Source organism: Elephantulus edwardii, unplaced genomic scaffold (assembly GCF_000299155.1).
Source record: "Elephantulus edwardii isolate Elephantulus edwardi_28Jun2011 unplaced genomic scaffold, EleEdw1.0 scaffold00015, whole genome shotgun sequence".
In the NCBI taxonomy this organism is placed as follows: domain Eukaryota; kingdom Metazoa; phylum Chordata; class Mammalia; order Macroscelidea; family Macroscelididae; genus Elephantulus; species Elephantulus edwardii.
Genome location: NW_006399765.1, coordinates 17,569,130 through 17,629,785, shown reverse-complemented (window position 1 = coordinate 17,629,785; position 60,656 = coordinate 17,569,130). Strand labels below are relative to the sequence as shown.

Here is a 60,656-nt window from a genome sequence, read left to right as displayed (position 1 = left end):
AAAAAAAAAAAGAAGTCTGTCAAGAAGCCATCCTCCGGCCAGCAACTTGAGACTTGAACTTAACTCTTCCTTGCTCTTGTGGAAGAACCGAGTCTGAAAGCTTGTGTCTCCACCCCTCGGACTTGAACCTTGGGAAATAAGAGCTAGACGGACAAGACAGGCTTAAAACGAAAAACAACTCTCCTCCTGGATGATTTATTGGGGCTTTTCGTGGTTTTTAAGCATGAGCGGCAGTGACACCAGACCTTTTCCCAACATGCAAAGGCACAGGAAAGTGAGACAGGACCAGGGTGGGCAATGTGGATACAGAGACACCCCCCTACGTGGCGTGGTGGGGAATGGGGAGGCTCCCACAAGTGATGGGAAAGGTGGGCATAAAGGAGATGGCTTTGGCAGAGGCCAGGCCAGGGACCTGAGGTCCACCAACCTCTGGTTCCAGGTCTGTACCTGGGCCGGGGCTGGCCTTCTGTGAGAAGGCCAACATGGCTTTTAGTGGAGGGCCCTCCTCTCGTGGTAGGAAAACTCAACTCCAGGTAGGAAGGTGATAATGGGCTTTGCTGCCTTCAGGGATTGTGATTCAAGTGCCAGACCAATGACGCCCCCATGAGAAGGACGAGACGTGCTTGTGGTGTCCGACCCGACTACGGCCTCACGTCGGGTGCCCCTGCCTTGGCGTGAACCAGTGTTGTCTCAGTCCACGTCCAGGAGAAGAAAGTGGCCCCTTACCGCCTCCAGGGGCCTCCGCGGGCAGGTCTCCTGGCCTCCAGCCCCACCGGAGGGAGGTACTGGTTAGAAGAGTTGAGTCTTGACGTTGGTTTGTCCTGTGAAGAGCAAGCGCCCTGGGCAGGAGGGAAGGGGAGGTGAGGGGTCAGGCCCTTAGTCCCCAGCACCTCCCAGAATCTGGACCCTGATGGATGAAGACACCTGGGACTCACCTCAGACCCTAACCAGTCCCCACAGTTCCATCTTGAGATCTTGAGTCAAAAGAAAAGGCATTCGTGTTTTCTGTTTTTTCTCTCTCTTGCACACACACACACACACACACACACACACACGTTTCTAGTTTTTAGTAGAGCCGCACCCTCAATGCACAGCTTTGGCAACATCTACGTCTAAACTATGGAATGTTTTCACATTGACAGTGAACTACACAGAACGAGGGGTGGGTGACGGCTGTCCCCATGTTCAGGACACAGTGAGGGGACTGTGAGCTCGTCGGGAATCACACAGCACAGAGACACCAACAGTCACACGCCAAGCCCCGGGCCTGGCTCTAGATGTATTTTTTCTTGAGGTACCAGTAGGCAAAGTAGCCCATTCCACCCAGGGAACCCATGAGGAAGGACGCCCCGAAGAAAGACGGGGGTTTCCGCTTGACCAGCCGGAAGGCATTGGGGATGACGGCAGACAGCAGCGTGGTGTGGATGTCCCCGAGCACCTTCCGGAAGGCAAAGCGTCCCTGGACCCTCTCAAAGAAGGACTGCAGGTTGGGCCTGCTGCCGTCTTCCCAATATTTCTTGGACAGTCCGAGGAACTTGAGCCGGTGCAGGGTGGCGCCCAGGAGCACATCGGCAAGGGTGAAGGCACAGCCGCAGAGCCACAGCTCGCATTTCTGCCCTAGAGTGGGAAGAAGAGGAGATGCCGGAGTGGATCTGATCCTGGCCCCTGCAAATCCGATCCCGGCCCCTGCACGCATCCACCACGCTGCCCTCCTCAGCTCCAGCTGCTGCTGGCCACAGGGCTTCTGAATGGCATCAGGCCTGTACCACCTAGATGCTTTCACCATCTCCTGTTGGATCTCTATTAGTGTTTCTTTTCTTTAAATCAACTGCCTTTTGAAGTGTAAATACATGCATTTAAACCCCAGCCTCCAATATTCACCTGCTCTTTTTGATGATTCCCCTGGGCTCTCCCTCCACTATGCATTGCAAACCTTGCATGGCCAAACTCACCTCACGATTGTCACCCCTACCCCACCCTGCTGCTCTCGTCCGCATTCCTGTAATGTCACTCCCCATCCTTCCAGTCAGTGAAGGCCAAAGCCTCAGTTTACTTCTAAGTCGTCTCTTCCTTTCAGACCCCACATACCATCTCTGTAATTCCTGTAAATTCTATCTTTGGAACAGATTCAGAATCTATGACCCCTATTATTAAAGTCCTTGTAAAAACCACATGACCTTCTACCCAAATTACTGCAAACCCAACAGGAACAGAATCTGTCCGCTTGCTCCGGACTCTTGATGACCTCGGCTGTGCCCGTTCAGAACTGTGTCTGCAGGGTTCTCAGTGTTTTTAGGCGGTCACTGGGTCATTCTTACAAGACACCTTTGGGTGGACACACATTTCCAACTTTGCTTTTATCAGCCAAGAACATTCATAGTTTGCACCATTTAAGACTCAGAGAGGAGCTCTGGTGGCCTAGTGGCAGGAAGCTGCACTGCTATCCTGAAGGCACATAGTTCGAGGCCTCCAGCTGCTCCACGGGAGAAGGATGGGCAACTTCCTCCCATGCGACTAACTGCCTCTGAAAACCTGCCAGAGGGTCAGCTATGGGTCGGTTGCAATTCGACAGTACACAACAACAACATCCAAGACTCCAAATCATTTCACTTAAACACGCTACCAGGGAACCGATTCTGACCTACAGCAATCCTGTAGAACAGAGTAGAACTGGTGCAATGGTTCTCCTACATGCAGGCGGTCCTTACAGAAGCAGACCGCCACCTCTTTCTGCAGCAGAGCAGCTCCTGGATTCAAACTCCTGACCTTGGTTAGCAGCAAAGCACTGAACCACTCTGTCAAGTAACCCCTCAAAATCCTTCATTCTACTCTTGACCTGCCAGAGTACATTCTCAGCACAGCAGCCAGAAGGGTGTGGCTAAAATTCAAGTCCTGTCATGTGGCTCCTCTCTGCTCAAAACCCTCTAAGGACTCCCCACCAAGGCGAGAGTAAAAGCTGAAGCCCCTCCTCACCCTAGAAGGTGGCCTCTTCCTCTCAGGACCCGAGTTCTTCTCACCCCCTTCCTCGCTCTTCTCTAGCACACTGGCTTCCTTGTTCTTCAAATGTGCCAAGGGCCTTCCCACCTCCAGGCCTCTGCACTTGATGCTCCCTTTGTCCAAAACACCTGTCTCTCTGCACCTAAAACACTACCTGGCACGTAGCAGACCTTGCCTCTCCACGTTTGAACAGGCTGCCCCCTTCAGCTGGGAAACTCTATTAGTAATATAAAGCCCTATTTAGCTCTCCTTCCACCAAAGAAGCACTGGTTGCATGGCTGTTAAACACTTGACTGCTAACTTAAAGGTCATCAGTTTGAATCTACCCAGAGGCTATGGGAGAAAAGACTTGGCAATCAGTTCCCAGAAAATATCATAGCCTAGGAAACCTTGTGGGACAGTTCTGCTTCGTCATGGCCGGTCACTCTGAGTTGGAATTGACTTAGTGGCATCCAACGACAACAATCGATATCAAAATTCGAGCCTCCTTTCCACTCTGCATCTTCTCATTCATTCATCTACAAAGGTTTATCTGGTAGCTTGAGGTGGGTGTGAAGACGTGACAAAATGCAATGCCTGCCATTGAGAAGAGGATCATTGGTTGGTGGCAGTTAAAGGAAATGAAACGCCAGTCATTTGTTCTTAAAGATGCAACATTTGAGATGCCTGATAGACATCTGAGGGGAGATAGCGAGTCAGCAGTTAGAGCTGTGAGCCCCTAGTGATCGGCATGGGGTGGTATTTGAAGCCCCTGGTCACAAAGACAATATTCTACATCCTGTTTTGGTGAGTAGTGCCTGGGGGTTCTTAAAAGCCTGTGAACAGTCATCCAGGGTGGAACTATTGGTCTCTCTGTGCCTGGAAGAGAGAAGAGGGAAGAAAAGCAAAGGACTGAAACTAGTAACCCAAAGGACCAATGGACCATGTGGACCTCAACTTCTGTGACCCTGAGATCAGAAGAACTAGACGGTGCCCGGCTTCCACCTCTGACCACACTGAAAGGGACCACAGTTGAAGATCCTGGAGACAGAGTGGGGAGATGTGGGGGGAAACTCAAGAACATAAAAAGGTCAGGTGTAGTGGTCTGACAGGGACCGGCGGAACCCCAGAGACCACAGTCACCCTTTGAACTTGCAACAAAGCCTCACTGCCAGCCAGACAAGGTGGCCACTAATACCAGGGAGACACCCACTCCTTGGAATAATCAACCGTGTAAGGTAAAGCCCAGAAGGCAGGAAGGGGTCTAGGAGAAGGATGACTGGAAATGAGAATTACAGGAGAGAAGTAGGAGAAGCGATGACTCCATTGTGGATACTGTGACTAATGTTATGAAACAAAATGTGTAAGAATGGCTGCATAAAAAAACCAATTTGCTTTATAAACTTTCACTCAAATCTCAACAGACAAAATGGGAGGGAAAAAAATAAAGCTATGAGACTGGATGCTATCAGCCAGATTATCAGGAAAGGAGAGAGTGAGTGCAGATAAACTTGATAAGAAGACCAAGAGACCAAGGACCGAACTGTAGAACACCTCAATATTTAGATATTGGGCAACTAAGAGAAACTGCAGCCAGGAAATCAGGAGATGAATTACATTGGGAAAGTTGGCTGTGAGGGACCTCTCAAGAGTACTGAAGAGGGGAGCTCTGGTGGCCTAGTGGCAAGAAGCTGCACTGCAATCCCAGAGGAACACGGTTTGAATCCACCAGACGCTCTGCCGGAGAAGGAGGCGCAATATCCTCCTGTACCAGTCAGATCTGATTTGACGGTACACGCACACAAAATTAAAAAAAAATACTGAAGAGCAACGATGTCAGGGTGGAGACTAAGGTGTGCCTGATCCGGGCTATAGTCTTTGCAATTATGTGCTATGCATCAGAGAGTTGGACAGTGAATAGGGTTGACAGAAAGAGAATTGATGCCTTTGAGCTGTGGTGCTGGAGAGGAGTGTTGAATATACCATGGATTGCTAGGGGAACAAACAGGTTTGTCCTGGAGAGGGTGAAGCCAGAGTGTTCCCTGGAGTCAAGGATTCTGAAGCTTCGTCTGACATACTTTAGGCATGCTGCAAGGAGGGACTGGTCTTTGGAGAGGGACATCATGTTTGGCAGAGTGGAGGGGCGGCGAAGGAGAGGAAGACCTTTGGTAAGATGGCTCGATTCTGTGACTGGAGCGGTGGGAATAAGTGCATCTGGGATGGCTAGGTTGGCACAGGATAGAACAGCATTTAGAGCTCTTGTACATAGGGTCATTATGAGTCGCAAGCGACTCGATGGCACATAACAACAACAACAACAAGAGAAACTGAGAAAGGAACTGAGAAGCAGCAGCCTGTGCTGCAGGAGACCACTCAGAAGAGTGTGGTGTCCTTTCTGGAACTTCAAACCCACCAGCAGCTCTTCAGCAGAAAGACTGGCAAGCTCCTTCCATTCGATTTACAGCCTCCAGAAACTGGCTGCAGGGTCAGCTGGAAGTTGGTTCTGACCCAAGGGCAATGAGCTGAGCTTTTGCGCTTGTGATATTGCAGAAGCCAAGATGAGAAAGTGTCTCAGAGAGGAGGGAGTGTTCCAGCTGTGTTCACGTATTGCTGTCACTGCTGGGTGGTGCTGAGTCAGTCACACTCAGGCTGCTCTCTATCCTGCACCATCCTCACATTCTCTGCCATGCTCAGGTTCACGGACGCGGTCATGGTGCCAATCCATCTTGTTAAAGGCCTTCCTCTCTTTCTCTCTCCCTCTGCCTTTCCTAGCAGGTTTTTTTCCCCAGGACTAGCACCATCCTTGTCTATAAGGAGCACCCTGGTTGCAGTGCCTCCAAGACAGATTTGCCACTGAGAAGTCCCATAAGACGGAGCCTGAGACCTGATGACCGCATTTGGCTACTAATGATCTTGACACAAATAGCTAGAGTAGAATGTTGGTAATGAAAGCCTGAATGGAAGGGGTTCAAGGAGAAAGAGCAGACAAGAACTGGAGACGATGAGCAAAGACCATTGTTTCAAGGAGTTCTGCAGTAACAGAAGGAGATACCAATCTTGTGAGATAGGTCAGGAGTGAGTGCTTTTTAATTGGGATGGGGGAAGAAAACAGCATGTTGATGTTAATGATCCCACAAAGTGGAGGAAAATAATTCTACAGGAAAGAGTGGAATTGCTGATGTGATGTCCTTGAGTGGATGAGTGTGGGTGGGATCCAGGCCCCAGCAGAGGGACTGGTCTTGGCTAGTGCAAGGACAGTTCATCCAAAGTAACAATATGACAAAGTAAAACTGTCCCATAGGGGGGGAAAGAGGGAGGAAGGGGGGGAAAAAACCAAAATAAAACCTGTCCCATAGAATTTTCTAGGCTACCATCATCCTAGGCTGCTAGCAATCTCCAGGTTTTCCTTTCTGTACCTGGTACAGAAATATGTTTCATCGAGATCTCAAGTTCTAAATCCAGTAGTGTAAGACACATGGACTGTCAGAAGAACAAACAGATATGTCTTGGAGAAGGTGTAGCCGGAGTGCTCTTTGGAGGAAAGAATGATGCAGCTTTGTTTCACATACTCTGGGCATGGACGTCTTGCACTGTTGTTGTTGTTCTTAGGTGCCATCAGTCGAGTACGACTCATAGCCTCCCTACAGACAACAGATCTGAGCCCTGTCTATCCTGTGCCGTCCTCACTTCCTGATACGCCAGATCCCACTATGGCAGGCACTGTATCAATCCATCTGGTCGAGGGTCTTCCTCTCCTTCGCCAACCCTCCAGCCCTGCCAGCATTACGTCCCTCTCCAAGGAATAGCCCCTCCTAGCAACATGCCCAAGTATGTGAGGTGAAGCCTCATTATTCTTGTCTCCAGAGAGCACTCCGGCAAGACCTTTAGAATGAATAAAACATGGAATTGGTATGGGAACTAAGGGCTAGTATGAGAGGGGGAGTTGTGAAGGCCTCACAGCGATATTAGAATAAAAGGGATCAGCTGAGTGTAAGGAGGTGGAGCAGCGACTGGAGGGTTAAACAGAAGGAGGCATAAAGGGAAGCGTGAGACCAAGAGCCCTCGGCAGCTGCAAGGCCCGTCTGAGCCATCTAGTTGTCATGAGTTCAAGGTGAGACTGGCCAGCATCCTGGTGTGTTTGTCCAGCTACACTGAGTTTCACAGGAGCAAACACAGAGCAGGAGAGCTGGGTTTAACCAGGTTTGGGGTTTTGCCAAGTGAGATAAATTAAGAAAAGAGTGAGGGTAGAAGGTGTCGGGAAAGGGGGTGCTTGTCGTGATGGGTCAGGGAATGGAGGCTGGGTACGGAAGGCAGTGAGATCGTGGTGTCGGTGAGGCACTACGAAAGGACGGAGGATCAAGGTGGCAGTCCCAAGTGGCAGGAGGACGGTTGGACTTTTGTTTCCAGAGAGATTAAGCGGATGAATAGGAGGTGATGATCAGAGGATGAGATTCTGGAAAGTTCTCAGTTATCGGCAACATGTCCATCTTGGGTAGATTACAGGAGGTGCAGCTGGGACAGGGCGGAGGGAAAATCAATGAGAGAGGAGGCACAAGGGGTCGAGTATCTGAAGGTTCATCTACCTGAATAACTGCCAAGAATTCTAACAGGAGTGGTACTGGCCGGGTGACAAGGAGCTGCCCAAGGGACCATCCTAGGGAGCAGGTGGTTGGAGACATAATGAGATTCAAGGCTGAGCGGTTAGGGAAGAAGGAGCAATGAAGATTCTTAAAGACCGCCACTCCCACCCCCTCCCCACTCAGGCCCATGGGAGGAACATCAGGTTCTGTGCAGGAGCACTGCAGGGGCAGGCTGCAGGCGCAGGGCCAGCCGGCTCACTTACAGAGTCAGAAGGATCCAGGACAATTAGGGAAAGGTGGCAGGGTGGGGAAGGCGTGTAAAAGCAGGGAGTCACCAGGAAAGCCATTGACAGTGCTACGGATCACAGCAGGGACCTGCAGCCAATTACATGCTTGTGTTTGTAGGTGAAGACAGAACCACGCTCATGGCTGTGTGGGCATATGTGGCTATCCTGTGTGTCCTCAGCGGGCCTGGCCCCTCTGGCGTGTCCCCTCCCCTGCACTCCCTTCACAAGCCCTGGCCATGGACTAGCTCCACCCTGCACTGCCGCTGGGCCAGCCGGCGACAAGCTCACAATGCAGCCGAGCACTGATGCTTTGCCTCCCTGACCACAAAGCCCAGGAGGGCCCTCAGCTCGGCCTGAGGTCCTTTGCTCTCTTGAGCAGGCTCTCTGTCCCACTTCCTGGCGGAGATGGTTTCATGTCTCTCCATTCTCTACCCTCATGCTCTCACAGCCCTTCCCCTCAGCCTCTGTCCGCTGACCTTGCCTCCTGCTTCATTCAGGACACAGAAGTATTCAGTCACGGAAGCTCCCGATTCCCATCATGGACCCTACGTGCCCATGCACTCGTTTTCTGCTCCATCCCACGCCATGAAGGGCACGGTCCTCCTCTCAAGGCCAGTCCACTGTGCACTCTATACCATCCTCTGTGCATGTCCTCAGGTTACCTCTCCAAATCCGCCCTCCTCCCTCTGCCAGGCAGCTCTGTGCCCTGGGAGGCTGCCCTGATGGTGACACCAACAGAATCCCCACCCCTTCCAGCCTCCAGCAGGGCTCAGCCAGAGGGAACAGCAGCAGGAGACAGGAAGCAGGGTGAGGGTGAGATGAGAGCATTCTCCCTCCCTGGGGGTCACCAAGTGTCCTTACACTGAGAGTCACAGCTGCTGTCAGCACCTACTCCAGACATTCCGTCAAGGTTCCAAAGATGCTCCCAGCTCTCTCGGTTCAGGCCTGGCCACGGCTCTTTGCTTGAAGTGGCCCTGCAGCTCGGCTACTCATTTCTAAACAACCCTTTCATTGTTGTTGTTGTTGTTATTCTTTTTGTTAAGTGCCATCGAGTACGACTCATAGTGATCCCATGAACAAAAGATGTGAACCTACTCCTGTCCTGCGCCGTCCTCACACTTCCTGACACACAAGAGCCCATTGCAGCAGTCACCGTGTCAATCCATTCGGTGGAGGGTTTTCCTCTCCTTTGCTGACCCGCCACCCTTCCCAACATCACGTCCCTTTCCAAGGAATAGCCCCTCCTAGCAATATGTCCAAAGTATGTGAGGCGAAGCCTCATCGTTCTTGACTCCAAAGAACACACCGGCTGCACCCTCTCCAAGACATATCTATTTGTTTTCTCGGCCATCCATGGGATGTTCAGTATCTAACTATCTTAATCTCTTTATTAAACCTTCTTTAATTCAAGGAGTCTTGGTGGTGCAAGAAAGCAGCTCATATAAACTGCTAACCAAAAGATTCAAATCCACAAGCATCACAGGGGAAAGATCTGCTTCCCTAAAGATCATGGCAATGAAAGACCCAAGGGCCAGACCACTCTGTCACATGGGGTCACTGAATTGGAACCACAATGGCAATTTTCCCAGTTTCTGTGCTATTTCCGACAGGGACCCAGCCGAACATTCCCTCCTGTCTTCTCAGGGACGTTGCAAAGTGCTGCCTCATTCAAGGTCCTCTCTCCACCTGGCCATTTCTATTGGCATGAAAACACACGCCTGATTGCCCATCTTAAATAGCCCTTTCTTTCCCCTTCACCTCACATCTCACTTCTCTGTTCCTTTCTGCACCTGGACTTGTCTGAAGGCTGTCTACACTTGCCATCTTCATTCTCTACCGCTCATGCAGTCTTCAGCCAATTCCAGCCTGGCTTTTGCCCCATAGTCCAGTGAAATCACTTGGGCAAGGCACAAAACCCAGGGACGTTTCCCCCATCCTTGGTTTACTCTGTCTTCCGGCAGCATTTGCCACTGTTTTCATGCCTTAGAACGATGCTCCCTGTTCCTATGACATCAAGTTCCTCCTCCGCCCCTCTTGCTCAGTCTGCTTCCCCAGCTCCCTCTCTCAAAGAGGGTGAACCTCAGGCCAGGTGTGGTAGTTTTCAAATACACCCACCAAGTATTTGGCATTCCTCCCCCTGGTGAATTCCAATTCTCCTCCCCTTGGATGTGGGCTGTTATTTCGCTACTCACTTTTAATGAATATAAATGACAGAGAACAATTTCTATTAGTAGGTCAGAAGAGGGATTGTAGATTCAGCCTCTTCTCTCTTTTTGGGAAGCCAGTTGCCATGCTGTCAACATTCAAGCAGCCCTCCTTGCACCAAGGAGCTGAGGCCTCCTGCCCACAGCCAGTGAGGAACGGAGGGGTCTGGTTCGCAGCCTCTGAATGAAGAAGATCTTTCAATGCTAGGAGGCCGTCAGGGCTTTGAGCGGGTTCTAAAGGGTTCCGTCATGGCAGACAGGAGCAAGGGCAGTGGGTCAGATCCACGGCAGCCAGATGCCCTGTGCGTCAGATTTTGTGGGGATCATTCAGTGATGGTCCACGCCACCACTTTGAATGTGAACTGGCCACCGTCTTTGAGGGCCATCGCTGCCTGTCTCCTATTCAGGTAAAAATCCACTGCAGGAGATTCGGTTACTATACGTAACACGTACACTGTCCTTGTTTCCCTCTGTCATGCCAGAATTGTTTCAAATGAATTCAAAGCCCTGGTTAAATGACTGCAACCCCCAACGATGGCTTGACTACAACCTCAAGGGGGATTCTTACCTAGAACCACCCAGCTAAGTTGCTCCAGTATCCCTTATCTATAGAAAATGAGTAATCTGAAATATGCCTTCTGTAATCTGATATATGCTCTCTGGTCAGGGGCCATTTGTTATATGGTCATAGGTCACATCAACTTTGACTTTGACACAACAACCTGCATTCGCTTCACTCCCACGTAGAACACATGGCCTCACACTTCTCTCATCCCTGTGTGTACACTCCTTTGCAACATGGTTTTGCTTCTCCTCTCACCAAGGGGAAGAGTCTAAATCCCGCATCTTTTATCTGTGCTTAGTGTGGGGAAAGCGACACAGTGTGCTGTTACCACTGTTGTTATCAGCAGCAATATCTTCTTTGTTGCTGTTAGGGGCCATCGAGTCAAACACGACTCACAGCGACCCTGTGAACAAAAGACCTGAACCCTGTTCTCTCCTGAGCCATCCTCACCCTTCCTGACACATGAAAGCCCACAGCAGCAGTCCCCAACCCTTGATAAGCACCTACTATGTGCCAAGAGCCTCAGCAAGGTGGACTGACACAGTGACGGTAACTAAGGGGCTCGAGGCCCCCCAGAGATCATAAGGACGGTGCAGGATAGAGCGAGATTCAGATCCATTGTACACAGGGCTGCTATGAGTCGGGGTTAACTCGATGGCACCTGACAGCAACAATAACAACAACACGCCAATCTAACAATTCCAGAATGCATTCTTTGATGCAATCTCTCAGGAGCTTCCTGAGGAACAGACTTCTAACATTCTTCATTTTACAGATGGAAAATCTGAACCCCAGTGGGCTGAGTACCTGACTCAAGGCCACTCCACTTGGTTCACTTCCAAGTTCAGCTGTGGAGCCAGGTCTATCTGACCCCGTGACCCGTAACTCTAACCACCTGAAACATCTTCTGAGATCTTTAGGAGAAAAGGCTGGGATGGAACAGGGGCAAGGTGGGACGTGGGCTCCTGCACCCGCCCACCGCAGTACCAGCACCCACCCTCGTTCTCAAGCTTCCTCTTCTCCAGCTCGGCCTCAATCTGGTCCAGCACCATGGCCAGCTCCCCGAGGATCTTCTTCAGATAGCTCACGTCGTCATGCTCCAGGATCTTGGCCTGCAGGTGAGACACGGAGAAGACAGAGGGGATGGCTGGCCTCACTTGGGCCAGGGGTGACCCGGGGATGGTGACAGTTTATTCAAAGCCACTTCTGCAAATACAATCCACAAATATCCCCTCAAGTGCACAGCTGATGTGTATGTTGTTACAGTTAATACAGCTATCATCTTCTCCATGGTCCAGTTCTTGGTCAGTGAGGGCCTGCTCTGCCCAGAAGTATTCGAGACATTCTCGCCTCCCTCCCTCTCTCTTTCTCAGGGAATCTGTAGACAATGACTGACTGATACGGGTTATAATAGCCGTTCAGCAGTCTATGTGGTCAATCTTTGAAGCATATGTCCTCAGATCCCCTGTGAAATAAGCAAGGCTTGCTCCCTCCTTTTCCATACAGTCCTTTTTGGTTTTTTCAGGGCTCTCCTCAGAGCCCTCCCTTAAATGCCAACTACCTCTGTTCACACTGTTTTTAGGGTGCCAGCCCAAGACAGGAGGAAACTGAAGAAACGGGTGACATTAAGCTGCCTAATGACACTGCACCAATAAATCACAGAAGAGATAATATAATGACAGCAAGCCAGTGCCTTTCCCATTTCCTGTAGTCGACTGGTCCTTGACGTAGATTCTACTGTTCCCAGCTGTCACTTTCCATGTAAACGATGGTGGAACTGGCGGCATCAGAAGACCTGGAGGCACTTACCATGAGCTTCTTCTGTTTGGAAAGGTAGGGCTCGGAGAGCTGGGGCTCCTCTTCATGGTCTAATTTCATGAGGTCCGTGGTGGCATTCGCCAAATGTCCTGGGGAGCAAAAGCAAAGAGCCTGTCCTTGTGATAACCAGGGCTGCTCCACCCCTTCCCCACGCATCCTGGCGGCGGTTCCAGCCACACACCACTCAGGAAACAAGAGCATCAACAGCCGATGCTTTTCAAGTGAATTACAGGCTGTGGACATAGGCACGGGTGAAACTCTATCCTGCCCTAGACTCAGGCTAGTGGGAGAGACAGATACGTGAGGAAATCGCTCTGACACAGCGTGACTGGTGTTGTAACAGAAGAACAGGCAGAATGCTGTGGGAGCCAGAATGCAGGAAGAGTCAAGGACTCTTACCAAGGAGGAGAATCTGCCCTTGATGTTGAGTAGAAGCTCACCAAAAATGAACAGTGCTGAGATAGACTCACAGAGACCAAGCTAGTAAAGGACAAGCAGGTTGTGAACCTGGGTCCGTCTGGCTCTCAGTGCTGTGCTTACCCACTGAACCGCACAAAGATGATCTTGTTTAGTATAAGACAAAGCATAAGCTATCTTTGGCGTCTTGAAACATCTGCTTTTGGTGAGGCTACTTCTCTGAAGAGTTAAGGTCTAGGTGGTCCACATTTCCTGGTTAAACTGACCCTTCACCGATGCCAAAAAGGCCAGGGCCATAGAAAATGGGTTCGTGATAGAAATCAGGGGAGCTCTGGTGGCCTAGTGGCAAGGACCTGCAACTACAATCCCAGAGTCGCATGGTTCGAATCCACCAGATGCTCTGCCGGGGAAGGAGGGACAATCTCCTCCTGTACCAGTCAGATCTGTTTTGACGGTACACTCACACAAAAATAATTAAAAAAAACCCGATAGAAATCAAAGCAGCATCTCGAGAATCCAGGGAGTCTCGGTGGTCTAACTGTAACGAGTTGTGGTGCCGATCTAAAGGCCGGAGGTTCAAATCCATCAGCTCCTCTAAGGGAGAAAGATGGACAATCTCCCTTGACTCAATTTACAGCCTCAGAAAATCCAGCTCTGACTAGATGGCAGTGAGCGAGTCGGAGTGAGTGGCCTTGAGAATTCTTTTTAATGGATGGTATAGATCAAATTTTGTCTCCCTGGCAAGGATGTGGTGAAGTCCTGTCCCCAGGACCTGTGAACGTGATACTGTTTTAAAAGGTCTCTGAAAATGTCATCAGTTAAGTAAACAAGGGGTTACACTGGAGTAGGGGGTCCTAATATAATAAGTGACATCCTTATGAAAGAAGAGGAAAGGCACAGAAGGGGACAGAGGGGACTATGTGAAGCCAGAGGCAGAGATGAGAGTGACCAGCAAGGAGGTCAAGGACTGCTGGCATCTCCACAGCTCAGAGCCATGGGTCGGATTCTTCCTAAAAGCGGATACTTTTACTTCAGTCTCTTAACGGTCAAAATGAAGAGGCTATTTATTTTCTTACAAGTCACTCAGCTTGTGATACTCCATGAGAGCAGCCCTGGAAAACTACTAGAAAAGGAGAACGGAGTCGTCCTATAACTCTGAAAGTCTCCTGTAAGCTGTGGCCTTTACGAGGACGGGGAGTTATAGAGAGGAATAAGATTCTGCAGTCTTTTGTTGAGTCGGACAATGTTTCTCTGAGACTCTTGACCAGTAAGTTGAGGACTTACTGTGGTCAAATCTATGGTGAGTCCCCACTTCTGTTCTGCTCTGTCCTTGGGGTACAGGACACCCCCTCCCCACTTCCTCAAACTCTTTCTGATCCAACTGACCAACTGACCTCTTCATCTTCTCTCCTCCATCACCTATGTTCTCCCTAAGTTATAGCCCCGCATATCTCACCTTGAGCCAAGTCAGGGCCTTCAGAGTCCCCTTTCCCTAAATCAAATCAATCCTAGGTCCTCTTGATGTCTCCTCCTTAATGCTCCTCATGGGAGTCTGTAGCTAACACAAACAGTTAAGAGGTCAACTACCATTTAAAAGTTTGGCAGTTCAAACCTGTCCAGAAGTGACTCAGAAGGCAGGGATGGCAATCACTGCTGTAAGGTCAGAGCCTTGAAAACCCGATGGAACAGGTACCTGTCCACAAGGGGTCGCCTGCGCAGTATTTCTCATGCTCTTTCCCGTTCTGGCTCCCAGGCTCAGCCTTGAGTTCTGCTGTCTTTTCATCTCTGCCCTGGGTGCGTCTCATGCCCTCGCTGCCCCGTGCATGCTCCCCTCCCAGCCCCTTCACACTTCTGTCAGAGGCAGCGTCTTCAAACACGTGCTTGGCTCTACCACTTCCTGGCCCCACACTCACTGCCCTTGGGGAATATCTAAGCACCTCAGCTTGTCCTTTTTTAAAAAAAAATAAAATAAAACAAACCCACAGCTCCTCGCCCACTCACCTATTTTCTCTTTCACTGAGTTTCCCCAACGGTCCCTGTCCTCAGATGGTATATTACAGCCTCTCCAAGTGCTTGCCGTTCTCTGAAAGTGCCACATTGACCCCAAACCTCCAAGCTCTGCTTCCACTACTCCTGCTCCCTGGGACTTCCTTCTCTAATCTTGGAGACATCTCTCCAGACTCAGCTCACGATCAACTCCATGCAGCCCTTCTTGATCACTCTGTCTTTGTGTTCCACTTTACAGGGACTCTGGTGGCCCAGGGGTAAGGAGTTGCACTGCCAACCCCCAGACACCCAGTTCAAATCTACCTGCTGCTCCTCAGGAGAAAGATGCGATTTACACCTCGAAGACTTGCTAGAGGTTCAGCTACGAGTTGGTACCGACTCAGTGGCACACAACAGCATACCCTGTATAGACTTTCACTGAGGAATGCAGATGCACTAAATCTGAGCTGTCTTTGTATCACTGCAGTCATACAGCGGTCTGTCTGAATAGTGGCTCCTGGACTTGTGGAGTGCACAACCTACACCACTGTACGTGGAGATGACGATGCTAATGGACCGACCTCTGGATCTACGTCTCTGCCACTAGAATCTGAGCTCTTAGAAGCATGAGACCCTTGAAGTTCAAGACTGATACAGAACAGGGACTCAGTGAGTGTTAAGTGAATGACTGAATGAAAAGACCACCGTTGCTCAGCTCTCTAGAGTTCCCTCATCCATCATCCTATCTCCTGCCATGACACAGCTCCCAGGAAGTACACTCTCAGCTCTTTCTCCTTTAGGGTTATAATAAGCCTCATTGATATTTTATGAATGTGAAGGTCAAGTGTAGCATTTTCTTGCTCATCAGTCACAGGTGGCTGGGTGCAGACTCCAGGAGGGCAGGGTAGGCCAAGGCAAGGCTTTGGACTGATTAGGGGGTCATTTCAGGCTGACTTTTGCTCTTTCTGCTCTCCGCGAGCCTGCCCCGCCCTGCTCAGGCCCTTCTGGGCTCTCCAACCTTAAAGGTACGTGAGCAGCTCAGGTCAGGATGGAGAAGTGGGGAGCAGTACCCCTAGCATCCAGAATAACTTACGGGCCGCCTCCCCCTGGTCCAGTCCACCACCACCACTCACCTGGACCACAGCCAGGGCCTCCCAGCTGCCCCATTTGTTCTTCTCTGGTTTCGAAAAGAGATCCTTAGAAAATGCAAATCTAATTATGCTACTTCCCATCACGGCTTCTCCCTTCGTCTTTGGATAAAATCAATTCCTCAGACTCGTCTCCCCACTACCTGAGTCACACTGAGCTGCCTTTAGTTCCCCAAACCCCATTCCCCTCTCCCACCCCCGAAACAACTTTCCCATCCTTCCCCTTTCAGCTTCCATTCATCAATGGCTAGGGAGCTCGGTGGCATAGTGGTTAGGAGCTGTACTGCCAACCTAAAGGCATGGAGTTCAAATCCACAAGATCTCCGTGGGAGAAAGATGGGCAATCTTCTCCAGTGTAATTAACTGCCTCTGAAAAACTTACTGGAGGGCCAACTATGAGTAAGTTCCAACTCTATAGTACATAACAACCACCACGTCCACGGATGTGGCTGCATTTAGGGAGCCTCTTGCAATCCCGAGACAACAGGATGGGCCTCTTCGGTCACACTGATGGGTAGGAGATGGACATTTTCACTTACTCTCATTTCAACCAAGCGCACTTATAAAGAAAAGTTCAAACAATATTAAAGAATGCGGAGTGAAAAGTAAGCCCCTCTCCTCTTAGCCTGCTGCACTGTAACTCTGTTCCCCAAAGACAAACCCTCTTGTCAGCTCCTGCTACATCCTTCCAGAAATATCCCCTGGCATTTATAAGCCTCTATGTAGCCACTTAGTTCCCTTTTAAGTGTATTAATGATGGCACAGTAGATGGATTTTCCCCCTTTCATATTTTTCTACTCATTTGTGCTGCCAACCCAAAGACATGTGGTTTAATCCCCAGTTGCTCCATGGGAGAAAGATGGCCAATCTCCTCCTGTGCAATTAACTGCCTCTGAAAACCCAGTGGAGGATCAGTTCTGACTCAGCAGTACACAACAACAATGTATCTTCGAAGGAACGCTGCTTAACTGCTTAGTGGTTAGGAACTGCACAACCAGCCGAAAAATAGGCAGTTTGAATCCATCAGCTGCTCTGCAGGAGAAAGGTAATCTCCTCGCATGCAATTTATTGCCTCTGCAAACCCACTAAAGAATCAGCTGAGTCAGTTCTGACTGGAAAGTAAACAACAATATATCTTACAGGACATTCCATGTGGAATTTGGAATTTTTGGAACTTTTGGAATTTTTAAAGCTACACGGTTTTCTATTGTATGGACATACCGCAATCTCTATCCATTCCCCAGCTGATGGACAGCTAGATACTTTCAACAGCTTGCTATTACAACCTAAGTCACAGTGACTATCCTCACACACACACCCTGATGCACATGTCCAGAAATAACTGCAGGATTGTCTCCAAGCAGCAATATGCCAGAACGCCCTCCTGAAAGGTCCCACCTACCCAGCCCCACGCTGTAACTGCCTGGTTACTTGTCTGTCTGCGCCCATAGACCTGACAGAGGCTAGGTCTGTCACCATCTGACCCCAGTCACATGCCCAGGATCTGGGTCATGGAAACCTCACAAATATTGACTGAATAAAGACAGGACAGTATACACACACTCTGAGCCATGTATGTTCAAGAGGACGCTAAAGGGACAGGGCTGAGTTCCTGCCCCCAATCTTTGGACATCAGTTTCATTCCTTTGGGAGACAGGAAGTGAACATTTACAGAGCATCTATTATTTACTGGGCATCTTGACAGATTGACTGAAGAATCCCACGGTATCTGTACCCAGCCTGGACCAAGGTTGGGTTGTCTGGTTTTGATCAGCACCAGGCTAGCTGCTAAGGCAGCCAATGGGTGACTCTTGAGGCAAAAATCTGAGAGCCCACTCGGGGCCTTGCCACATCTGGGCAGCCCTCTTGGGGAGCCCCTCCTCCAGCCTAGACTTGGTACCCCAACTACCCCATGGATAATACAGCCCCAGAGCTGCAAGGCTGGCTAGCCATTGGGGATGGGGTGAGACACTCCCAGAGACAGAGACTTGTTCAGTCAGAAATAGACTGAATAAGGGGAGCTCTGGTGGCCTAGTGGCAAGAAGCTGCACTGCAATCCCAGAGGTGCATGGTTCGAATCCACCAGATGCTCTGCTGGGAAAGGAGGGACAATCTACTCCTGTACCAGTCAGATCTGATTTGACAATACACAGACACACAAAATAATAATAAAATAAAATTTAAAAAAAAGAAAATAGACTGAATGAGATGAAAGGACAGTAACAGAGACAGAGAGGAAAAGAGAAATGGAGGGACAGAAAGGGACAGACACAATAAAACAGGGAGAGAAGGGGGACAAAGGAAGAGGTGGGATACAGAGATGAAAGAGAGAAGCAGACACTCCAGGGGAAGGAGGAGGAGGGAAGCCTCCAGCTGAAGGAGAACAGGGGGCATCGATGATGTCTACCACGCCTGCCTGTCCCACCCCCCAGCACTCACTGCGGATCTCGGCCGTGGCGTACTTGGGGATCATGGAGTCGGTGGTGAGCTCAGGGTGCAGGATGCAGCCGTGCGTGTAGGCATCCATGGGCAGTGCGTCCAGCAGCTCGCGGTACTGCAGCACCCGGGCATGCTGCGGGCTGCCCACCTCGGGCATCAGGGCCACCACGTGTTCTGCAGGGCACCGCCAGAGGCTAGGCCAGGGCAAATGTGTGCCCCTTCACCCTGCCCCATGCAGACAGGCCAGCTGGTCTCCTCACCCCTTCTCCAGTGACAGGGGCCCTGTAGTGTTTCCAGGCCTCTGAAGGGGAAGTCTCCACCCCGCTGACTGATAGGGGCCCTCTCAAGCTCTGTCCAGCTGTCCCTCTATGGGGTAGCTCCCCTCAGCTTTGCTTCCAGCTGGATATGAAGACTCAGGGCTTTCTGACTTAGAGAATCTGGAAGTCTGAGTGTTTTAAGGTGAACTCTGCTTGGTAACTAGTTCTTCTCTAAGTGCTACTGTCTGCAGCCTGTGTGTGGGCAGCAAGCTCCCGGGGAGCACCAGGCAGCCTGGGGCATAGCGTGTCCAGTGTCTGGGGCTCAGCAAGAGTTAAGGAGGGCCAGAGGAGGACCCAGGGAGGACATTGGGGGGCCTGAACACCGAGGCAGGCCCAGGGCTGGCGCTGATGTGCTGTAGGAATTGGCAAAGCTTTTGGTTTCTAGACTCGGGGTTCTTCTGCATCCACAGAGCACTTGGGGGCCAGGAACCCTGGGTTCAGGAGGGCCTTCCCATGCCTGAGACTTTCTGGGGCATCGGGACTCTGTTCATGTTTGTGGGGTTCTAAGTCCTGTTCATTCAGGTCTGCTTGCTTCCAGAGGGTCTGGGCCCTGTCTGTGTCTAGAGGGTTCTGGGGAACCTGGGACTTATTCGATCAATGGGATTCTGGTGTCTGGGCCTGCCCACACATGTGCATTCTGGGGAACTTGACTCTTGCTCATTCCAGTAGGATTCAGGGGTGTGCGGGCTGATGTCTCGTCCTGGGTGGGTTCCGGGGAGGTCTGGGCCCTGCCTGCAGAGATACAGCACGATGTCTGGGTCCCACTTATGCTTGAAGGGTTCCGAGGAGTCTAAGTGCTCCTAGAGGGGTATCTGCCACCCTTGCTCTGGAGTTCCCAGGAGGGTTTTGGTGGAGCCCCTGAGCATCTGTGTTAAGTCTGGGGCCATGCCTACAGCTCTGCTGTCCTCAGGGGTGCTGAGCCCTGCGTGTAGCCCCTAGTTTCTTCTAGGGGAGCCTGAGCCCATGTCAACAGGTTCCCTGGGACTCTGGGACCCTGTCTGGGCCCTGTCAGTCCCCGCGCTGCCCGAGCCCAGGGTCGGGCGGACGTACCTCCCGTGAAGGTCCGCTCCACATAGTCGATGATCTGGTCGTAGTCGCTGATGATGTTGTCGCGGTGGATGATGACGGGCACCTCCTCGCCCAGGTTGAGCCGCATGAACCAGGGCTCCTTGTGCTCGCTCTGCGGCAGGCTCACGTCCCGCTCCTCACAGGCCAGGCCCTTCTCCGCGATCACCAGCCGCACCTGCAGGCGCCAGGGTCAGAGCGGGGGAAGGCGGGCGGACACAGGGGACACTCTGCCCGGACAGGGCGGGGGCGTGTGGGGAGGGAGGTCAGAGGTCACACACAGGAGGGACACTTGCTTTCAGCCCACTCTTGGGCACCTGGGGAGGGGGCGTCCCTCAGGGGCTCGTGCCTGGAGGTGGGAGGACTCGGGCCTGATCTGGGCGGGAGGCAGCATGGCCTGGTGCATCAGGGTCTGGGTTGACACTTGGACACCAGCTGGGTCTGACTTTCTTGCTCTGCCGGGTGCGTCTGGGCAAACTCCTTAATTTCTCTGAGCCTCAGCTTCCTGCCAAACGGAGGATTACTATTGTCCCCCTTATTATCATGATGACTACAATCGGGACTGGACCCTCGGCCTCACTTCCAGGTGCAGTTCTGACATTTTTATCAACACCATCATCATCATCATCATCATCATCATAATCACCAATAGCAGATCTCTCAAATTATTTGAGAAAAAGTGAGTTTTAAAAAAAAATATACCAACATCCATCAATTTCTTATTGCCACAAAGCACTTTTCTCATCTGATTGTCTGGTTGAATGCTCCCCTTCGCCCAGAGCAGGAAATAAGTATCTCTCCCTATTTTTCTTCATGACAAAACTAATGCCCAGAGAGAGCAAGTAACTGACCCAAAGTCACACAGCAATTTAGCTGCACAGCCAGGACTGGAACTCCCAGACCCATACTGTTTGCTGTGAAGGCCGCCTCTGTTTTCAGGAGTCCTGGCCCTGCTCTAGCCTGAGTGTGTATGGAGATGGTCCCTCTGGATGGACAGGAGCTAATGGGAGGCCCTGAGGTTGAGGTGTCCTTTTGGCCCAGAGATCCAAGCAGGAACACTGGGTTGAGAACACCAGGTTGAACTGTCCCCCTCCCTGTGGCGTGAGGCTCAGTAGGGAAGGCTGGTGTCGGAGTGGATATGAAGGTTGGGAGAGGAAGTATGTGTGACCTCCTCCTCATGGGAATCAGCCTTGGGCTGTTGGTTCTGTCTCCGTCCCTTAAGAAGCTGGAAGAGGTCAGAGTGCCCCAGTGCCCCTCCAGTCACACCCTCACAGCAAACGAGAGCATCTCTTTCCATTTGGTGAACTGTGAGAAGCATCTAACTCCCGTGCTCCCAGGACTCATTCATATTTATCTGCTCCATCAGCCACAAGCAGGGCCTGCAGGCAGAGTTCCCAGGCTGGAAGGTGGGGACCTGGGTCCTCGCCCAGGCTCTGTCACAGCAATGCTGCGAGGTCTGGGAGCCATTGCTGCCTCTTTCTGGACCCCTACTTTCCTGTTAACCTATAACGAGGGGCTACATTCCAGGTTCACAGTGCCCGTGGCATAGCCGTGAGCTGATACTGTGTTCTCCACTCCGATGCAGGGGACAGCTGAGACTTTCTCAGGGCGGCGCGGGGTGGGAGGGGGGAGGGAGAGAGGGGAAATGGGAGGGGCTCCCTGATTCTGTTTGGGAGACAAGGAATTGTTGCTGAGTGCGAGCAGCTGAGGGGTGGCACCCACCTGAGCCTCGCTGGGTGTGTGAGTGTGCAAGGGTGTGTTGTGAATGGGGGCACACACGTGCCAGTGGTGACCAGGGGAATGAGGTGTGCATGCTTGTCTGCGTGAACGTGTGCGGTGCATGGATGTGAGTGTGCACGGGTGAGTGCAGGGGTGAATGTGAACGCTCAAGTGCCGTGTGCATGTGTGTATTCCTGAAATGTGTGTACATGCACGTGTGAATGTGTGTATTTAAGTATGGGGCTGCCTGTGCCTAGAATCCCCAGAGAAGTCTCAGCTGGAGTTACAAAGCTCCCGCTAAAGTAAGCCACTCCCTTTGGGTCCCTTTCCTGTCTCTTGTCCCTGAATCCTCAGACAGCAGTATTCAGGTCCCATCCGGCCATCCAGCCTGCGGGACCAGGCTGAGACTGCTGAATGGCAGGATTTTAAAAAAAGCCAAACCAGGCCTGTGACTTGGCAGGACACCTGTCCCAGTGACCACTTCTAGGTCCTGTCCTCGGACTCCAGCAAGGGGTGTTCCCAGGAGAGGGACTATTCTTAGACACAGACGGTCCTGCTTGGAAGCTGTCTTGGGGTCAGCCCACTGCTGACAGCCAAGGAGACGCTCTCCTTTAGCTCAGCGGCAGGCCAAGGCCATGTGTCACCCCACAGGGGGAGAGGGCATGGGGAGGAAGCCAGGCCCTGGGGAAGGGCATGACGCCACCACGGCCATCTGCCATCTCTGCCACCTGGAAGCTGGAATGAACTTAGACGGTGGCTACTTGGTGTGGCCAGGCGGTCCACCTCATGGGTGCCTGAAACTCCCCGACTGGTACTTCATGTTCCTGGGTGGCCCTGGCCTGTCTCTGTCCAGGTCCTTATGAAGCAGCTCTGAAGGGCTGACTTGGAGTTCCTGTTTCCCACTCCCTGCATTTAGTTTCTCTGCGGTTTTTGTAACAAGCATCTAGTCTCTCTGAGCCTCTGATTTTTCATCTCACTAACTTTTTCTAAAATCTACATCATTATGGTTTACACATACAGCACTTGGCAGCACTTCTTTGAGTCCCACGCTGTGCCAGGCTTTGTTCTAAGTTCTGGGGTCTCAGCAGTGAACAAGTTAAAGGAAGATGATGCCCTAGCGAGATGACAGTAGCTGATAAGTATGTGGCATGCTAAACTGAGGAGAGGACGTTGGGAAAAAGAATACAGCAGAGGTAGGGGAGCTCTGGTGGCCTAGTGGCAAGAAGCTGCAACTACAATCCCAGAGGCGCACGGTTCGAATCCACCAGATGCTCTGCCGGGGAAGGAGGGACAATCTCCTCCTGTACCAGTCAGATCTGATTTGACGGTACACACACACACAAATAATAAAATAAAAAAACAAATTTTTTAAAAAAAAGAATACAGCAGAGGCAAGGAAGTCCAGGAGGTCGGGGAGACAGGTGGCAGTTCTGAACCGGATGATCTGCTGAGGTAGGCTGCTCTGAGAAGGTGCCATTTGAATAAAGGCATGAATGGATGGGGAGTTTTCCACTGAGGTGTCCAGGGAAGGGTGCTCCTAGCAGAGGAAGCGTTTGTGCAAAGCCTCTTGTGCAGGACATGTCTGACCCACCTGAAAGTCAGCAAAGAGGGCACTGTGTCTGTAGCAGAGGGGGCTGGAGGGCGATGAGGAGGAGAAAAGGACAGATGGGATCACGTACAGGACCTTTCGGTCAAGGCCCTCTAGGCCAAGGGGCCTATAAATACATTCAGGGAGCCCTTGAATGTGGATGGAGGAAATGGCATGTTTATTTTCAATCATCTCAAACTGACATGTAGCGTTTTCGTCAACTATACATGTAGGCGACAAAGCAGGGTAGTGTTAGCAGTGCCTGTAACGATGTCATTGCCAGAAATCACAGATGCAGTCATCATTTTGGAGTTGTAGCAGTCACCTCGAAATATCACATACACTCATCACCACCCCTACATCACAGTCATTGTCAGGCCTGCCACTAGATCATGTTATATAATGGGTTAATACAGAAACACATCATTATATAACCAATTTGTTTAAAAATATTTCCATAGCTGTACAACTGATGTCCTTTCCAATGTAGGTATCCTACTGATTTTACCCATGTAAACATCTTTTTCTGAGGAAGGTCTATATGCTTCTGACAACTGATGAGGGGTCCACGGCCCACACAAAGCTAGAACTCTGCAGTAAGGCCCAAGGTGGTTCCCTGTAAGGGCCCTGGTGTTTACTGGGGGGACTATGGGAGCCACTGAGGGTGTCTGAGCAGGGGTGGGCAGATTTGCACCATCACTGCCTCCACCATCTCTCACCTGTGGTTCTCCTCTTGGGGGATAGGTGGGAACACTCAAGCCTGACATTGACAGGGCTGGCACAGTGCCTGGGAGCTTGAAAGACAAGGCTAGAGAGGGGGCGAAGGTTATCCTCTGCCCTCTGCATCCTTCCTGTCATGCCTGTAGGGGCCTATGAGAAACCTGTCCCCAGAAGGACCCGGGACTAGACATTATACCCCAGAGGGCTGAAATCCAGAGGTCTCCAGACTGCATCCTGAAATACATTCAGGATAGGATGGGGTAAGAGTATCTTGAATCAGGCTTGTTGGAGGGAGTAAGGATGGTCCTCACAGATGTTCACAGTAATAAAAGACAACTTAAAGAGCACCTTCTATGTGCCCGGCAATGATCTAAGACCTTCACATGCACTCACTCATTTAATCATTACAACAGCCCCATTGTTGTTTTCCAGCATCATTGAGGCAACCACAACTCATAGTGACCCTATGAACAACAAACAGATCAGAACCCTGTCCTATCCTGTGCCATCATCATCTGCCACCCTTGAGTCTACTGTAAAAGTCACTGTGTCAATCCATGCTGTTGAGGGTCTTCTGATGCCTTTGAGCTGTGATACTTGGGAAGAGTACTAAATATGCCATGGACTGCCAAGACAGCAGATAAATATACACGTAATGTTGGAGAGGGTGCAGCCAGGGTGCTCTGTGAAGGACAGTGAAACTTTGTCTCACATACTTCAGGCAGGTTATTAGGACTCAAGCTGCCAGTCCTTGGAAGAAGACCTCAGGCTCAGAAAAGTGAAGGGTCAATAACCCCATTCGGCAGGTTTTCAGGTATTTACGCTGATTTTGCAAAAGAGGAAATGAGAAACAGCAACAAGATGTAAATTTGTTTTAAAAGGTGGCTGGTGTAAGGACAGGGGTTTGCTCAAAGGCCTTGGGTCCATGAAGGTATCGTAGTTTCTCTCGCCTGAGAAGGGAAAGAGGCAAGTTGTGTCAAACATATAGTTTGAGGAAAACAGAGGACAAGAAGGGATCAGAACCAGAGAGGTCATGAGTTATCAGAGATCACTCACAACCAATTAGGGGCCATGCCAGCTCACTTCTTGCTCCACCCCTACTTCTAACCCCTTCCTCCCAGAGGCTGGGTGGAGGACCAGCCTCGGACCCAGGTTAACATTTACCGAATGCATGTGGAGCTTCCTTCAAACACTGGGGCCCCAAATAATCACTTAAGAAGAAAAAACAAAAAGAAAACAACCCTCATTGCTATCAAGTCAGAACCGACTCATAGCTGACCCTCCAGTGGGTTTCCAAGGCTGTAAATTGCCTGGGATGAGATTGCTTGTCTTTCTCCCATGAAGCTGCTGGTGGATTTGAACTGCCAGAGAGGAGCGGCCTTTGTGTTAGCAGTGCAGCTCCCTACAGATCAGGGAGCCACCAGAACTCCTGATCACTTATGATGGTACCTGAAAGTTCACTATCAGTAATATTAAGACATTATGCTAACGATATGGTTGGACATCATATTATTTAATGTTATCATTAAGAGAAGAAGGTATTTTCTTACATAGCTGGGAAGAAGCAGAGTTGAGATTTGACCTAACTTAAAAAATCCACATGTCTTTAAGAACCACTGCTAGCATTTCCTATGTGCCCTGTGCTGTTTTAGGTGATTCTCATGGATACATAGGTCAATACTTAAACTTTTCCTGTCAATGAGGTATTGTGTTCATTTTCCATTTACAGGAGTGGACTGCTGATGCCTGCATGCGAGATTCGGTGACATGACCAGGATGACTACCAGTTCAGCGATGGATCTGGAATCAGAGCTTGGGCATTCTAGCTTGAGTTTGGGATTTTAACCTGCTGCCCTTTGAGTCTGGAAGTACCCCAGAGCTTCTGTGGAGTTACTCTCACTCCTGGAGGAGGGCTATTTCAGTATTAATGGTGCATGCACCTTAAAGAACAGGCTTCTCAGATGCTCCACGATGGTGACAGATCCTTGCATGCAAACGAGACCCTGTGAGCTCCCATTACATGCTAGCCACCCAACACACACCCTTATCTTCTAAATCCCCCAGGAATTCTGCAGGGTAGGCTGTAAAAGTCTCACTTTAAAAAAAAAATGAGGATACGAAGTCTCAGAGAGGTGAAGTGACTTGTCCAAGGTCACACAGCCAACAGACGGCCAAACTGAGATTCGAACCAGAACCATCTGACTGCAGGACACATGTCTTTTCCTCTAGGATGTACTGCAGTCCCTGAGCAGGAGGAAGTCCCTGAGAAGAGAGGCAGTAAGATACCCAGGAGAGCTTACTCAGAATTTGGTCACAAAGTAGCTCCATCCTTGGTTAAGGGGTTATTTTTGTCCCAAGACCAGTAAGAACAGGAAAAATTTCCTGGGTAAAATAGCAGGAGACTTCCCAAAGGGCTCATGAGGGGGAAATGCTGTCTGCTTGCTCCTTGCCAAGTCCCAGCCACTGCAGCTTGATGCCTGAGGTTCTGGATGGGAAGAGGGTCTTGTGTCTTAAAACCAACTTGATTCACCTCTAAACCCACTGCCCCACCCAGAGGTGCTCAGCAAGCATGTCCAAGATTCACAGATGCATTTAAGTGTGACCTTCGTTAACCCTGACCCCTAGCCCTTGATTGATATCATAACACTTATTAACAGAGCCTTGACCCTGAGTCAGGCACTGCCAACAGCACTTTTTTTGTGCAATCATCTCATTCCACACTTAAAATAAGAACTCTCTGAGAAATTTATGTCTATTATCCCCATTTTACAGGTTATAAAATTGAGGCTTCAGAGAGGCAGATCTGCATAATGCTTCACAGTGAATTAGTGGGGAGCTGGCTGTCTCACTGGAGACTGTCCGGCTTCAGAATCTATAAACTAGGGTTACTAGGAGGGTGGTACATAGACCAGCCGAGCTTGTTAGAAATGCAGCATGTTGGGCCCCACCTAGGTCCTACTGAATCAGGATGTCTGGAGTGGAGCCTAGCAGTGAGTTTAGAATATTAGTTACACTATTTAAGGGCCCTGGGGAGGGGTTGACCTTAGAAATGACTACTACTATTATTGCCATTTTCTAGGGAAAACGGAGGATCAACGAAGATTGCACAGCCAGTTAAGTCTGGACCAAGACTCAAACTTAAACCTTTTAGTCCTAAGGCCCTTTCACTTTACAGAATCTGTTTCTGCATTTGGAAAATGAATGAATGGAACAAAAGGGTTTTCAGAGAGAATTAAGAGTCATCCGAGACAGGCTGCTCAGCCTGCAGCCAAGACCCTCCGCTGGGCGCTGGCCATGGTGCTGAATCCGTGCCCCAGAGACGGGACAGGTGTCCTGGGTGGGAGGCTGCGCCCCTAGAGGCGCCCCACTTACACAGGAGACCCTCGGCCCCCGCCCTAGGAAGAGGGAACCGAGAATTCAGCACCAACTGCATCTCCAGCTGTCCCCACTTCCCCTGCTTCTGAGAAGGAGAACAAGGGCTGAGACCACCCTGCGCCTTTAAGAGCGGAACACAGATCGGATGGGCCCCACCGAGCTAATTTGAGGGGGCGGATTAACCCCTTCATTTCCAGCTCATTATAAGGGGTGGGGGAAGCTGGGGAGAGGCCCTCCAAGCCCCATTCAGAAGAAGGACGCCCACCGAGGCAAAGGGGTAAGGGGACTGTGGTCTGTGCGCCCTCGGGGAGGGCCTCCTACCAGGGCTGGAGGCTGAACCCCAGGAAGCGCTCCTCCTCCCTCTCCGCAGCAGCCCCCCCAAAGAGGCAGGCTTCCCAGCAGCGCCCACTGCCTTCCTCTCGCCTTTGTTTGGCTCAGCCCCCCAACAGGTCAGGTCTCGGTGGGAGGGGAAGGAGACGGGATGGAAGCTCCTAGAATTGGGGACAGTACCCCACGGGGCCCAGCCAGGACCTGTCACATCCCTGCCCAGTCCCAGTCTTCCAGGGTGGGGGGTCCCACACCCCAAACTCCACCCTCCAGCCTCTCGGCCGCCCCGCCGGGCGCCTCCGCTGTCCCTGCACCCCAGGGCCCTACCTTCTGCGAGCTGAAGGACTGGGTCCAGTGGTACAGAACCAGGCTCTCCTTGGGCCAATGGGCGGGGCTGGCCGCCTCGGGCGCGTCCGCGGCCTCCGCCGACTTGGCGCCATCGCTCTCCAGCGCCGAGATGGGCCACCAGCTGCAGTTGGTGGGGGTCAGGTTGTTGGGGGTCGCCATGGCGGCCGGGGATCGGAGCGAGGAGAGGAGGCGGCTCCGGCGGCGGCTCGCTCTCGCCCAGCATCACATCACATGGCCTCGCCGAGCCTGCCCCTCCCCCTCCCCCTCTCCGTGAATGTCATTACTCACTGGGCGCGCGGGGGAGGGGGGCGAGGGGATCCCGGGAGCGCCTTCCCTCCTCCTCCTCCTCCTCCCCGCTCCTGCGGCGCCAGAAAAGCCCGCAGGCTCCTGCGCCCCGCGGATGGGCGCGGGGAGCCCCGAAAGTGGGCCATGCCCCCTCGGCCAGCTCCTGTCCGGACAGTCACGCCGCCGCCACCATTGTGGACGCACCTCGTGCCTCCTCACAACCGCTCCTTCCAGAAATCAGTCTCTGCAAATAGCTTGTCTCTAAGGCTGTGATTCCCTAACTTTCCCCCTGTCGGGCCTCTAACGGAATTAATAAGCACCTAGTGTGTGCCCAGGTTTTACTACCTGGTTTTACTCAATTCTTGTTAGAATCCTATTAGCCTCATTTTACAGAGGAGGAAACTGAGGCACAGAATAGTTAGGTGACCTTGTCCAAGGTCACTTACCTAGTAGATAGGGGAGCTGGGATTCGAACCCTGGCAGCCTGGCTCCATCTTAATGCCCTTGGGTTTAACCTTCTGATATAATTAATGGTTGCAAAGCAAGCATTTATCCATCCAAGCACTTGACATGCATTATCTTGTTTCGCCTGCTCAGTGATAATTTTTTTTTTCCCAGTTGAGGAAAGTGAAGCTTAGAGTTCTAAAGTCATCGGTCCAAGGTCATGTCCTCACCCCAGGAAACTGTTGCACAGGCAAAGGAGCCCAGGAAAAGTCTGGAATGCCTTTGACATCATGCTGTTGTTGTTAGGTGCCATCGAGTTGAGTACAACTCATACCAACAGATCGGAACCCTGTCCTGTCCCATCCTCTCGATCTCCGATTCCCTCAAGCGCATTGCTGCAGTCACTGGGTCAATCCACCTGATTGAGGGGCTTCTTCTCCAACGCGGACACTCCACCCCAATCTTAGCAAAATACCCAAAGTATGTGAGATGAAGCTTCATCTTTGTATCCAAGGAGCACTCTTGGCTGTACCTTCTTCAAGACACGTTTGTTCTTCTCACAGTCCATGGGATATTCTTCTCAGGTAGTCCACAACGGGGACAGGTCCTTGAATGCAAACAGGACCTGCTAACACCATCAAGTCCAACTCATAGTGACCCCATGAACAACAGATGGAAATCTTGTCTCCCCAAAACTGTCACAGGAAGTCACAGCAAGTTCCCTAATGCATCTTGTGTTTTTACTATAAATGCGTTTTATTTACCTCTGAACACAACTGATATACTAAGAAGATAAGCTTCTTAATCTCACCCTTAGTCATGCTGCATATTACATGACAGGGAGCTCTGGTGGCCTAGTGTTAAGGAGCTGCACTGCCAACCCAAAGACATGTGGTTCAAATCCACCAGCTCCTTCACAGAAGAGGGGTGGGCAATCTCTTTCTATGTAATTTACTGTCTTAAAACCCACTGGAGAGTCAGCTGTAGGTTGACTGTAACGCAATGGAAGGTAATTACCACTAAGAACTCCTGGCCACACTATCCTCAGACTGACAAGCCTGGCTTTTCAGGAATCTGAGTACTTCCTTCTACTAGACAACAAAAGCTCATGGGTTTCCCTCTTTACCTTGGCTGCCAGGAAGCTTCGAGCTACAATTTCTAGTAAAATCAAATTGCCTTATTACTTTCCCTGGCTCAGATTTTTTTTTTCTCTGAAAGAAACTCGGAATTATCACTCTTTTCTGGAATTGTTCTTCATTTCCTCTTTAAAGTGTCTGATTGTTCATTAGTTAGTTTTGCAAAGATTATAGCATGCCTTGAGAGAAAACTCAAATGTCTGTGACTCTAGGGGAGTCTGTTGTTAAATATTGTCTAGTTAGTTCCAAGTGCCACAGAATTAAACCTTGTCCAATCCTGCACCATCCTCACAGTATGTGTTGTGTTTAACTCCATTGTTGTGACCATTGTATCAACCCATTGTTTTGAGGGTCATCCTCTACCGACTCTCTGCTTTTTAAAGCCTGAAGTCCTCCAGCATGGACTGTCCCCTCCTGAAAGCATGAGCCAAAGTCTCATCACCCTTGCTGCTATGGAGTAAGGTCCTGGAATGAGGTAAGAGTTGGAGCATCTGACCCACACCCATGTGTTGAGACTGCATCGAAGGCACACGGCTCTCAGCAGCCCGCACTCAAACGTGTGCTCATTCACTCAGCCAACAGTAACTGTGCACTTACTAGACCTTTACTAGGCACAGGGTCTTGAAGGCTTTGCCCTTGGCCCTTTTCACAACACAAGAGAGCATCCTGCCAGCACTGTCCAGTCTAACCCACACTCTGAAGCAGTCTCCACCATATGGGTGTCCCGTAACAAGTTTAACAACTCATATTGATGGACCCATATGCCGCTTCTAATACTGTCACAAAAGTGACACTGCAGGGAATATCCCATCATAGATATGGTACATGCGTTTGAATAGACTCAGTATGATAAATCCCCAGAAGTGGAATTGTTGGGCCAAAGGAGACATCTTTGGACCAATTTATACTTCCTCCAAATAATCTATGAATAAGCCATTTCCTTACTCCCTTGTCAACACAGCAGATTTTCAAACATTCCCCTCCCCTTGGTGAATCTCTGGGTTAAAAATAGTATCTCATTGTAGTTTCAATTTGTGTATTTTTTTTTGTATTGTGAAACAGTTCAAACATGAAAACACATTTTAAAAATCCAATTTTAAAACCACTTCTATGCCCTAAATCTAGATGTGCTGTTGTATGTTGTCGAGTAGGTTCTGCCTTGGGGACTCTACAGAACTGTCCCATTGGATTTCTTAGGCTGTAACTGCCAGATCCTTTCTCACAAAGCTGCTGGGTCAAGTCAAACTGCTGATCTTTCAGGGAGCAGTCAAGAGCTTAGCTGCTGTGCCCCTGAGGACCATCTGTCTAGATATAATCATTGTTAAAAATGAGCTATATATGGCGAGCTCTGGTGGCCGAGTGGCAAGAAGCTGCATTGCAATCCCAGTGGTCAAAATACACTAGATGCTCTGCTAGAGAAAGAAGGGCAATCTCCTGTTCCAGTCAGATCCAATTTGATGGTACACACACACCCCAACAACAACAAAATGTGCCATATTTGTCTCATCTGGGGATAGGGTAAAATATTTTTAAGAAGACGACTCTCAACAAGACAGGCTGCACACAGTGGCTACACCAATGGGTTGGAACCTCACAGAGGTCATGAGGACAGTGCAGGGTTGAACAATATTCAGATCATAGGGTTGTTCATAGGGTCACTATGAGGTATAGTCAACTCAACGGCACATAGCCACACCAACAAGTAGAGGTCATGTTCACCAACTAAATACTTCAGCATTAGCTATTTCCTAAATATTCTTAAAGTATTAGATACTTTACTACATCTAACAAAGAATTTTTAATGTAAAACAACAGTATTTCCATTTAAAAGATAACAATAAGGTCAAACTATCTAGTTCATCACAATGGACACTCTTGGTACCAGAGCCAGGAAATTAAAAGACTAATTGTATTGGGAAAGTCTGCTGTCAAGAGACTTCTCCAAAGTACTGAAGAGCAACAATGTCAGTCTGGACAATAAGGTGCCTGAGGCAGGCAATAGTATTTGCAATTACTTGATATGCATCAGAAAGCTGACTGTGATTAGGAATGATAGGAGGAGATGCCTTGGAGCTGTGGTGCTGGAGAAGAGTATTGAATGTACCATGGACTGTCAAGAGAACAGGTTTGTCATGGTGAGGGTGAGACCAGACTGATCTGTAGATGCAAGGATTCTGAAGCTTCGTCTGACATACTCTGGGCATGTTTCAAGAAGGGACCAGTCTTTGGAGAGGGACATCATGCTTGTGAGAGCAGAGGGACAGCACAAGAGGAAGACACTCTATGAGATGGACTGATTCAGTGACTAGGGTATTGGGGATAGGTGTGTCAGAAACAATAAGGTTGGCACAGGATAGAGCAGAGTTTAGGGCTGTTGTACACAGGGTCGCTGTGAGTTGCGGGCGACTCAATGGCACATAACAAACAACAGTCTAGTTCATATTAAAATGTATGCAGTTGTCCTAGAAATGTCTTTTGATAAACTGGTTTGTTTCCACAAGGGCCAGCCAAAAATGACAACAGGTTTGTTAGTCTGTTATTACATCTTTTACTCTAGCATGGCGTCTACAGGTGTTTCCATGACATAGAATTGTGAAACCTTCAATCCGTTGTCTTGAGTAAATAAAAGTCCACTCTAGGAACTTTTCTGTTGCTCCACTGGTAGTGTTGAAAAACAGCACGATGGGCATGAGGAAAGCAACACTTGACCTCCACTGACTTCACAAGGAAGAATCCCCACTGACAGCATCACAGCACAAGGATAATTCCTGAGAAGTCAGACATGCCCCCACTCACCTCACCCTCCCTCAATTCCAACACCAACTGTCCCTCCTATGGCTCTCACTGGTTGACTGCTGAGTTTGCTAATGTGTTGCAATGGCCACATACAATGCACAGACAAGAGTCATGATTGAGGCATTTATTAGAGAACGAAACACTGCAGCTGGAAATACTCAGGATATAATTTTTCAATGACAGCAGCCTCTTCTCAGCCGTTCTCTCAGGCACACCTCTCTACAAGCCCTGGCCTCACAGCTTTGGTCTCTGCAGTGTTCAGGCAAGTGTCACAGAACTCTTAGTTCTGCCAATTACGCACCACCCCCATCCCACCAATGGGCCGAGGCCTGAAGGCATGCACTCTAACTTCCTGGGTTGGCAGACCTAGTTCAGTTGTCTCCCCCTGGTTTTGGGTTCTCTGCCACTTCTGCGGCTGCCACTGTCTAGACCGAAGGGGTGGGGGTGTGTGTGCATAACTTGGTTTCGTTCTGAGTCTTGTTCTGCCCCACACAGGAAATTTCTGTTCCAAAGGACACGCTGTACTCTCTGGATTTTTTAAAATTGTGTGTGTGTGTGTGTGTGTGTGTGTGTGTGTGTGTGTGCGCGCGCGCGCGCGCGCTGTCAAATCGGATCTGACTGGTGCAGGAGGAGATTGCCCCTCCTTCTCCAGCAGAGCATCTGGTGGATTCAAACCAGGTATCTCTGGGATTGCAGTTCTGCTTCCTTCTTGATGGCAATGAGATTCTCCTTTTCCACCTGTGAGGCTGCTCAATTTAAACCTCGGAAGATGGCAAAACTAGCCCCCGTGTTTGCCTTCTACACATCTCATTTCTATGTTCCCACCCAAAAGCTGCTGGTTCTTATTTACATTATTAGCAAGCTATCCAATCCCTTGGTGGGACACTAACACTTAACATTTGCTTAGTCCTTAGCGGTAAGACGCTAAACTGCAATGTGGAGGGTACGTGGTTCAAATCTGCCAGCTGCTCTGTAGAAGAAGGATGTGCAGTCTCCTCTCATGGTTAACTACCCCCAAAAACCTGCTGGAAGGTCAACCATGGGTCGGTCTTGACTCAATGGTATACAACTTTTGGCATGTGGTGAAAGTCAAAGCCAATGGCTAGAAAAGCCACGTGGATAATCCTCTCTAGCACAGGTGCCCTTTGATTTATTCTGCTTTCCCCCATCATTGTTGTTAGGGGGGCCACTGGGCTGACTACGACCCACAGCCATGCTATGAACAAGAGATCTGATCTCTGCCCTTGTCCTGCACCACCTTCACCATCTCTGATATGCCAGAACCCATAATTACAGTCACTGTCAATCCAGAGAGTTGAGGGTCTGTCTTTCTCTGCTCCTCCCCCTTTCCCAACATGATGTTTTTCCCCAAAGCCTAGTCAGTCAGGGAGCTCTGGTAGCCTAGTGGCAAGAAGCTGCAGTGCAATCCCAGAGGTACGCGGTTCAAATCCACCAGATCCTCTGCTGGAGAAGGAGGGTCAATCTCCTCCTGTACCAGTCAGATCTGATTTGACGGTACACACACAAAAAAATAATAAAAGACTAGTTAGTTCCTCTAGGTTTTCCAATCACCTGCTATACATCTGAGATCTGGATAATGAATAAAGAAAAATGACAGGAGAAGAACCGATGCCTTTGAGTTGTGGTGTTGGAGAAGACTGCTGAATATCCCACACGTCGACAAAACAACAGATAGAGCTTGGAAAAGTGCAACCAGTGTCCTCCTTTGAGGCAAGATGGTGATGTTTTGTCTTACGTACTTTGAACATGTTGTCAGGAAAGGTTAGTCCTTGGAGGGGGTCATCATGCTTGGAAAGGTGGAGGGTCAGCAAGAGAGAGGAAGACCCTCAACAAGGTGGACGGTCACCCAGTGTCTGCAACAATGCGTTCAAGTGTGTGAGGGATGATGCGGCTGGGACAGGATGGGACAGGATTTGGATCACGGGGTTAGAGAGTCATAGCTGAGTCCTCAGCACTTAAGAAGTCCCTCTTGACAACATGCCCAAAATACATGAGATGAAGTTTCACCATCTTTGCCTCTTAAGCAGCAACCTGGTTTTACTTCCTCCAAGACAGACTCTTTGCTGTATTTTATTTCATTGAAACAAGTATTTACATATGAAGAATTTATTATATTTAGGTTAAACTTTCTTTTTTAGATAACACGTAATGCCCGATGGGTGGAGCTTTTACTTCAGGAGCCAAGTCAAGTTTGATTACTCTCCATGGTGAACACCAAGTCTGATTACTCTTCCATCCAGCACCTGTGAGCACTCATTTCTCCACCAGCGACGGTCCTTGACTGAATCAGTTCTCTAAGGTTGCTAAATAATGGTTTGTCCATTTTGTCTGCATTTTTAGGCTGGCATCCTTTATTTGTATTTCATTGATTTTGAGCGAATTGATCATATGTTCAAATGTTTAAAAGTCATTTTTTTATTTCCTTCCCAGCAAACTGTGCTTCTGTGAGGAACTGAGCTGTTACAGCACAGTGTGACAATATGACCAGGATAAAGAAAGGGGTTGTAGAAGGGCTCACAAGGACATCTGACCCACCCTGCCCCGGTGGCTGGGCACATCTGTGAAGGCTTTTCCTAGATGGCACAACTAGCAGCATGGGTTCCTCTAAAGCAGGTCCTGAGACAAGAATTCAAGGACAAGTAGATAATCTGTGAGATGAAAGAAATCCTGGGAGGTACACGGAAAGATAAAACAGGAAAGGTAGTAAACAGAAGCTGTGGTGACAAGAATGTCAACACCGTGAATGACTGCAGCTTAATTCAACAGGAATGTTCTGGGAGGAGTGTAAAGCATCTCAATTGTGCTGGAGAAGAGAGTTTAACATACCATGGATCAGCAGGAGAACAGGTCTGTCCTGGAGAGGGTGAAACCAGGCTGCCCTCTGGAGGCAAGGATTTTGAAGCTCCATCTCACATACTTTGGGTACGTGGCCAGGAAAGACCAGTCCTCAGAAGGGTTGAGGGACAGCATCAGGAGGAGGATGAGATGGATTGACTCAGTCACTGAAGAAAAGGGATTAAGTCTGTTGAAGATGATGAGATCGGCTTAGCTTATGGCAGGGTTCAGAGCTAATGTATGTAGAGGGTCTCTATGTCACAGGTGACCCAACAGCACCTAACAACTACAACATTATCCTACCTGATGAAGAGGAGGGCTATGGTACTTCTACACCAACTCCCTCTAATATTTATTTGAGGCGTGGGGTGGGAAGACAAAACCCCAAACCAAACCAGTAGTTGTGTAGTCACTTCTGACTCTTGGTTAATCTGTGTGTGTCAGAGTAGGCTACAGAGTTGTCAGTGGCTGTCAATTCTCAGAAGTATAGCCAGACCTCTCTTCTGAGGGACCTCTGGGCAGATTCAAACTACCTGTTTCAGTCTGTAGCTGAATGCCAACCGTTTGTGTTACAAGGTAGGCAGTGGAGAGGGGTATTAACTCCCCAGCACTCAGACCTTCCCTGCAGGCGACAGACGAAGACCCAAACCATCTGGTTAATTCTGGTTCATACTGACCCTCCACTGGGTTTCAGAAGCTGTAAATCTTTTTAGGAGGGGATTGCTTATCTTTCTCCTGCTGTGAAGAGCACTGGATTTGAACTGCTGACCTTGTGGTTAGCAATGCAACCAGTAACTTTTCATCAGAGCTCCTGAGGGGACAGTGGAAGTTAAGATCTCCCATGAAGTGATAAATCTGATGGCTGTAGGAGAGTAAGGGGCGGAATGCAATACTCCCTAATTCCTTAACAGCCCTAAGTGGTCACTCGCGCATAATGGTGTTGTCTTTGGGTGCCTTCAGCCAGAATCGGCCTTCTACTGGGTTTTCAGAGGCAGTTAATTGCACAAAAGGAGACTGTCCATCCGTCTCCCAAGGAGAAGCTGGTGGATTTGGACCACGTGCTTTTGAGACAGCAGTGTAGCTTCTTACCACTAGGCCACTAGAGCTGTCTATGCATCAAGTGTTCCTTTGAAAAATCAAGTATACAAGACCAAATGGGCAAAAACTAGTCCAAAGCAAAGATGAGAGGGACAGGGAAACTAGAGTACTAGAAATGGTACAACCAGATAGACTGAAATAAGAAAACATTCTGAAAACTTTAACCAGCATGACTAAATAATTCCTGTAGAAATTACTAAACGGGAACCTCATTTGTTGTGTAAACTTTCATATTAAAACAGTATTTTAAAAAAGAAGCCACTATGGAGATAAGAGAAGAAAGTAATGTGAGGCAGACTAGGTCTGAGACAACTGGGAATGGTGAAGACTGGGGCAAACTGGAGAGGAAAACCTAAGAGGGTGCCAGCCAACTGTCACCTTCCTCGAATGCCCACTCTGTCAGTTGCCAGTTTTGATGGGTTTTCAAGAACTTGGAAATAGAGGATGTTTTTGTGAAGTCTCTAATTTTAAAATTGATGACAATAACAATCTTGGGTCAGATCTGAGCACACACATCGTTAGTTTGCAATGTTAGGTAATTTTATTTTTGCCACAATCCCAGAGGCTAAGTGTTAGATAACAAAATACTAACTAGGGCAACAAAGAAATGCAAATCTCAGTGGCTCTTGACAGCAGAAGTTTCTCTCTCATTCACATGAAGTCAAATTATTAGCATATGGCGAATCAGGCAGTGAACTCAACCAACCTTAACCTTGTGGCTTCCAGAATAACCTAGAGAGTGACATCTAACCGGCAGCCAGCCAGGAAGGAATAGAGATGAAGTACAAGGTTACTTATAGGCAGCACAAGGCTTCACTTCTGCCCATGTTCAACTGGCCAGAACTCAGTTACATGACTTGACGGGTGTGGGGCTGGGGGTGCAGTGAGAAGCAGTGAGGAAGGTAAAGAATTGGGCTAGAGAATTTATGGTCCAGGATATGGGTGGCCATTGCCCTTCATCCCACAGACGGGTTGTAGGGACCTGGATATGTAAATAAGACAGAGCTACGCATCTCTAACCCAGGTAATTGTCATCACCATCTTCAAGAGCAAGAAAACAATCTCCAAGAATGTAAGTGATCTTAGTCATGTGGCAAGGAGCACTTTCTGACCATTCCAGGGGTCTTCCTGCACCTGGTTACCTGGATCCACCATCAGTACCCTTGCTGAGGACTATTTTTAAATGGTTGGCACAGTACACTGTCTGGGGACTCCCAGAAACTCAGGCTGGATTCATAAGAGGCTGTGGAATTAGTTATACTTTGGGCATGGTGTCAGGAGGGGTGAGCCTGAGGGAAAAAAGACATCATTCTGGGAAAGACAGAGGATCGGACCTTCAACAAGATGGACCGACATAGTCACTGCACAAAAATGGGCTTGAGGCTGGTGGAAACTGTGACAAAGGCAAGGGGTAGGGCATGATTCTGATCTGCTGTTCACAGGGTTGCTATGAGGAGTTGTAGTCAACTTGTTGGCACGTAACCACAACCACCATCACCACCATATGAGTGACCACATCTTCCATCTACCTGATAAGCTTTGCGAGATGCTAATTTCTTGGTGGCCAGCCCCAGAGATACTTACTCCATAGGGGGGCCCTTTAGGGGCCCACATTTTATAAAGCTCCCAGGTGACCCTAAGCGCAGCCAGGCTGAGAACCTCTGTCAATGCTCCCAGACCAGTGCCAGCTGGTCATCAGGACCACACTGGCTGCTTTCTAGCCTAAAGCAGCATGAACAAACAAGAGAAGGGGGAGGGACAAGAGAAAGGAAGGGAAGAATAAAGAAGGAAACCAATGAACATAAACCCGCAACTCTCCACCCTGGCTGCACATCAGAATCAATTGTGGCTCTGTGTAAAACGGCAGTACCAGGAGTCCACAGTTTCTGATTTAATTGGATGATGTGACCTAGGAGTCAGAATCCAAAAAAACCCCTGCAATTCTTCAGACGAATGTAATGTGTAGTGTAGGCTGACATCTACTGAAGAAGACACTGCATCAGTAAGTTTGAGGTAAGCCAGCCTGACTATTTTTGAAACTGCAGGGTATTTTGATACCCACCGCTGCCTCACTACTCAAAGTGGGCTCTGACAACCGGCAGCATCAGTATGCGGCGGGGAGTTCCTAAGAAATGCAGACCCTCGGGCTCTGTGGACTCTAGACATGTTGTTGTTTTTGTTATGTGCCGTCGAGTTGCTTGCGACTCATAGCGACCCTATGTACAACAGCCCTAAACCCTGCTCTATCCTGTGCCAATCTCACTTGCCTCTGACACATCCATCCTGATTACCCCAGTCACTTAATCAATCCACCTCATAGAGGGTCTTCCCCTCCTGCGCTGTCCCTCCACTTTGCCCAGCATGATGTCTCTCTCCAAAGACCTGTCTCTCCTTACAACATGTCCAAAGTATGTCAGGCGAAGCCCCAGAATCTTTGCCTCCAAGGAGCAGCCTGGTTTAACCCTCTCTAGGATGAATCTATTTGTTTTCTTGACAGTCCATGGTACATTCAGTACTCTTCTCCAGCACCACAGCTCAAAGGCGTCAATTACTCTAGACATGCTGAGTCAAAATCTGCATCCTAACAAGCCCATCATTTCTCCCACTGACACACACACACACACACACACACACACACACACACACGCGTGTACCTGAGACATACAGGTTCTTTGAGGTACAGTAGACTAGATTCTCCAATCAGGAGCTGACCCATCTCCTCCCTCTGCCCCAGCTCTTGAAGCTGCAGAACCTCTTCCAATGTCACCAGCAGCGTCTGTCCTCCAAAGTCTGGTCTCGCTGCCCCCATACTGTGGCCATCTGTTTGTTGATACACTGTTGCAAGGTCTGGGCAGGTGCAGAATTTGATGAATCAATGGGGGGCTTCTAGACCCTTCCTGCCAGGAGGACAGAACAGACTCTTGCTATTCACTTGAGGACCAGACCCTGGGATTAAGATCTAAAGATCTTGTTCATTAGATCTCTGTGGGCTGGGACAGCAGTCAGGCTTGTTCCGGGACCAGTTAAAGTTATAGGAAGGGAAGTTTCTGTCTGATATAAGAATATGGTTCAAACAAGAATGAGGAGACTGAATCATAAGGTGAGGAGCTTCTTGTATTTGGGAAAGCACAGGCAGAAATTGAATGCCCTTCCTCCAGGGGCACTGCGGGGTCACCCTGAATCACGTGGGCTTGGAGCAGGCTCAAGCTCTCGGGAATTTACAGTAACTCAGGATTTTACTGGGCCAGAGATCTCTGAGGTGTTGTTAGGTGCTGTCGAGTTTGATTCGTAGTGACCCTGCGGACAGATCTGTGCCACCCTCATCAGCTCTCATGTCCTTGAGTCCGTTGTGCAGTCACTGTGTCCATCTATCGAGCTGAAGATCTTCCTTGTTTCAGTGACCTGCCACTTTTCCAAGAGTGAGGTCCTTTTCCAAGCACCAGCCCCTCCTAACAACATGCCCAGAGCACGTGAGACAAAGCTTCACTATCGCTGCCTCTAAAGAACACCACAGTTGTAGTTTTTATTACAAATAGTTCATGTATTTGCCTGTTAGCCAAAGAGTTGGAGGTTCGTGTCCACCCAGAGGTGCCTCAGAAGACAGACCTGGCAATCTACTTCCAAAAAAATTAAGTCCTGAAAACCACAGGGAGCACAGTTCTCTAAAACACACACAGTTGCCGGCAACTAGTTACTGCATCAGAAGTAATGTCACAAACGCAGCCTCGTTCACTAGGAACTCTTGTGGTGTGCTATAGTTTTACACCGAGCCCCACAAGTCTGAACACTCAGTGACGTCTGTGGCTGGGCTAGCAGGTGGGTCCCTAGAACCTGGCACAGAGCCAGCTGATAACAGGGACCCAGTATTTGTTGACAAAACCAAAAAAGTCCTCCTTGCCACTGAGTTGGAGGCCCCTCATAACTGATCCTCTACTGGGTTTCAGAGGCTGTAAAGTGCACAGGAGGAACCTGCCCATCTTTCTCCTGCAGACCTGCTGGGGATTCAAATCACAGGACGCTGAGCCTTTGGGCTCTTGGCACAGCTTGCTAAAGACTACAATGTGCTTTACTGTATGTGGTACCTCCTTTGTCCCCTGTTGGGAATTTTTGTCCAGTATCCTTCTACCGATGGTCAAATGGTCCATGTTTTTCCTCGTTTTCTCATTAAATCCTACTTATTTTTCAACCAGCTTGTATCTGCAATGCATTCTCTATAATTACATAGCAACTCAAATATGTTAAATGTCCCCCAAAATGGGATTTGTTAAACCATGTAGAGCTAAACAATGAAACAGAAAATGTTACAGTATCTAGGAAGAAGAAAGTCAATATATTAATAAGTAAAAGTGAGAGGCTAACAAACAGCCTGTTTTTAAGATCTCCTTAAAAACAAACATTTTCCTAGATCCACCTAGGAATAAGAAAATACATATTTTTATTCTTGGAGTTGGGGTTGAGTGGAATCTGAGAATTTAATGAGAACAGAAATCCAAGTTCCAAGATACTTCTGTGGGTTTCCTGCCTGCTCTCTCCAGAGATCCAGGTTAAGAATCTCATAGCTGACAGGATCCCAGTAACACACTAACTTCACCCTCACATGGTTTCTCTCTTGGTGGAGTTATTAAAATTCATGAACCACTTTCCCCTTGGCAGTATCTTCTCATTGACTTTCTCCTATTCTGAGAATTTATGACTTTGAGAAAAACCACAACACCAAAAAGGATCTCAACTATTTAAAAGCTCTATTTTAAGATCTGTAGTTCATTTTACCCAGTGGTCTAGTGGTTCAGGAGTTGTACTGTCAACCCAACGGCAGGTGGTTCAAACCCACCAGCTGCTCTGCATGAGAAAGAAGGGAAATCTCCTCCTATGAGATCTTCAGCATCTGAAACTCTGCTGGAGGGGCAGCTATGAGTCGGCTCTGACTTGGTGACAGTGTGTGTTAATCACCTGGAGCTCTGGTGGCCTAGTCTGTAGGGAGTCGTGCTGCTAATCCAGAAGTGGTTCAAAGCCACCAGTGGGTCCTCAGGAGAAAGATGGGCAATTCCAGCCTATAGGATCTACAGCCTCCAAGGACCAACAAGAGGGTCAGCCATGAGCCAGGTCCCACTGGATGGCAATGAGTGACTGTGAGCTACTCAATGGGAAATGGGAAAGGAAATCTGAATAGGAAGAGGCCAAGTGGCTCCTTTGCCCAAGGCCACACAGCAAGGCAGGACCAGAACTTGCAGACGGGTATACTTTTTTTCCGCTCCATCCTTCCCCTTCTACTGTGGCTCTGTTGTTGTTGGGTGCTGTTGGTTTGGTTCTGCCTCCAAGTAGCAGCATGTACCACAGAAAAAGACACAGCCCAATCCCACATTGTACTGCAGCCACTGTGCCAAGTCATCTTATCAAAGGGCTTCCTCTGTTTTGTGGACCCTCTATTTTAGGAAGCATGACACCCTTCTCCAGGGACTGGTTCTTCCTGATAACATGTCCAAAGGATGTGAGATGAAGTCACACCATTCTTTCTTCTAAGGAATATGCTAACTTATTCAAGATAGAGTTGTTTGTGCTTTTGTTAGTTGATGACAGATTCAATGTGCTTCACCATCGCCACAGTTCAAAGGCATCTATCTATTCTACAGTCTTACTGTCTTTCACATGCACATGTTGTTGTTGTTGTTAGGTACCATCGAGTTGAGTATGACTTACAGCAACCCTATGAACCAGACCCGAACCCTCGCCTATCCTGTGCCATCCTCCCATTTCCAACACACTTAAGCACACTGCTGCAGGCACTGTGCCAACCCATCTGACTGAAGATCTTTCTTTCTCCTATCCTCCACCTTTTTAACAATGATGTCCCTTCCCAAGGACTGGCCTCTCCTAACATCAAGTCCAAAGTATGAGATGAACCTTTGTCATCTTTGCCTCCAAGGAGCCCTGTGGCTGGACTTTCTCCAAGACAGATCTGTTTGTTCTTTTGGCCGTCCATGGGATATTTAGTGCTCTTCTCCAACACTACAGCTCAAAGGCATTGATTCTCCTCTTCATATGCACACATTGTGTTGCTGTGTACCACCAAGTTGGAACCAACCTAGCTGACCCTCCAGCAAGTTTTCGGAGGCAATAATCTGGATAGGATAGGATAGAGCATGTTTCAGGACTGTTTGTTGTACATAGGGTTGGTAGGAGTCTCAAGCGACTCAATGGCAAATAACAACGTACAACAACAATCAGATGGGAAGGGAGCTCTAGTAGCTTAGTGGCAAGAAGATGCACTGCAATCCTGAAGGCATGCAGTTCGAGGTCACTAGCTACTCCATGGGAGAATGGGCAACCTCCTCCTGTGCGATTAACTGCCTCTGAAAACCTGCTGGAGGGTCGGCTATGGGTCGGTTCTGACAAGACGGCACACAACAACAATCAGATGGGAAGAGATTGCCCATCCTTCTCCTGAAGCACCGTTGGCTGATTAGAACCCCATGCCTTTCGGATTGCAGTGCAGATTCTTACCACTAGGACACCAGAGCTCCCTGCATATGAGAAAATTAAAATCACCTTGGCTTGGGTCAGTCTGTCACATTCCACTGACCCCATCGGCTACAGAAGTCCTCTTTAAGGGGCTAAAAAGCAAGGATGCCATCACGAACCTCCTGCTTTCTCTTGGTGAATCAGTAATGCAGGGCTGTCTTGGACAGTCACTGTCTCACAGCTTGAACACTCCATTCCACCGATATGATCTGTGTGGATTCCAGAGAGGAGAGGCAGCCAGGAGACCAGGCAGCCTCCACATATGCTTTTGCTTTACAGGAAAAACCACACTGGGCTGCAGATCAAGAGCACAGAGAGGCTGGCACAAGTCTTCACCTGCCCAATCCAAAGTCAGTGGTTGGCTGATTCCAACTCAAGCGATCTGCAAAGGCCACGGGTCTCCACCATTTCTGCCATGTTGGACAGTTCCTGGGAGGATCCACATGAGACTGACCGGTGCTCCATGCACACATGCTCCAAGCTGCCTCTGGACTGAGTGGAAGGCGCTGGCACTGCTGCAGGTGTCCTTGCTATGCAGCCATCAGGCAGGGATCCCGCCGCTCCTTCTCCGTTGACGGGACCCAGTGGAGGCCTGACAGAACAGGGGACTGAAGCCACCAGTGAGGCATGAAAAATTTCTAATGCTGCCGTCCCAAAGGTGCATGGTTCTAATCCACCAGATGCTCTGCTGGAGAAGGAGGGGCACTCTCCTTCTGTGCCACTCAGATCTGATTTGATGGCACAAAGAAAAAAGGGGGGAAAAAAGAAAAGGGAAAAAATTTCTCAAGTACTCCTGAGAAAATGAAAACAAAAGTACATTTAAAATAATTAAGTGTCATTAAATTGACTATAACTAATAGCAACTCTAGGAAAATAAGAGCTGAATGCTGCCCTGTACTGTACTATCCTCATCATCTTTGATGTACTTTAATACTGTTGTTGTGTGTTGTCAAGTCCAAACAGACAAACGGCTGACCCTTCCAGTGGATTTTAGAGGCATTAAATCACAAGGAAGGCGACTGCCCACCATTCTCCCATGGAGCAGCTGGTGGATTCGAACCATGTGCCCTGAATAATACTAGTAATAATAGTACTAAAAGCCAACATTTATTGAATGCTTCCTCTGAGTCAAGCAGAGTTCTATCATATGACTCATGGAATTATCTTCAAACCTTAGAGGTCAGGATGATGAAACTTTGTCTCACATACTTTGGCCATGTTGTCAGGAAGTGCTAGTCCTGGGGGAAAAAGATACCACTCTGGGAAAGGTCTGGGTGTCAGTGAACAAGAAGACCACCCTCAATGAGATGGACTGAACAACGGGCTCGAGCAATGGCAGGAATCGTGAGGACGGAGCAGGATAGCGCCGAGTTCTGTCTGCTGTTCACGATGTTCACGTGAGATACAGGCAACTCAATGGTACCTAACAACAACAAACCTTAATGCATCAGGCACTTTCACTGTGGCCATCTTCCGGGGTGTAAATGGAGGCTCAGGGGCCCAGGTGTTGTGCCCATGGCCAGGCTTCGAACACCACAGGAGCCTGCGATGTGGGCACTCTGTCACACATCAACTAAACACTGGCAGTGAGGACTGCAGCTGTACAAGCTTCTCTTCTCTGTATGGCCTGTATTTCCCACAGAGGTATGGTTTACTTTGAGGAAAGTGAATTTTCATTATAAAATTATATGTCAACACATTAGAAGCATCCTATTCCAAAATACAGACATACAGGGATTTCTTAAAAGATCCCAGAAGGCCTAATTCAACTTGATTCAATTACCCTGAGCAGGTACTCAATTGGGGGGTGGGGGGGCGGGCGGAGGTAAGGCTAAAAGGGAAAAAGAATACATCCAGTTCTGAAATCATCGAGTCCTAGCAGGTGTGTGTAGGGTCTCCACCTATGATGGGTAGACAATTAGACACTGATGTGTTTAGGTGAGGAGATGGGTTGGAGACAGATGTGATGCCAACATCACAGCATTATCTGGGGCTGTGGGAATGAGTATTGTTTTTCCTTACCCTGGCCTCCTACACTTCTATCTGGGTAACAGCACTCTTCCCCCTCCCCCTACTGGAGAAGTACTTCACTCCATGCCACATATTCCGCATACTCTCGATGAGACAGTTGATCAACAGAGCCTTCCCGCCCAAAGGGTGGGCTGTACACATGCCAAGATAACTGTAATAGAGAAAACACCTTGAGATAAAACCAGGGCATTTTTGTTGCTGATAATTCCCAGAACTTGAGTGACCTACACCCTAGGGAATCACTGCCAACCCAAAGGCCATGCCTCTCTGTCGGGTTGATCCACCAGTGGCTCTGAGGGATAAGACGGTCTCCTCCTGTGTTACAGCTTCAGAAACCCAATGGAGGCTCAGTTATGAGTCCGTGTCGACTCTGTAGGCATGAGGGATGGACAAGTTCGCCTGCAGCTCCCTAGCCATTCCATCAACGGCCTGTGGTGCTCAGCAGACACGCTCAGGCCTGAGTTGTAAATTTTATTTTCTTTGGTCTACAATAGTCTAAAACCCGAGCTTGTTGAGCAAGAACAAATGTAAAAGGAGCTAATATAGGATGGGGGAAGGCCGAAACTGACCTCTACCAACTTCACAAAGGGGAACTATCCTCATGAACAATTTTCACGGTGTAAAACAGATCCCTGTAAGGTTATTCCAGAATCTAACTTATTAATGTGCATGGGGTAGACAGACCTCCCTCCCAAATGGACTGCTCGTTTTCCTTTCAGGGTTCCCTCAGTTCTTTCCTTTTATTTATTTTTTTTTCTTTTTTTCTCCCTGCCTCTTTTTTTTTTTTAAACAGTCCCTCGGTAAGGACTATCCACTTAGCTTTGTATCCAAAGACGAAATTTGTAGGTGAAAGGAGTTAGGAGTTAGCCTTCGTTACAGACTGGTTCATTTCAGGGTCGAAAATACGGAACGCTTCACGAATTTGCGTGTCATCCTTGCGCAGGGGCCATGCTAATCTTCTCTGTATGGTTCCAATTTTAGTATATGTGCTGCCGAAGCGAGCACAGTTCTTTCCTTTTATTATTTCCCACCCTCTCCTGGGACTTCGAGCGCTGTCAGCACACCAACTCCACAGTATCTTGCTGCAGTCTAAATCTCTTACTACGTTTCAGACCCATATAGATTCCTTCCCGGGACATCTGGATGAGGCTGCTCCCCAGATCTCTCAAGTTCTTCATGGTCACACACAGAGATCTTCTAGAGAGGGGTCTAATCACCCAGGGAGACCGAACACACACTCAAGCCAGTCTGCCCCGTTCAAATTCTGGCTCCGTCACTAACTGGCTATGTGTCTGCAGGCAAGTTAACTAACTTCTCTTTGCTTTAGTTTCATCATCTGGGAAGTAAAAGTGATAATGGTAACTCCACAGGACGGTTGTGAGGACCGAGTTTTCTGATGTACGATGCTAGAGGGTAAGCTGGCTCTGACGACGACAGTGTCATGAATACTGTTGTTGTTGTTGTGTACTGCTGAGTCAGCACCCACAGCTGACCCTCTTGTTAGTTCAGAGTCAGTACCTCTCACGCAATGAGACTGCTCATCTTTATCCTGTGGGGCAGCTAGTGGATTCGAACAGCTTATCTTTGGGCTGCCCGCACAATTCCTTACCACCAAGCCACCAGTCTAGCCGGTCTATTATCTGTTTCAACATTCTTCTTCTGTTTCCAGTCAAATGGATTAAATAAAGTTGATTTTAATAGGCAGTATTATCTATCAGAATGCCACTACCAACCGTCTCCCTGCTCCCTTCCTGTTCACATCCGAGCTCTCATCAAAGTTTGTTCTACACAGCCTCTGCGTCTGGTACCTCGCTCTCCAATCCCACAGCCTCTTGCTCTCTTCAGATCGCTGACATCTCTAGCCTATGTTGGTATCAGAAAGTTCTACTCTGTGGTCAATTCACTCCCAGCTATCCTCCAGTGGGTTTCCAAGGCTGTAAAGGGTGATGGGAACAGACTGCAGACTGTCCTCCTTCCCCTCTTGGCGTTGTTGCAGGATTCTACCTGTCCGAGCCTGTAGGTCTATGGGGCGGCAACACAACTGGCTACGGATTCTGCCCACAGAGCTCCAACACCAGAGGAAAGGTTCTAAAAGAAATCTGCTGACTTCTCTTCTCTTAAACGCCTCTTATGATTCTCAAACTCATGGTCATGGTCTTTTTTATTTTTTTTTAAAGGCAGGGATTTTTTTAAAATTGTATTATTTTTTACATGTACCGTCAAATCAGATCTGATCTGATCAGATCAAGAGATTGCCCCCTCCTTCTCCAGCAGAGCATCTGGTGGATGTGAACCGTGTACCTCTGGGATTGTAGTGCAGCGTCTTGCCACTAGGCCACCAGAGCTCTTTCTGTCATGGCCTTTAAAATGCTTCATTGTCTATTCATGTTTTCATCGCAATTCAAACTCATATACAAAAAAACGGGACTTTTCCTGGTCCCCAAAACATGTTCTTCCAGGATTTTCTTGATGAGTGATGCCACCTGCTGGCCACTCAGCAGATGAATCTGACCAGCCCCAAACCTCGTTTCCAGGAGTCAATTCCAACAATTTTAAGCAGGCACTAACTGCAGAAAATCAAAGTGTATATGGTCTTTACTATGGATTACGTCTTTAAATGATGATCTTATTTATATATCTTTTTTATTGTAGCACAGGTCTGATTTTTCAAATTTTTTTTTATCTTACGGATTATATCTAAGTACCAAGGAAACCAAAATCCTCACCTCAACCCACAGAAACATCTTGACAGATAGAGAAAAACTATAGCTGCCAACTATTTCCTTTTACTTGGATCCACAATCAACCCCCATAAAAGTAGCATTAAAGAAATAAAGAGAGTACTTCGTATTGGGGAAATCTGCTGTCAGAGACCCTTCCTAAGTGCCAGAGCGATGGTGTCAGCATACTCAGTGTGCCTGGTCTAAGCCATGGCATTTTAAATTGTTTGTTATACACCTAAAAGTTGGACAATGCGTAAGGATGAAAGGAGAAACATCAATGCCTTTGAACTGTTGGTGTTGGGAGTACCTGATATGCCATGAACTGGGAAAATAAAAAGCAACAAAAAGTAAGACTGTCTTGGAGGAAGTGTGACCAGGGTGTTCCTTTCAGGCAAGGACGGTGGAACTCCAGTCACGTACCTTGGGCATATGTCAAGAGGGGCCAGTCCTGACACGCTGGAAAAGCTGAAGGGTCAGAGACCAGATGGATCTCAAGATGGACAGACAGTGACTGTAGCAAGGAGTTCAAGCAAGTCAGAGATAACACAGATGGTGCAGGATAGAGAAGAGTTCCCATCAGTTAGTCACAGGGCCGCTGTGAGTCATGCTGACTTGAAGGCAACAACTCACAATGAGGTAACAAAACACGTCTGCCTTACAGTGTTTCCAGGGCTGTAATCTTTATGGGAGCAGATTGCCAGAAGGTTCTCTTAATTTTTTTTTTTTTAAGAATTCAGCCAGTCCAACTCAAGGTGACCTGTATAGTAGACTGAAAACATTACCTGTTTCTGTATGATCTTCACAATCATTGGTATGTTTGAGCTCACTGTTATAGCCACAATATTAATCTACCTCATGGAGAGTTTTAAAAAAAAAAATTCAGCCAGTCACTGCTTAGCTCTTGCCTTATATTCTTTCCACTGTGTTCTATATGGTCTCTATTATATTGGCCTCACCACCTTACTATTTTTTTTTTAATAAAATTTTTATTATATACTGGTTTACCTAATAGCTCGCATGCATTGTTTTTCACACCAGATCATTCCCATTTCCTTTATCCACCCCCTCTTCACCTGTCAAATTGTGTGACCTTATGATTAACCACCACCACCGCCCCCACACCGACCATCCTCACCCCTCCACTCTCACCCTCTCCCACTTGGATCCTCATACACATTCTACAGTTATAGTCTTAATACAGTATTTGTCATTGTGGGACTGAGTTTGCTCAGCATAATGCTCTCCAGTCGCTCCTAAGTTAGGTAATAATTTGCAAAATCATTGCTCCTGTTTGCTGTGTAGTATTCCATTGTATGAATGTACCATAATTTCTCAATCCATTTGCTTGTGGTTGGACATCTGGGCTGTTTCCATGTTCTTGCAATGGTGAATAACGCTGCCACAAACATTGTGCACAAGTCCCTGTGCCTCAGTTCTCATTTTCTCAGGGTATATTCCAAGCAGTGGAATAGCTGAGTCAAATGGAGTTTCTATGTTCAGCTTCCTGAGGATAGGTCAAACTGCCTTCCAGAGTGGTTGTGCCATTTTACAATCCCACCAACAATGTACAAGAGTTCCTATCTCGCCACATCCTCTCCAACATTTATTACTTGCTGTCCTGTTAAACCGCCACTGCTACTGGAGTGAGATGGTATCTCATTGTGGTTTTTATTTTCATCTCTCTTACTGCCAGTGATTTTGAGCATTTTGTGTATCTATTGGTAACCTGGGTATCTTTCTCTGTGAATTTTTTTTCCATGTCTTTTGCCCATTTTGTAATTGGGCTATCATTCGTTTTCTTGTGGAGGCCCTGTGCGATTCTGTAAACTTCTGATAGGAGACTCTTGTCTAAAATGGTATTGCTACATACTTTTCCCCAGTCAGCAGGTTTTCTTTTCACTCTCTTGGAAAAAGGTTTTGATGTGCACAGAGATTTAATCTTTAGACGGTCTCATTCACCAATTTTATCCTCTCTAACCACGCTATTTTATATAAATGAAACAGTATAAATTGGCACATTACTATTTTGCAATAAATCCCTTCTGACTTTCAAGGCAAAGTCCAAGCTGTTTAACATCATGGAACGGCAGAGGGAAGGGAGAAGGAGCAACCACCAAAGCACACTGAGTATCTGTATGGCCTTGGACACTGTGTTAATACTTTTGGAATCAGTGATCCATACATCCCTCAAGGCTGTTTAAGATTTTACCTGAAATGACAGTTTGGAATGAGAACTTAAAAACACCTATTTGGTTTTGATGAATTCACTTGGCAACCTGAAGCGGGGGGTGGGGTGGGGGTGGGGGACGACGACGACAAATGTTATATTTCTCTTTGTTAATCTTTTCTAAGAGACGCTGAACGATGGCTATCATAGAACAGCCTTCTGAGAAAGTCCTGCCTCAGCCTCTTGGGAGAATGGTGTCCCTGCAGAACAAGGAGCAGTAACAGGTTACCTAATCTCTGAGTCTCAGCTCTTATCTGTAGAAGGTGTAACAGAAAGTAGATTTACCATTTTCATTTAGAAAGACCACCTACTTAGTATGTGGCATATTGTTCTGGAATCATTACATGTGACATTGGTACTTTGAATCGACAGTTTCCTTTCACTCCTCTTAGATACTGAACCTCTGAAAATGGTGTAGTCCAGTCATGTCCTCTTATAACTTTGCAAAGACAAGAATCACCATCATTCTAAGGTAGATAGATTCCAGTGAGGCAGAGAGCAGACATACAGCCACTCTTCAACCTTTTTCCCAGTTCAAACAACACCTGTCCCTCTTATAACACTCTATACTTCTTTGCTAGATTCAAAAATTTATTGCAATAGTCACAAAGAACTCAGACAATATTCACAATTATAGAGTTTATTAGGAAAGTAACAGATTACAATTCAGGATCAGGAAGTACTAAGGATACAGTTTTTTGGCAGTAACAGCTTCTCAGATACACTCACAGGCAGGCCTCGCCCTGGCCCTCAGCCCCTTGGCCTCTGATCCCTCAAGACTCTTAGGCCAGCCTAGTATCTCTGCCCTTGCCAGGCCAAGTGTTAAAAAGCTCTTTAGCTCTCTGTAAGTGCCTAGGGGTACCTGACTGCATCAGGAAGCATCATGCCTGAATGTGCTCAGCTCTCTTGTTCTGTGGGTAGCATACTCACAGTAGAAGCCCTGCTCCATGGGCTAGGAGCCTCACCATCTCTTCACATGCCAGCCTCCTAGGTTTGCTATCACTCTTTCTTTGCTCCTGTTTCTTGCCATCTCTGGTTATGACTCTCCGCCCCCCCCACCCCCAATCTCCTTGGCCTAGGAGGTTCTCAGCATAGGGATCCCCAGTCTTTCTTGGTGGTGGTGATGGAGCAGCTCATTTCTGCCTCTTGTGGGGTGGGGCTTATTTTAAGCCTAATAAAATGGCAAACCTACCAACCCCTTAGTGGACGACAAGTACCATGATTTCTTCTTAACGGAATCCACAATTAACACTTTTGACACCAGCAGTTAAGAAATCAAAAGATGTGTTGCAATGGGAAAGTCTGCTGTTAGGAACCCCTCCAAAGGACTTGAAGAGCAATGTTGTTAAAGACTAAGGCACACCTGATCCACGCCACGGTTTTTTCACTCACTGATACACATCTGAAAGCTGAACAACAAATAAGGATGACAGAACAATCATCGATGCCTTTGAGTTGTCGGAATATCCCAAGGACTGACGTAAGAATAAACAAGTATGTCTTGAAGGAGGCGCAGTCTGAGTGCTCCTTAGAGGTAAGAATGGTGACGCTTTCTCTCACCTCCTTTGAGCATGTTGTTAAGGTGGACGATTCCTTGGAAAGTAGAATTATGCTTGAAAAGGTGGAGAGTCAGCCAAAGAAAGGAAGTTCCTTAAGGAGATGGACTGCCATGGTGACTGTAGCCAACGGGCGCACGTGTGTCAGAGATGATGAGGACGGCACAGGACAGGACAGGGTTCAGATCTGTTGTTCACAGAATCACGATGAGTCACACACAACTCAGTGGTACATAACATTACCTAATCATTAGGTGGGAGTTACAAGACCATGGCAAGAGAAGCCATATAAACGTGATCCACTACTTCAGACTCTGTCAGGAACAAGAGGAACTGAAAATATCTTACTACATGCCTTAAATGATGAAGCTGTAGGTTCCATTGTATGTGGTCAGGCAACTCAAGCTCAAACCATTATTAAAGTAAAATTTTAACTCAAGGTCATTAAGTTGGAATCAACTTATGGCTGTCCCTCTGTTGGGTTTCGAAGGCTATAAATTGGACAGGAGGATACTGTTCTTATGGTGAATGTGAACCACAAGAGGTGTGGCTTTTGGGTTGGCAATCAGATTCCCAACAGACTAGCCAGAACTTCTTATTCACTAAAGAGATCTTGGATAAACTACCTTTAGTTGGTATTGATTGTTGCCATTAAGTCCACTTCAACTCAAGGAACTAATCCACAGGGTCTCCAAGGCTGTGACCTTTCTGAAGATTATCAGGCCTTTTTTTTTTTTTGAGGCGTCTTAATGAGTTTGAACTGCCAACCTCTCTTCCAATTGTGGAGCATGTAATCATCTACCCTTGCCAGGATCTAAGGTAAGAGGAGTTAGTTCAAGTGACAATCTTTAGTGTAGGGATAGGTCAGTGCTATCTCTAAGCAATGACCAACTTGACTGAAGAAAGCTCTCTTTCTCTACATGCCTTTGAGAAGAGTCAAGCTAGTGAATGAAGACAGAGGAGAGGCATCGCTCCATCAAGAGAGGGCAGGGTGTCAGCTGATGCTCAGACCATACCTGCCTGCCACCTAAATACCCTTCAATATGGGAAAATGGGAAACAAAAATGGGAAATACAACCACCACTCCAATCCCATGGCAACCAATCAATTCTTACCCATAGAGACCTATATGACAACGTACAACTGCGCCACAGGATTTCTAAGACTACTATTTGTGGAATGGAGCTCTTATAGCTTAGAGGTAAGAAATCACGCTATCCACATAAAGGTACGGAGTTTGAATCCATCAGCTGCTTTGCAGGAGAAATATGGACAATTTCCTCTTGTGAGATTTACTGCCTCTGAAAGCCCTCTGGAGGATGAGCTGAGTCGGTTCTGACTTGACAGAACACAACCACCACCTTTAGGGAAGCAATCAGCCACATCTTTCTCCCATTCAGTTTTTCAGTTAGCAGCTGGGCACTTAGCCAATTGGGACCAGCCATAGGGACTTCTTGATAGAAAAAATGGAAAGCGCCCTAGAAATCCCTTCTCCCTTCAAAATTTGGCATGTAAATAACACTTCTCTAGTGAGACGATCTGTAACTTCCATCAGATTCACTAATGTTCTCCCAGACAATCCAACTTCTTCACAGGACAGACAGGGAAACTGAGACACTGAGGAAGAGGCAATTTTTGTTAGATCTGTGGCGCTAAGGGCCATGCATAGCAACCGTATGAACAACAGATTTGAACCTTCCTCTATCTGCATCATCTTGAACACCTGCGTCACGCTCAAGCTCAATGTGGCAGTCATAGCATCAACCCAACCCTCTTTCAATGACCCTCTATCTTTCCCATAGAGGTCCCCAAGTGCTGGTTCATCCTGAAAATATGGCCTAAATAATTGATATGAAGTTTCACCAATCAAGAGAGATTTCTTTCTATTGGTAGCCTGTGGAATATTCAACATTTGCCACCAACACCACGATTCAAAAGCTTCGATTCTTGATCATCTTATTACTGTCCAACTTCCAAATGCATATGAAGCAAATGAAAGCAACAGGGCCTGGATGAGGCACAACTTGGTCTTTAAACTGACATCCTTGCTCTTTAGAACTTTGCAAAGGTCTTTGACAGATTTCCCTAATTTGATGTCTTTTGATCTCTTGACTACTGCTACCAAAAGTGGACCCCAGTAAAATGAAATGGCAGCTGTTTCAAGGCAAAACAGTAGGAACGAAAAAACCCAAGGCATTTCAATTCCATGTAGGCTCTGAAAGGTCCCTGGAGGGCGAGGAACGGCGACTGAGGTCGGATGATGTTCCAGAGCCAGATTCCAGCCGCAAGGAAATTCCAGCCCCGGGCTCGATGTCATGAAGATTCTCCCACCCCGCCGTCACCCCCGCGCGATTCCATCGCCTTGTTGATACCAAAGGGAGAACCTAGGGCAAGACAAGGGGAAGTGAAGGTGCCTAGGCGACGGAGAAGAATGACGTCCACTCACTCACCTGACCACAGGCGAGGAGGAAACAGGCACGCCCCGAACCCGGGCACCGAGCAAACCCGCGGCCGCCGGAGGTGGGAGTGAAAAGAATAACAGGAAATGACGTAAGCGCACGTGCTTCCGAGGGGGGGGCGCGGGTGATAGGTGTGGGCACCGCCTCGCGCCTGCGCACTCACCGCTCGCCGAGCTGCCGAGTCACTAGAGGGGGCGGAGCAAGAGCCGGGGACGGGGCGTGGACACGGGTGACGCAAGCGCACTGCGACTCCCCGAGGCTCGGGCCGGCCCTTCGGCGGGTTTGGATCCGGGTCAGTCGGGCGCTAGCTACGATCTTGGACGGACGATCTGAAGTGACGGCACCGGATCCTCGGGACGCGCCAGCTGCGAGGAGGTAGGTCAGCGCTGTGACTGGACAAGGGGGGGTTGTCGGTGGCACACCTTCAGGCCTGGAAGGCCGAGTTACCGCCTTTGGGCCCTCGGTCCTCTCCTCTCCTTTTGGTCGCGTCGCCTCCCGGTGTTGACCGCCTGGGCCGGGCCTGGGCCTCTGGGCGCCCGGCGGGCCCCCGCGGCCTGGATCTCCCGGAGCCCTGCTCGCTCTCCTTTTCCCGCCTTCCTGACTGCTGACGGCCCCCGCCCAGGCCCTCGTTCCCGCCTGGCGGCGGCTTCCCCTTTTCTCCCCGCTTACCCGCCCTTTGCTGCGTGCCCGCCCTTCCTCGCGCGCCCCGGAGCCCCGTTTCTTCGGCTGCCCCTTCGCCTCCACTCCCATCTCCTGGAGCCCTGACCCGGGCAGCGTCCCGAGCGGGGGAGTGTCGGGCTGGAGACCCCGGGCGGGCAGGGTGAGGACCCTGGAGGGCCGCTTTGCGCGGCCTTGGCGCCACTTTTCGGAGCCCCGTTCAGAGGCTGACCTCCCGCTCGGATCCTTCCAGCCCCGTAAAGCGGCCGTGGTTGGAAAGCAGGTCCTTGGCTGGCAGTGTGTATGTCTGTGCGCGCGCGCGCGCCCGCCCTGCGGGCTGTTCCCGGGGGAGCCTGTTCCGGAGGCGCCCGGCCTGGGCTTGCCCTCCCCGGGGCTCCCCGAGTGTCCGGGGCGGCTCGCTGAGCTCGGGACCCCGCAAGGGCTGCACGTCGGCTGCAGACCCGATGGATCCTGGTGGCGCCGTGATGCAGCCTTCGGTTGCTAACCGAATCCCGCTCGAGCCGCTCCGCGGGAGGAAGGGGGTGGCAGTCTGTTTACTTACGGGTTTCCAGCTTTGGGCACCCGCAGGGGTCAGTGCTCTGTCGTCCAGAGGGTGGTCAGGAACTTGGAATCGGACTCGACAGCAGGTCGATTTTGGGGTTTCCAGGTTCGAGAAGGTCTTGGTTAAAGTTGCCGGATAAGAAACTAAGATGATGACACACGCTGGTCGTGGGAAGTCAGGGGGAAGGCAGGAATTGACCCTTTTGATGGAGGAATTGTGAAGAACTGGTCCTTTTTGTAAGACGGGGTGGGGGGTGGAAATGAGAGGCAACGTTAAACTACTGGGGATGATTTAATTGAAAACAAGACAGTGATTTCCAGTAGGCTTAAGAAGTGGAACTTCTAGCGATTGTTTATCTTCAAAAAAGTAGTCAGTGTGGTGAAAACAGCAAGAATGTCTTTTACACATTTAATATTGCTGAAAAAATGTAAAACACAGCTTTCCTGATGAGCTGTACAGTTCTTGTTTTCAGGTAGAAATACAGAGGAGAATAGTAATAAAAAAAGTACAACACAGTTTTCCTGATGAGCTGTACATTTCTTAGTTTAAGGTAGAAATAATAGAGGAGCATAGTAATAAAAAACACAAGGAAACAGTTTTCCTGATGAGTTGTACAGTTCTTGTTTTAAGATAGAAATAATAGAGGAGCATCTTAAAAAGTCTGTTTTTTTTTAATAAGTCTGTCTTAATCACAAGCGCATTTTAGTGTAGCACCTACAGTCATGCCTAAGAGTCATCTTTGCTGGAAGTTAAAAGAGCTGAAGGAAAAAAACGGGTATTGAGAATATTGGGCATCTGAAAATAATTCAGTGAAAACTCAACTTCGGAGATTTTGGTGTAGAGACAAAAGATTTTATTTTAGTTGGTTTTGGGTTTTGGTGGTGGTTATTTTTGGTGTTTTATTTATTCCCCCTCTGCCCCCAATATCCATAGCACTTTATTGCAGCTCTGGGAGGACAGTGATATTCCCCTAAAAAAACTGCCTCCTGTTTTGGTTTTTAAATGATAGATCTATTACTTTGTCAACAAGGATGATAACTGAGTTTGTATTAATATTTACAGTGGTCACCTGCAGTGCTTATTAAATCAGCACTGTATAATTAGAAGTTAACATATTTGAGTGCAGAGCTTGTCAGCACAGTGTTATAGATAACTTACAGTATAAGCATGAATGAGTTTCCAGTTCTTAGAAAAATGGTGCTCACAGTCATTTGTGTCAGCCCCACCTGTATCTCCCTTCTGTCTTGACTAGTGTCACCTATAAATACTCTATAAATATTTGTGTAAGGGATGGATGTCTGCCTATAGAATTCAGTCCTCTTAAGATGTGACAGGTACTGTATTTTTCACATAAAAAAGTGCTCACATGTTTGTAATGTTCCTAGTATGCATGGTAGTTGCAGAATTTGAAAACAAAAACTTACAACTAAAACCAACCATATCATCTGTGTCTGATAGAGTGCTTAAGTATTGATTTACTGATTTCCAAGGTTTCTTCTCTGTGAGGAGCTTTCTGTTGGGAAGATAGATGACTTAATGATTGATTAACTCTGTATCAATAGGCCAAGCACAAAGCAATTTAGAACTAAAAGTCAAACATTCATTTTGACCAGTAAGAATAATTTGCATCTTTTTTGAGTCTGTAAATCTTAAAAATATTTTAATATCTGATCTTTATTTCACTCCCCCTGGCATTTAGACGTTATTGTGTGGTTAGAGGAATCCTGATTTAAATTCAGAAAAATTAGAGGTGCTGAAGTGTGTAAGTGGACACTTGTTTCCCCTCTGTTTTTATAAAAATGTGTGTGGAGAGTGAATTTAAATATTTTGCCTTAAGAAGTTGAAGTGAAACCTGAATGAATTCTTTCAAGATTGTTTTCATTGTTCTCTAGAAAGATCTATTCAAAATATCTACTACTTTAATATTATTGATAGAAAAGTAGTATAGTTTTGAGTCTGTTTATTCCTTTTCCACTGGCATAACATTGTTACATTGTATTAAGTGTATTATGACACTGACCATTGGAATACTAGAGGTCTCACAATACCATCAAACCTGCCCCTGAGAAAAGAGCAGATAAGTAATCAGTGGACTCAAGGGGTTCACAGAGGCACTTCTCCTTCTGAGAGTGTCTGGGGGGGGGTGTCGGGGAATGGGTTCTGGGTTAGAGGTTAGAAATATTGAGGTGAGGTGGATTATTTAAACAAATTCTTACATCTTTTCTGTCTCATTTCCTTGTGATAATTTATAGATAATTACTTGCTTATTCAAGATTTATCATCTTGGATTTAAAAACAGTTTGGAGACAAGATCCAAGAGATTAATCTGTTGTATTCCTTATTGTATTGATTGATATCTTTCCCTCCTCATGTTTAATTGTGAAAATCGACGTAGAGAACGCTAAATGAAAATAATTTAAGAATGCACCAGCAGAACAGCCATTTATATTTTATCTTTACTAATCAGAGTGCTCTAGGTTTCTCTTTTATTTCTGAAACATACCATTCTATAGATACTAGACTTTTTAAATTAGAAAGATTTACTGGAAAATCATGCTGAAATGCAGAGGTATTTTAGATGCTTTATAGTTTCTTGAGATTTTTAATAGATACTGACCTTAAGTGTTTAGATAATTTAAATTTTGCAGTAACAAACATTTTCTAGTTCGTTTTCTCTTAATAAAATTCCTGTTTCTTAATTATAAGCATTGAAGTTTCTTTTTAGAAATTTAGTTTTCTTTATAAATAGTAATGGTGTCAGGGATAGAGTTTTTTCCCAAAGTGTAATTTTGAACCCACCTGTTTTTACTTAGTGCATCTTATTTTTGTTTTCTGTTTTAGTGTTAACGGGAACATCCATAATAGTGTAAAAACTTTCACAATGAAATCCGAAGCCAAGGATGGAGAGGAGGAGAGTCTTCAAACTGCTTTCAAGAAGTTAAGAGTGGACGCATCAGGGTAATGAAAAATTTTACTATTTAGTAATTATTTGTTTACTAGATTGCAGTGGAAAGTCGGCTGTTAGGATCTTCTCCAAAGTACTGAAGAGCAGTGGTGTCACTTTGAAGACTAAAGTGCGCCTGATACAGTCCTGGTCTTTGCAGTTACTTGCTATGCATCAGAGAGCTGGACAATGACTAGGGAGGATAGAAGGAGAATTGATGCCTTTGAGCTGTGGTGTTGGAGAATAGTATTAAATATATCGACTGCTGAGAAAACAAACAGGTTCATCCTGGAGAGGGTTAAACCAGGCTGCTCCTTGGAGGCAAAGATTCTGTAGCTTCGTCTGACATACTTTAGACATGTTTCAAGGAGGGACCAATCTTTGGAGAAGGACGTCATGCTTGGGAGGGTGGAGGGACAGCGCAGGAGAGGAAGACCCTCTATGAGGTGGATTGATTCAGTGACTAGGTTAAAGGTGTTAGATGTGTCGGAGACAGTGAGATTGGCACAGGATAGGGTAGGGTTTAGGGCTGTTGTACATAGGGTCGCTATGAGTCACAGACGACTCAACGCCACATAACAAGAAGATTTAAATATTTTTTCCTATAAAATTTCTCATCATTTGTGGATGATGTAAATGATAGTGGGAGCATTCTGCCAAACTCTTAAGAATGTTGCTTTTCTTTTAAAAATTGGGGATACTTTTCCCTCCAGTTAAAATTTGAAAAATGTCATTTCTTCTCTAAGAATGGTTTGTCTTAACTTTGAAGAGACTTTCTCTTCCTTAATTAAATATGATCAAGTATCTTCCCTTGTAAATCGTCTCATACACTTCAAGAGAATCGTGATATTTTTCACTAAAAGGGAATTGACTCAGAAGTTTATACAGACTTTGCAGACTTCATGGGCTCTGATCAAAGCAATCACCTTGGGAACCTCCACAAAGTAGGTTTCTGTCGCTGAGATCAATAATCTTGGACCTTTTGGCTATAGAGCTCCTGTGGACCAGCTGCTCTCTGAATGTCAAAGTACTTCTCTTTGCAAAATATTTGGTGGGAAACTCTTCTTGATCCCTGTTCTGTGCCCCAAGACAGAAGATCGCTGAAATTTTCAGTGGGTAGAAGAATTTCTCATGTGTGGGAAAAATTACTAGAAACTCAGAATAGAACACTCCAGAACAAGCAATAATGATTACTGCAATTTAGTAATTACTGAGTTACAGTGAAATAAGCAATAGGGCATTTTCAGCCTCTGTCTATGCTTAAGACGTCATTATTGTTGTTGTTGTTGTTGTTGTTGTTGTATACCATAGAGTCAGAACTGACCAGTAGCTGACCTTCCGGCAAGTTTTCAGAGGCAGTTAATTGCTGAAAGGGAGATTGCCCATCCTCCAAGGAAGCAGCCAGTGGGATTGTAGCATAGCTTCTTGCCAGTAGGCCACCAGAACTCCAACACTACATTAAGGATGAGTTATTTCTTAAGGAGATAGGGTGGACTATAAGCCCTACCCTGTTAGAAGGTATTACCGAAGTCCCACCCTTGGTTCTCCTGGGAGCATGTTTGTAACATGTAGGGAAGTACAGTAGAGTGATTAAGACTCGAGGAAAAATGGATCGGAGGAGCCCTGCCTGATCATGCGCCATCTAGGAGATTTCTGTGAAGCTCGTGGAAATCCAGTGCTTATTCACTTGGAACACTGCATCTAACCTGATCTGGCTGCACCCCAGCCTGCAACTGACAGTCTCCGTCTGCAGAATCCTGGAATATCGCTGACCAGTCTCAGTGCCCTGCATCATCCACAATCCATTGAATCATTTCCCTGATGGTTTTCTTGTTAGTTCCTATGAGGCAGACCTTCTAGCGACTCCCAGAACCTATAGACATGGACAAGAGTGGGAGAAGTGAAGGGAGGAGGAAGTGTCGGGTGATGGAGTGGTACAGTATTTAGACATACGGAACATTGTTAACTTCTGCCTTAAGGGACTCTTGTGGTTATCTATCATCAAGTTGAAACTGACTCAGAGCTAACCCTCCAGCCAGTTTTTAGAAGCTATAAATCCTACATAATCTTTCTCCTACATCTGGTGCATTTGAATTGTGTACCTCTGCTTTGGTAGCGCACCTCTTACCCTGTAGTCCGGCAGAACTCCCTGTACAGGTACTAGTTTTGTACTATTTGTAAAAAATTATTTCTGCACTTAGTAAAAATCTAAGGTCTGAGCTAAGTGCTTCATAAACATTATTTAACTTCATTCTCACTAACACCTTGGAAAGGTAGGATTGAAATTTTATCTTACAGATAAGACAAATTAAATTATCTGCTAAAATTTACATTGTGTTCGACTCAGAAGCACATATACTAAAATTGGAACATGCAGAGAAGATTAACATGGTCCCTGCATAAAAGATGACAGGCAGATTCTATATATATATTTTTTTTTAAAGTCATTGTTAAGAAGTGGCAGAGCCAGGTTTTAAACCCAAG

The 60,656-nt window shown here is 47.9% G+C and overlaps 2 protein-coding genes across 7 annotated transcripts in view; one reads left to right on the top strand and one right to left on the bottom strand.

Annotated features, from left to right (window-relative positions):
• Positions 1 to 1,058: 1,058 nt before the first annotated feature.
• Positions 1,059 to 28,118, bottom strand: GDAP1L1 (ganglioside induced differentiation associated protein 1-like 1). Of its 6 annotated transcripts, XM_006881546.1 has the most exons (7): positions 27,922 to 27,971; positions 27,859 to 27,883; positions 19,788 to 19,980; positions 18,421 to 18,594; positions 12,422 to 12,519; positions 11,610 to 11,724; positions 1,059 to 1,617 (listed from the first exon to the last, which is right to left on the bottom strand). In XM_006881546.1, exons 1-7 carry the CDS (start codon positions 27,969 to 27,971, stop codon positions 1,274 to 1,276), a joined length of 999 nt encoding a protein of 332 aa, XP_006881608.1. In that variant the 3' UTR covers positions 1,059 to 1,273. The 6 variants fall into 6 exon arrangements, with proteins under 6 accessions (XP_006881608.1, XP_006881605.1, XP_006881606.1 ...); XM_006881543.1 differs by having other exon boundaries at positions 18,421 to 18,614; positions 19,784 to 19,980; positions 27,859 to 28,038; XM_006881544.1 differs by having other exon boundaries at positions 19,788 to 19,990; positions 27,860 to 28,038.
• A 26,153-nt stretch (positions 28,119 to 54,271) lies between these two features.
• The window catches only part of OSER1 (oxidative stress responsive serine-rich 1), a 12,762-nt gene continuing 6,377 nt past the window's right edge, over positions 54,272 to 60,656 (top strand). Inside the window, exons 1-2 of the mRNA XM_006881542.1 lie at positions 54,272 to 54,384; positions 58,070 to 58,186. Coding sequence (XP_006881604.1) covers positions 58,110 to 58,186 — 77 coding nt within the window. The 5' untranslated portion in view covers positions 54,272 to 54,384; positions 58,070 to 58,109. The remainder of the gene's footprint in view (positions 54,385 to 58,069; positions 58,187 to 60,656) is intronic.

Coding starts and splice junctions, on each gene's coding strand:
- GDAP1L1 (XM_006881543.1), bottom strand. CDS start 28,038: ATGGCGACCCCCAACAACCTGACCCCCACCAACTGCAGCTGGTGGCCC. Junction 11,725..12,421: donor CCAAACAGAAGAAGCTCATG/GTAAGTGCCTCC, acceptor TCTCACCTGCAG/GCCAAGATCCTGGAGCATGA. Junction 1,618..11,609: donor GAGGAAGCTTGAGAACGAGG/GTGGGTGCTGGT, acceptor TTCCCACTCTAG/GGCAGAAATGCGAGCTGTGG.